The 72,089-nt window shown below is 41.5% G+C and overlaps 1 protein-coding gene across 3 annotated transcripts; it reads left to right on the top strand.

The window, feature by feature from the left end:
• The first annotated feature begins 26,049 nt into the window (after nucleotides 1-26,049).
• MYB (MYB proto-oncogene, transcription factor) lies at nucleotides 26,050-58,786 on the top strand. 3 transcript variants are annotated; one of them, XM_034765603.1, is made up of 16 exons: nucleotides 26,050-26,245; nucleotides 30,657-30,774; nucleotides 32,275-32,346; nucleotides 33,059-33,151; nucleotides 33,604-33,824; nucleotides 35,692-35,926; nucleotides 36,865-36,945; nucleotides 37,347-37,451; nucleotides 38,741-38,998; nucleotides 40,047-40,409; nucleotides 41,948-42,090; nucleotides 42,512-42,626; nucleotides 42,715-42,840; nucleotides 44,168-44,278; nucleotides 44,949-45,056; nucleotides 57,419-58,786. In XM_034765603.1, the coding sequence occupies exons 1-16, from the start codon at nucleotides 26,223-26,225 to the stop codon at nucleotides 57,533-57,535; spliced, it is 2,289 nt and encodes a 762-aa protein (XP_034621494.1). In that variant the 5' UTR covers nucleotides 26,050-26,222; the 3' UTR covers nucleotides 57,536-58,786. The 3 variants fall into 3 exon arrangements, with proteins under 3 accessions (XP_034621494.1, XP_034621495.1, XP_034621493.1); XM_034765604.1 differs by lacking the exon at nucleotides 40,047-40,409; XM_034765602.1 differs by lacking the exon at nucleotides 26,050-26,245 and having other exon boundaries at nucleotides 30,496-30,774.
• Nucleotides 58,787-72,089: the final 13,303 nt, after the last annotated feature.

Below are 72,089 nucleotides of genomic sequence, written 5' to 3'. Positions count from 1 at the left end.
TCCCTGACTAACTTCACTGCTAGGCAACCAAAGAGCCCAGCTGCACTGTCTTAGAACTGACAGAGTGGCCAGAGCCCTTGATTGGCTGCTAGTTTAACAGCTCTGCATGTAAGCCTGAGCCTGGCCCCCACAGTGGATCAGAGGCTGCTCTAAGCGTACCATGCCTGTATCTGTGTTTGCCCTTGGTCCAATCCCTGCTCCAGCCTGCCTCCAGTGCCTGCTCCCCTCTGGCTTCAGACTTCTAGCTTTGATCCACAGCTCTGCCTCTGGCGTATGACTCTGGTTTACCCTCTGACTCTGGCATTTGTCCACTGTCCCTCGGGTACTGACCCTCAGCTCATTTCCTGGATTCCGCCCACTGTGGATCCTGCTCTAACCAGTAGGCTGAATGAGCCACAATGAGGCCTGACCACCTATGACCCAGTTGCCTACAGTAAATCTGTCATGGGGCCTATACACCCCATGCTGGTTTGGCAAACAAAGGGTCAGAGCTGACAGGCAGCCCCACAGTAGCTATGAGGGTAAATGGACTGTAAGGGAGGAGGGCGGGATGGCTGCCAAAGAAGCAGAAGGACTGTGGAAAGAAGTTCCTGCCAACAAACTGGTGAGAAGCTGTCAGAGAAGCCAACATTCCAGAGAAACGAAGCAAAAGGCTGAAAAGGCCAGTAAGGTAGGCAACAGCTTCAGGAGCAGCAAGGGACCTGAGAAAGGTTAACTTCTGGCTCCTCTGAACCTTGGCCCTGACTGGGACCCACCTTTTCCCCAGACTCAGAAGGAAGAGGGAAAATGGTCAAGGACTACCAGTGTTAGACATAGGCTGGAGGAAAGACTCTGAGACCATTGGTCTTATTTTGCTGTTAACCATGAAAGGGGACAGACTGAGCAGTGATTTAGTAGGAGAGCTAGGCCACATAAGACAACAGACAGTCTTTATGCTAGAAGGACTGGAAGGGGCACTAGAATGAAAAGACCCCTGCAGCACCATACCTGGACATAGGGAGGCACTCAAGAGGTGAGGGGCACTCCTACATTGCCCACACATGGCATATACAACAGGGTTTTTACCAGCACACACACACAAAAAAAAAAAAGACAAGGGAAATCCACTGAACCATTTGTCAAGATATAACGCTGTAACTTTGGGGCTAGTAGAAGTGAACACATTTGAGATAGACTGGTAATTGGTATTTCTGAAAAGGACTGAAGGGAAGATCTCCAGTCATAAACAAATTGAACACTAGAGAATGCCACTGAGATGACACACCACTAAGAAGTCCGATCAAGAGACTGCATAAGTAGTTGAGGAAATCATTATTAAAATATTCCCAAACAACAAAAGAGCACAGACAAAGCAAGCATACACAGTTAAATACACAGAGAACTCACAAAAGCAGCACACATGTGAAGCTGAGTATACAGCCAGAAATGCAAAAATGCCATAAGAAAAAGGCCATTTTGCAGTCGTGTGCTGAACAAAAGGTATTAAGAAGTAACATGCAGAGACATTCTTCTTAGGCTCAATTACTTGTGCTGATAACACTATTGAACCCTGGAAAGTGGATTTGCTTATTCATGGTAAACTGGTGAGATTTAAAATAGACACAGGAGCTAATGCAGCTATTGTCAGTCAATATACAATGGTCTTTATTACCAATTCAAGCTAAAATCACATTTTATCCAGGATAGCCCAGTGGACAAACTGTACTTGAAAGGGCAGTTTATAAATGAGGCAATATACAATGACTATTTATGGAGGTTAGAGTGTAAGAAGGTCATAGGTTAACAACCTGTGGAGTTGTAATGTTGTAAGAATAGAACTGATTCAGAACATTGAAGGGAATATTTGGGAAATGTGTGTTTCTTGAATTGTGAGTCAATGAGGATAAAACTGGCAATTCCCTATAGTATTAACAAAGACCACAGAGACCCATTTCTTCTCAAGATCAAGGAGGAACTTTAGAAAGGTTAAAATGCAACATAACAAAACCTACACAATGGACCAGATTGGGAATGTAAAAATACATGTTGACCAGAAAAAAATTACAAACCAGAGGAATGGGAGTGATACTCTCATTTAACAGTAGAAAATATAATCCCAAAGATAGTAGGTGTACATGTTTCCCCATTAATTGATACTTCATGCAAACTTTGGTAGAACCTACTGCATCCAGATAGTGCCAAATACACATTTGTTAATAACTTTGGCAAGTACTTTATTTTTTCTTTTCTTTTTTCTTGGTTGTTTAGCTTTTTGATATTAGCAGTGCTCTCAAAATATTTCAGCAGTCAGGGCCTAATTCATAAAATCATCCTTATTCAGGGCAGTGCATAAGCATATGCTTAATTTAAATGAAGTCAATTGACTTAAGCACCTGTTTAACTTTAAGCACGTGCTTAAGTGTTCTTCTGAATAGGATTGACTTAAGCATGTGCATAAGTGCTTTCCTAAATCAGGGCCTAAATTACCAAAGTAATGCAGAGGCAACACATGCATGATATGATGTTTTATGCTGATACAGAGGGAAATAAGAGAAACACTTGTCTGTCCCATGACTGTTCTTGCGTGAAATGAAACATATGAAGACAATTATATTATCTGGTAATCAGGGCCACCCGGGGGGGGGGGGGGCAAGTGGGGCAATTTGCCCCAGGCCCCGGGCCCCACTGGGGCATCCACGAGAGTTTTTCGGGGACCCTGGAGCAGGGTCCTTCACTCGCTCCAGGGGCCCCGGAAAACTCTCACGGGTCCCGGGCCCCCGGAGCTTCTTTCGCTCCGGGTCTTCAGCTGCAATTCAGCAGCGGGGGATCCTTCCACCCTGGGACCCGCCGCTGAAGTGCCGGGTCTTTGGCGGCAATTCGGCAGCGGGGGCCCCCTGCCATCGAAGACCCCAGGCCCTCTGAATCCTCTGGGCAGCCCTGCTGATAATCCTTTGGGTTTCGCTGTTTCCCTAAAGTAAGGCTGTCTCTACAGTTAATTAACAGAGTAATGTTTACCTATGCCAGAATGAAAAAGAAAACAAAATGTTTATTCGTTTGTTTCTCCAAACCAACATATTGTATAATGTTCTAGCAGCCTCAAATTGTTCCTTACAAGTCATAAAAAGAAGAGTATTCTTCGTACTAATGTCTTCCCTATAGATTATAATATTACTCTTTCCTATTTTATATGTAATAACATGAAACTTTTATGGATCATTCTATTAAAAAAAATGAATAAATTGTTACGGTTGTATAGTTAAATACTCAGGAGTGAGGAAATGAGCATGTCTTATGGAAAGATTTCATAATTGCAGATATCTTAACCAACCACAACAAATTCAAAATATATTCATATGCTAGAAGAAGGAGAAGCAGTTATAGGGGTCACAGAAATCTATAGGCCAATGTCTTTGGAAAAAAGTAAAAACTAGTAAACTAGATAGGCAGACCAAAAGCTCCTGCTGAAACTCATACTGGGATAAAGGGTCAATATATTAAAAATAAGCCTCAAAATATGTGTCTTCTAAACAAAGAAACCACTTACTAGATCTTGAAGGCATGCTACTTTATAAGGACAGGATAGTAACCCATAAGCCTGGAGAAGAAATTGTAAATAAAATACAGGACGGTCCCCGGGGCATTAGAAAATCCAGATAAGACAGAGACTATCTTAGGACTGGAAGGGACCTCCAGGGGTCATCTAGTCCAGTGCCCTGCACTCATGGCAGGACTAAGAATTATCTAGAACATTCCTGACAGCTGTTTGTCTAACCTGCTCTTAAAAATCAACAGTAATGGAGTTCCACAACCTCCCTAGGCAATTTATTCCTGTGCTTAACTATCCTACCAGCAGGGCCGGCTCCAGGCACCAGCCCAGCAAGCAGGTGCTTGGGGCGGCCAACAGAGAGGGACGGCACCTCTGGCTCTTCGGTGGCAATTCGGTGGCAGGTCCCTCACTCCCTCTCGGAGTGAAGGACCTGCCGCCAAATTGTCGCCGTAGAATGAAGCGGCAGCGGTAGAGCCGAAGTACCGCAGATCGCGATCACGGCTTTTTTTTTTTTTGTTGCTTGGGGCGGCAAAAACCCTGGAGCCGGCCCTGCCTAACAGGAAGTTTTTCCTAATGCCCAACGTAAACCGCTCTTGCTGCAGTTTAAGCCCATTGCTTCTTGTCCTATTCTCAGATGTTAACAAAAACAATTTCTCTCCCTCCTCCTTGTAACAACCTTTGAAAACTGTTATCATGTTCCCTCTCAGTCTTCTCTGCTCCAGACTAAACACACCCAATTTTTTCAATCTTCTCTCATAGGTCGTGTTTTCTAGACCTTTAATCATTTTTGTTGCTCTTCTCTGGACTTTCTCTAATTTGTTCACATCTTTCCTGAAATGTGGCGCCCAGAACTGGACACAATACTCCAGTTGAGGCCTAATCAGCATGGAGTAGAGTGGAAGAATTACTTCTCATGTCTTGCTTACAACATTCCTGCTAATACATTCCAGAATGCTGTTTGCTTTTTTGGCAACAGTGTTACACTGATGACTCATGTTTAGCTTGTGATCCATTATGACCCCTAGGTTCCTTTCTGCAGTACTCCTTCCTTGGCAGTCATTTTCCATTTTGTATGTGTGCAAAGTGGAGTACTTTGCATTTGTCCTTATTGAATTTCATCCTATTTACTTCAAATCATTTTTTCTAGTTTGACTCTATATTAGCCTGTAACAAGTAAAGAATCCTGAGAACCTCTGGGTTCTGCTAAGTCAATAAGCCAACACAAAAGGGAAGAGCCTTTTGTAAAACACCTGGGTCTGACAGGCCATGGGAGAGGAGTGGGTGTCAATCTCTGAGCTAAATAGAGAGAAATATCTAGCTGCAATAGAGTATTACTCAGGATACTTAGATACTGCATGCTTGCTAGATAGAATGAGACTGAGTGTTATTGGAAAGGTTAAGAGTATGTTTGCTTACTGGGGAATTCCAGAGGAACTATTACAAAAAATGGGCCACTATTTATGGGCAAGATTTCAAAGCTTTCATGGCAAGATATAATTTCCAGCACATTACCACCAGCCCTTAATATCCCCAAGCAAATGAAGGGGCTGAAAGAGATGCGCAGACAACTATAAAAATCATATGGCAAGATTATTGCTGTTTTGCACCGTTAACTTACAGATCAATTCCCCATCTCAAGTAAGTCAGAGATGTTTGGTAAACAAACACAGCTATGGTTCCCACATTATAGAAGAGTTTGCACTCTATATGGCCAATGTTCAAACAAATTCAATGCATAGATAAGAAAGATGAGGGAGATAAAAGCAATGTTATGACTAGTGTAATTGCCTGAGAACCTTCCCAGAGTTTAGATGGGGAGCAAAGATGTATTTTCAGTAGTCAAAGAAAAAAGCATCTCACCAAGATCACATGTAATAGAAACACAAAGCAAGAGTGTGTTCTCTTAAGAAAATGATGACATTATTGCCAGGAATGCCTCACATTAATCTTAAATTGAAACAGTGACTTAGCCAGCTGTCAGCGCCAAGCATATTCTGAGATTCCATGGTCACGGAATTTGCCAGGGGATCCAACTCTCATGGAAGAACTGTGCTACAAAATCCAAGTTTCAATTAAAAAAAATGTTTCTATACCTTATGGTTCAGGAAAAGAAAAAACAAGAACAAATAATCAAAAAAACCCGCTTGAAAACATGAACCAAATGTACACTGAGGCAGTATGTATCCTTCGTGAGTCTGTAGCAGTCTGAAGTAATAGCTCTGAGACCCGCCCCATTCATTTTACTTGGTTAAGTCTGAAACCTAAAGATGATAATTTAAATGGCGACAAGGTCAACTATTTCACAGCTGATCATTTTAGCAAAAACAGCCAGCTAATGTGCTTATCTGACAATCCCAGACTGCCTCCCAAACCTCTCTAGGTGCCAAAAGCTCCAAATGCCTCATATTCAACTGCCAAAACATCCAGCTTCATTCCTGACAACTTCTAGAATACAATGGCTCCAGAGTAGCAAGATGACCTTGTAGTTAAGACACTAAACTGGAACTCAGGAGATCTTAGGTCAGTTCCTGGTTCTTCATCTTTTGTGACCTTGGGCTTCCTGTATGAATTTAAGTAAGTTGAAAGGGACTCTGTGGCTCATATATACCCATTGGTAAAATGGGAATGATAATAATAATACTTTCCACCCAACTTTTGTCTGGCTTGTTTATTTACACTGTAAGCTCTTTGAGGCAGGCTCTGTCTCTTATTACATGTTTGTACAGTGCCTAGCACAGTGGGGCCCTGATCTTGGTTGTGGCCTCTAGATGCTACTGTAAAAAGTAATTCCTATAAGTGGTCAATACAAGTCTCTGGAATATCAACAATTTAAAATGTGGAATCAATATAAAATATTGAATTTAATATCAGAATAGATAACACGAGGGCTATTATACTGATTACATTGTTCAATTTCATATTTAATTGATTAAAAGCCTACCATTTCAAATTTAAATAAAGCTATCACAAAATTTCCAGTCTGCCACACCAAAGAGCCACTGAGGACCTTCCATGTAATTTAAGTCCTCTTGCAATGAAGTATGTGAGGCCTAGACCCACCTACCAGTATAAATCTGGGAAGAAGGGAAAGAACACAAAAAGAGAATAACATTGATGGCAACAATTCCAGACAGTAGACATTGGGGGACCTTCCCAATCAGAAACATCAACGTAAAATGTTTTATTTAAAGAAAAAATAGTCACCGCAGGAGTTCAGTCCAAAAAACAATTTTCAAAAGCACAACTGTCTTCTTTATGAAAAGCATGTTGCTTCTATTTGCCATCCATTTTCATCCACTGACCTAGAAGTGTGAGGCTCCATATCACATTTCCATTCTCTGAGTCATCTCCAAGGTCCTGTGCTGTGTGCTTTTAATTGTAATTTTGATTTTCTATGTAATCATAATATCCATTGCAGGACTGTTTCTGTTATTGTTCAATGTAAATGGGATAATAAACCCAAAGAGATGACATTTATTTTGCAATTTTGTTCATGCACACTTAAAAAGTTCATTCCAGCTCTACAGATATTACCATCCTAGTTGTATTCTACTTGAATATCTCTAAAACCAGAATGAACATTTTAAGTGCAACCACCATAGTATTCCATAGAACTCTGTAAAAAGAAGCAATACACTAGGACATTATATACTCTTGAAATTGACCAAAGAATGAACTGCACATAATAATGTAAGCTCACTATTGGCTTATTAATTAACCCTATGATAAATATTTTATTGGAGACTGGGCTAAATTCTGCTTACTTTACTTATGCAAGTATTCCAACTGAAGACCACTACTTAGACTTAGTTATGTGAACATGATTTGACGGCTGATCATAAAAAGACTTTGTAATTATGAAGTATAATTATGCCTTTGGACTATTTGAGAGGAATATAGATATGTAATTAGATTACTATGCAAATCTTTTCTTTGTGAACAGATACTATATAGTTTCCATTTATTCCTCTTTGATAGTCAGTTTTTCCACTGATAATGTAGTAGAGTAGCTAGTCAACGTAGGAAGAAAAGGAGGAAGTATCTGACTTCAGCCTACAAAAAGTTACTTTGAATGAGCGGTTATGATCCAAAAAGGGTTATTTTGTTGCATTTCATTCTTTTCCATCAATGATTGCCAAATCAAATTCAAAACACCTGCCTGTACTACAAGCTCACCCTGCTACAGAATTTAAAAATATAGCTGTGCTCTGCCAGTTTCTGCATCACCACCAGAAATAACGATTCAGGAATCAGAACCTTTCTGGTCACTCAGTTGATCATGCAATAGGCAGAATTAAAAGCAGTTCCAGCTCCCTTTTCACAGCTATATTGGCTGTGCAGTTCTGACGGTATTAGAACTTGTTTTTGTCAATATACTATCCAGATATGACTCAGAAGACATATGGAGAGTAGATATCTACAGTACCATGATGCCATTTTTAAAGAGTCACTTTTCTGTTCATAACCACACTTAAGAAAAAAAACACAAAAAAACTGCTAAACTGCTGCAAACTGTCATTAACGCATCTTCTCTTGGCTGTTTGCAACCACCTCCTGTCCTGTAACCTAGTTTTTTTTTTTTTTTTTTTACTGATCAGTTTACTTTATTACTATGAAAAACTTTTGTCTGGAAAAACTTTTACATTAGTAAGACTTACCATTGAGCATGGTTTATTTTATAAAAAGTATATCTGAAATCAAAAGCTATAAAACAATAAAATTAGGAGCAAAATACAGCAGTTTGGCATGTAACCCAAACACATCATTTATCATGTAAAAAGCTAGGTAAGGTTTCAGTGTTTTATGGAGAGGTTATGTTGTATTAAAATATATTTTAAAAATAATAAGTGTCCAATAAATAGTGTAATATATGCTTTCTACCTTTGGATGCATTTACTGTTGGGGAGCTGTGTATGTAACATTGCAATTTGGTGTGCATTATATTGCAAACTATCTGGTGGTTTAGAATCCATACTAGAAAGCAACAGTAGATGGCCTACTTCTCACAGAAAGTGAGATCTAGGGAAAGCCACCTTGTGCCATAGGGAGGGGAAGCACACACATAGCCTTCATTATTAATTGGCATCCATGAGAAAGAGCAAGCAGAAACAAGACTAGGAAAAGAAAGAGGCAACTTCTTCCCAGAAACATAAGGAAAGCACAAAAACAAAAGTAATAAAACATTAAAGGGATACAAAAAAACAATGTGATCCAGAATGTGAAATCATTAATGATGAAATAATGAAAGCAGCAGAAACATGAACACAAAAGTTGAAGGTCTTTTCTTCAAGTGTGGAAAGAGATGCATGGAAAGGTTCTGAGGTACCTAAATAAGAAACACCTGGAAGTCTTCCTAAGTATCATTTTCTATATAACTAACTGTAAAGGGGCTGTTGGCCCCTTAGTGAAACTTGGTGTTTGGTTTCTTTGTTTGGCCCTCTTGCAATACCAGGAGAAAGGGGAAGGGCTGAAAAGGAGTCAGGATCCTGAAAAGGAAAGGTCCCCAGGGCCCAGGTGGAGAAGCCAGTGCTCCAAGTCAGCGGGATTGACAGGACAGGCAGGCCAATGTGGGAGTTGAAAGCCCAGGGCCCATCCCCCAGGTGAGCTGGGACTGCCAGGGCACAGCCGGGGAGAGTGCAACAGCCTCATCAGCCAGAGCAGTGGCTCCGAGCAGCTGGAGCAGCAGCTGGAGACAGAGAGGCATTGGAGTGATAGTGGTGGGTGAATCTCCTTCTCTCACAGCTGGGTTGTATGCGCTGGTCTAGGGAGAGAGGAAGAGATGGGCCTCTTTCCCAAAGTCTTTCAAGAGGGCTTTAAGTGCCAGACCCCCCAGAAGGGGATATGGCCTGACAGGAAGGCCAGAACTGAAGGTGGAGAACAAGATCTGTCACATAGACCCCAAACCCATCCTGGCAAATGCCACCGCCACAGCAGCACATCCAGCTCCAGGAAGAAGACACTGGACTTGTAAATTTGTTGTAACTGTAAAGTTTTTTGCACGTTAGAGACTGCTGCATTAAATCTTTTCCAAGCCATGTCCTCACAGTGCTTATGCTGTAAGTGCTCTTTAATCCCCAAAGAAATAAATTGTATATATGTTTAAGTGAATTGCTGTGATTACAGGTTAAAAGGGTAACACATGAGTTGTGCGTATCCTGGAATAGGGACACTCGTCTCTGCCCAGAGTTGCCCATGGAGAAACAGAGGTAAACATCCAGGAATGCCTGAACTCCAGGAGAAAATGAGCAAGGTGGAGTGATAGGACCCACGACAAGTTCCAGATGGGGATCGGTTCTCATCTGGAAGAAGCAGTTGTGATTGGGCTCAGAGATGATTCCTTCCAGTGTGAAATAAAGAGGAAAGTTAAGAAGGAGCCAGATGAGAAATTCCACAATTTAATGTAAGCTGCCATTATGTGGTCTGAGGAAGAGGAGATCCTTGTGAAGGATGATGCTGGGCCCAACCCCCATACAAGGAGTGGAGGGGTAGTGAATCAGCTGCCATGGACAGAGCTTCTTCGCAGACACAATTAATGTAAGAAAATTTACATGAGGCTATCCAGGAACTAATTATACAGCAGGGAGAAGGTTTTATACTGAAGGTGGTGATAAAGGAGAAAACATCAAAAAGTATACTGAAGTACCAGAAGTCATCTGGATTCAAACAATCCCTTCTGAAGGACGGTTAGGGATGGTACATTTGCTACATGTGTGAGAAGCTTGGGCATATTAGTAGAGAACGTCCCTCAAGAAGGAAATCAAAGTCTCAGGTGCCCAAGGACAGTGAGACATTGAGAACAAGCAGCCCATCTACATTAGAAGGCCAAGCAAGGACGTAAGGATGCCTAGGCCGGTCATTGGTGGAAAATCAACCTGCAAACAGTATTGAAAGGAACTCTGACAGCACTAGTGTGTCTAGCAACATCTGTGAGCGAGCTTTGGAGACTGCTTAACTGCTGAAGTATCTATAGCAGGGGTGAAGACCAGCTGTTTGTTAGATACGGGCTCAGAAGTCACCACCATTACTGAGTCACATTTTCAAAAATATTTCAAGGATAAGGAGCTGACTATGCACAACACATGGTTTGTGCAGCTAATGGATTGGCAATCCCCATCGTGGGATGCCTCAAAGCAGATGTAGAGTACATGGGTCAGACACTGCCAGGAAAATGAAAATTCATACTATAAGGAAGTCCTATAGAAGATGGAGTCCCAGCGATTCTATGGATGAACATCAATAGTGAGCTGAAGGAGCTACTGTTGCCAAGAGAAGAAACCAAGAGGATGAACCGGCATGGGCAGTCTGAGCAGAATGCTGTGCTGAATAGAGTCCTGGCTCAAGTGGAGAGACAGAGCCAATCCCTGAGTCCCGCTGGGCAAACTGGATATGTTAAAGAAGAAAAGAAAGTGGTCATTCCTCCGTGGAGTGAGAAGATCAGTGATGCATACGGCTGGGTACCAGGAAATATCGACGGACATCAAGTGCTTGTTTAGCCTACGTCTGGGGCAAGCCTACCCAATGAGTTCCTGTTAGCCAATATACTGGCTAATGCCATCTGTAGTGGGGTGGATTGGCTGCCCACAGACCCAGAGCGGGAGGAGCCCCTCATTGAACCCTGGTGGGTGGAGCCAGGCCACGCTCAACCCTCCCACCGGAAGTCAATGGCCGGGACCGAAAGTACAAAAGGCATGCCTGAGAACTCAGTTGGGAGGCAGCCGCCTATGAGCTCCCGAGCTGGGAGGCCACTGCAGACCCCGTGGGAACTGAGGACTGGCCAGGACCACCAGGGCCATTTATAGACCCGAGCATGGAGGAGCTGCAAGCCCTGACAGAGGCCTTCTTCCCTGACAACCAGGATGACCCTCTACAGAGCCAGGTGCACCCTGAGGGGGCGTTGGGAAGTGGCCCAAGGTAGCTGACCCCTGTCTGGCTGCAATGCTGACAGCAAGCAAGTCAGCGTGTTGCGGTCAGGATCCCCACTGAGCTAGTGGCAGACTGCTCTGCCACTGCTAGGGCCCTGGTCTGGGATGCAGTGGAGTGGGTGGGCCTGCGTCCCCTCCTGCCACCCCAATCCGTGGGTGGCGTCTCCCACTCTCTTAGGGAAGAAGCCTGTGCTTGTCGGCCCTCTTCCAGATCTAGGAGGCCCAACTACTGCTCAGCTTGAGTGCAGGCCTGAGCCCCTTAGACTCTCTACTGCCGCACCCTGATCAAGGGCCTGGGCTAACTGACCAGCTGCTGCCCAGCCTGCGTACAGGCCTGAGCCCTAGACTCTTTGCTGCACTGCACCCCAGGGGCTGGGGCTCCGTAACTGTATTTGTTGTTCAGCCCTGACCATAGGCCCGAGCTCATGTCTCCTATTGCATCGCTGATTCCCCACGTCAGGCGACCCCTGGAGACATAGTGGGGCAGATTGGAGGGGGAAGACCCGGAGGGGGAAGAGCCACTCCCCCCACAAAGGAGTGCACCATCAAAGGAAGAGTACCAGTGAGACTCCTAAACTCAAGTGTTAAGGCTGTGGAGTTACATCTTCAAACCAGAGTTACAGAGGTACACCGGCCTGAGGAAGTGGTCCTTTGAAGAGAATGGAGATGACCTGTGGGTGACAAGGTGGGAGAAGGGAGAACAAGTCATCTCTTCTCAAGAAAGACATGGCGGGAAAACTTCCACTTCAAGTGGCACTCCAAGGGCTGACCCCTGCACAGGTGGCCAACTTAAAGGCACTGCTAGATAAGACTTCTTGATGCTTCTCTAAGGATGAGTGAGATTTTGATTATACCACCACAATGATGCATTGTATAGCCACTAGAGATGCCACCCCAATGAAGAAGAGTCATCGGAGAATTTTGCCACAAGCGTTTCAAGAGGTTAAAAAGCTTGTCCAGGATCTGGTATCGCAAGGTGTTCTTAAGGAAAGCCACAGTCCCAATGCCTGCAGTAATCGTGATCTAAAAGGATGGCGGAGTGCTGTGATTTCAGGAAACTGAATGAAGTGACTTGCACAGACACCTACCCACTGCCCCAGGTGGAAGAACTATTCGATGCATTGGGAAATGTGAGTGTGTTCTCAATCCTCAATATTACTTTGGGCCATTTCCAAGAAGCAGTGGAGAAACAAGACAGGGAAAAAACTGCAGTGATGATTTCTTTAGGACTGTCTGAATGGACACACATGCCATTTCGGTTGTGCCATGTGTCCACTATGTTTCAGAGGCTAATGGAGAGAGTGCTGGGAGACTACATTCTGGACATCTTGTTGATATATCTAAATGATATTATTGTGTTCTCCAGAGACTTCGAAAGTCATATGAAAAAGCTGGATTTGGTCTTCACATGTTTGAAGGAGCATGGCTTGAAACTGAAACCTAGTAAGTGTTGCTTCCTACAAACTGCAGTCAAATTCTTGGCCCATGGGATCTCAAGAGAGGGCAGTCAGGTAGACAAAGAGAAGATCAAGGCATTGAAAAACTGACTTGTCCCTAAGAATGCCAGACAAGTGAGACAGGCATTGGGCTTCATGAGTAATAAATTACAGGCGATTTTTCCCAAAATCCTCACACAATGCTGCACCTTTACATTGGCTAGTGGGCCAATAAGACCAAAAGAAGGGAAAACGCCAAGCTCTACAGTTTGTGGGATGACACATCAAAAAGGCATCAATGAGCTCAGACAACAGTTAATGACACCACCTTTACTCGCAAAACCTGATTTCAGTTTGCCTTTCGTAGTGACCACAGATGGGAGCCTTCACAGCCTGGGCATGGTACTCAGTCAAAAGCAAAGGGGACCTGAAAGTGTGGTTGTGTATGCAAGCCACGGGTTAAGGTGTTCAGAGAAAAACTACAAGAACTATAGTGCCTTTCAGCTGGAGCCACTTGCCCCTTAAGTGCATCATCACAGAAAAATGTAAGGATTATTTAATCTATTCAAAGTTCATGGTGGTTTCAGACCACAATCCTTTCTGATACCTGGCAACCACCAATGTAGGTGCAGTTAAGCATATATGGGTGGCCCAGCTCTCACAATTTGCTTTTGAAGTGCATTGCAAGCTGGGAAGACAAAACATCAATGCTGACACACTGTCTCAACTGCTCCTAATGGAGGAACAGGAGGAGAGAAATTTCCTAGTAATCCCTGAAAATGTCATGCAGGCCTGCCTGTGGCTGGAGCAGCCTAAACCTGAGTGTGATAGAGACGTAAGGAATTCTCCGCAGAATGCAGTGTGGGGCAGGGGAGATCCTGTGTCTTCCAGGAATGGTGCAATGGTTTCAGGGTAATCCTGGGAAGAAATCTGGGATCCTGCAGCAGCGGGGTGACATTGGACCAGTCCTAGCAGCAGTCATGAAGCAAACAAGGCCTATTTGGACATTTGGAACCAAGCACCCACAATCCAAGAAATTAATCCTGCAGTGGGAATATTTTAAATTTCACCATGGAGTGGTATTCTAGCTGATATAAGATCCAAGAGATGGAGAAGAGGTGTGGCAACTGGTTGTGCCAGTATTACTTTTCAAGAAAGTTTATGAGGCTACACATGACGACAAAGAGCGCTTTGGAGATATGATGAGAAATTACTACTGGCAATGGTGGTTAGTGATGTCCAGTTCTGGGTTAAGTAATGCATGAAATGTTCCCTAGCTAAGGACATATTTCCTCATACTAGCACTCTTTTAACTTGCACCAGCGTTACAGACCCAAAGGAAGTCTTAGGAATGGATTGCACCCAGCTAAAAAGGTCTTCAGATGCATATGAAAATGTATTCATCCTCATTGACATGTCTATCCATTACCATTGCTGTTCTAACCAGAAATCAGAGAGGACAATTTCCCAGACCCTCATAAAGCACTGGCTCATATGTTATACTTGTCCACCACCACTGCATTTGGACCAGGGAAGGAATTTTGAGTCAGAGGTTATCACCAAATTGTGTAAGCAGTATGACATAGCTAAGAGCCGGACAATGCCCTACAAACTACCAGGAGACATTCAGTGTAAGAGATTTAACAGGACCATGCATCACGTGTTAAGGATACTTCCACCCAAAAAGACGCGAACCTGGAAGAAGCATCTCCCTGAGTTAAGTATTGGCTTACAGCTGTGATGTTCACTCTTCCACAGGTTACCCTCCTTTTTACCATATGTTTGGCAGAGATCCCAGGTTGCCACTGGACATCCTGACCAAAGAAGGTTCCAAGAAGGAAGATATAACCAACATTGATGACTGGATCAAAGGTCACCATGAAAGACTGAAGGGGCTCTGTGAAGTTGCTCTCAGCAAAGCCCAAGATGTAGTACAAAGCAGAAAAAGGACTTATAATCATAAGTCAGTGCATGTTTTTTTGTTTTGTTTGTTTTTGTTGGCCCTCTTACAATCTCAGGAGAGAGAGGAGTCAGGGTCAGACTGATAGGTCCCCAGGGCCAGTGGGGAGAGGCAAGCACTCTAAGTCAGCCAGATTGACAGGACAGGCAAGCCAATGAAGGAGTTGAGAATCCAAGGCCCATCCTCCACCCATACGAGCTGCAGCTGCCAGGGTACAGTGAGGCAAAGCTAGGGTGAATGCAGCAGACCAGAGCAGAGCCAGGAAGAGTGCAACAGCCCAAACAGCCAGAGTAACCAGAACAGTAGCCCAGAGCAGGGGCGCTGGAACAGGGAGGGCTAGGGCGCCATGGCCCTCCCACTTTTTGAAAGTGGATGGGCATGCCCCATCCACTTGTCCTCACCGGCCCTCCTACGCCCCTCCTATTCACCCCAAGGCCCCGCCCTGCCCTGCCCAGACAGTCAGCAAGCGCAGGACCCTCCACCTGCCCGGGCTGGGGAGGCAAAGAGCAGCCCCTGGCCCGTGTCCCCATCCTGCAGGCCCCCTGCTCAGGGGGCTGCTCTTGCCCCCCCTCCAGGCAGGTGGAGGGTCTTGGCACTGCACGCAGCTCTTACCCCAACCCAACTGGCTGGGGGGCCACAGCCCAGCCATGGTAAGAGCTGCACAGGCAGCTGTGGAAAACCACGGACTCTCCTGCCCTGGGCGGGGAACCAGTGCGGTGGGGACACGGGCAGGGGGCTGCTCTCAGCTTCCCCACCCCTGGCCAGGTGGAGGGTCCACATCTCCCAACCCCTTCTGGCTTTGGTGGGGCCTCCAGCAGAAGAGGAGGGGCAGTGTGGGGCCTTGGGCAGAAGGGGCAGGAGTGGGGCCTCAGGCAGAAGGGGTGAGGGGCAGGGCCTCAGATGGAAGAGGAGGGGCGGGACCTCTAGCAGAAGGGTGGGATGGGGCCGTGGAGGGGCTGGTGGCCCTGCCCCCCACTTTTGGGAAGGCTCCACTGCCCCAGCCCAGAGTCAGAGTAGTAGTCTAGAACAAGCGAGCCAGAGCTGGAGAAGTATTGGAGCGATAGTGTTGGGGTGAATCTCCTGCTCTCACAGCTGGTCTAGGAAGAGATGGGCCTCTTTCCCAAAGTCTGTCAAGAGAGCATTAAGTGCCAGACCCAGAGAGGGATGTGGCCTGACAGGAAGGCCAGAACCAAAGGTGGAAGAACAGGTTCTGACATATAGAGCCCAAACCCGTCCTGGCCAAATGCCCCCCTGCAGCATCACAGCAGCACATCCAGCTCCAGGGAGAAGACACCAAACTCATACATTTTATTGTAACTGTAAAGTTTTTTTGCACTTTAGAGACTGCTGCATTGAACCTTACCCAAGCCATAGCCTCACAGTGCTTATGCTGTGAAGTGCTCTTTAATCCCCAAAGAAATAGGTTTTAGTGTAACTAAATTCCTAACAAATGAGTTAAGAATATCCTGGAGTAGGGGCACCAATGGAGGGACTGAGGTCAAACACCCAGGAACTCTTGGGCTCAGTCTTCTCTGTGTGATGCGAGTCCTGTTCACATGGGGCTTGGAGGGAAAGTGAAGGTGGACAGGTTCCAGGGTGAAGTGAATCGGAGCGTGGACTCAGACCCCTTCATCACTCAGTTCAGCTGGGGTACTGTGAACATAGAGAAATTCCCCTACTATGGTGGGACAAATCCCCTGCTTACCTAACAATATCTCACTTAACACAGATGAAAGGGAAAGCACAGAAAATTTCCATTCTGCAATCTATTCTTAAAATTTGTTTTCATTTTGACAATATATGTGTGCAACTACATGACAAACTGGCCAAAAAGCTACAAAAACCCTCCTCTGCTGCAAGGAAGTCTTCATATAATGGGCCTGATTCTCCTTTTACATATACCATTGCCTTCACTGGAGTTACTCCTGATTTACATAGGTTGCTAAGTCTTTTGAATGACTGACTTGACTTCCTCAATCAGACTGTGCTCTGGAGCCAGCAAATTTTTGTCTTTTGTTTATCAACATTTACAAAAGAACTGTAGAAATATTTATGTAGGTCCCCAAAGCACTTGCAACACAAAAAAAAACACACATAGATGAATGCAGATGCAATGTAACATGTAATCTGAAAAGTTATTACCAATAAATGTAATTTATTTTTACATACATGGTTTTATTGAGCATTTAGAAACTGAAAGAAAATGTGTTTGGTACTAATACTTGGAATTAAAATGGTACCTGTTCTTAAGTTGTCTAAATAATTGTAGTCGCCTGTTTAATTTCTTTGTCTTACTCTATAATCCTGAGTAGGAATAGCATATTCTTTCAAAATTAAGGGCCTGATATATGTGTAGTTCCATTGACTTCAATGGAAGTATTCATGGGCATAAGGGATTCAGGAACAAGACATAATATTGTAGATACTCACAGCTCGATTGAACATGTCATTTGATAAACGCTTGAATATCCATACACCGTGAGAACTGCAGATTGTAAAATGGAAGTGATGAATTTTCTCTTGGCCTAACAGGATGACTTTTCTTGCCATTCTTTTGGCACCATCTGCTGACATAATAAAAGGAGCAACATGTAGGGTCTGGTATCATAGAACTATAACAGGTAAGAAGAAGTTTGGCTCTCTATCCTACAATAAGCTCCCCAATAGTGGGATAAAAGTATAGGGAAGTAGAACAGTAAGGAGTGGGTTCATGTCCCTTTGAAAAATTCTACTCATGCACTTGTTCTGACATTTTCTTTTAAAAAAAACCCATAAAATATCATTCCACTATTTTATAATAATAATAGTAATAATAATAATCTTGGAAAATATAGGTGCCTCTTGTACCTGGACTAAGTGTCTATGAGTGTTTTACAAGGCTGGGTTAACTACAGGTCATTTGTAAAAAGAAACCTTTAGTAAAGGCGAGGATCAGTGATTAGGGACCATGGCTAGAGCCATTTGTCACTGTTTTACAGCTAGTAAAATTTCACACATTTTAAAGACAATAGGCCTGATTCTCCACCCCATCGAGTAAATGACTACATAAACTGCAAGGCAGTGAAATATTAGACCCCATAGGTCTCTCACTTGCACTGGTGTAAATCATGAGTGGCTCCATTTAAGTTACCAAAGTCAATGCAGATTCAGATTTTAAAGCCAGAAGGGACCATTGTGATCACGTGGTCTGACCTGTATAACACAGGCCTTAGAATCTAATATTGAGTTCTTCCCTAGCGATTTTCATCAATAGATCTCAAACTATTTTACAAAGGAAAGTGACATTCATTATCACCTATTATGAATTATGAGACCAGGGTACAGAGATGGAAAGTGATGTGCCCAAAGTCACACAGCAGATCAGTGGCAGAGTGGAAACAGAACCCAGGCCTCCTGAGTCCCATTCCAGTAAGCTGTCTACCAGATCACATGCCTCCCTAATTACAGATACACCAGAGGAAAATTAGTAGGAGTGGAGAATCAGGCCCTAGCAGCCAAATTCTGTTTTCATTTACACCAACATAAATTCAGAGTACCACCAATGACATCAGCAGGATTACTTTGGGTTTATTCTAGTATAAATGGGAGAAAAATTTGGACTTCTGTCCATTCTGAAGTCAGTCTGAAAGTGCACCTCAGTCAGGGAACACATTTAAAAGCAACACACAACAAAAGCCTCTCTCTTTGACAGCAGGCACACATTATAATAAGGACAGACTCCAGAATAAACCATGAATATAGATAGAGCAAATCATTTTCTGTGTGTAGTATCATTTTAAGAGCATTTACTGCTATTTCTTGACATAATATATTTAAATGAAGCGGTCTGTAAAAAAAAGTTTGCCCATGTTTAGGTCTATTTGTCCTGTTTACCATTATTAATCTACTTTGTCCAATACTTTTATCACACTGTGTTTCAAATCAATTAATAAGAAAATTAAGAAATACAACTATTACCCTGGAAATACAAAGTGTCAGAAGCTGAGATGAAAGAAAGGAAGCTTAGAGTCTGCAGCGTGACCAGATTATGTGGGAGAGGTATTTTGTACTGTGCAGACCCTAACGCATACAATACTAATATCCTACTATATTGTTATCTTTGTATTAATCTTAAGGCTGTGATGTAAATAACCTGCTATAGGTTAGATGGATGCACTAGATGTTTCTTATTTTCTGTACTGTGCCTTGGAAAGAAAAGTATATCATTTTATTTATTTATTTATGAGAGCATTGTGTTTCATTGTATGCACTGTGTTTGTTTACTGTATTATCAAGCTCACACTGCCAAATATAGATTCATAGATTCTGGCAGTCCACTACACTTTCATCCTTTGCGGAGTGTAAGACTCAAATACAGCCCTGGTTTAAGCACATGCAAATTTGCTGGTGGCCAAGGAATTGGTCCCACTTCCCCCAGGGTTGAATTTGACCCTACTGCACTCTGCAGAAACAAAACATAGTGCTGTTGTTTCAGAACTAATTAAATAACAGTCTTTGTAGAACACATGTTCAGCTTCTATAGTATTCTGTTTTTGCAGTTGGGAGGCCCCGGGCATAGCTCTCCCTTCCCAGTCATTATACAAAGAGGGGTTGCCACAAAAAAGAAACACTGCTAAAATGTGCAGGATTTGAAGGCAGGGGGCTGGACTCGATGACCTTTCAAGGTCCCTTCCAGTTCTAGGAGATAGGATATCTCCATTAATTTAAAATTTTCCATCATTCAGGAAGGATCATCATTTCATCCAGTTTATACCTCTTTCCTCTCATCCTGATATTATACAGCTGCACTCTATAGTGCTCTCCTATTGGCAGCATGAAGCACTCAGGTTACTATTGATTTTCCCTTAGCCTTATACAGAGATCATTACTTACTTTAGACCTTATAGCAGGGTCTTCCAAGACTGGGCCACTGTGAGAACCTGAAATATAGTTTGCACTTGAATTCAACTGAATCTCTGTATTCTACAGTCCTTTTTTACACAAAACTTCTACTGACTTCCATGTGGGTGACTCAGACCTTGATGTTTGCTACTGGCTGAGCTACCTACATGCACTCCAGAATGTGGGGGGTGATACATGAAGAGGGTGTATTCTTCACCCTCTTCATGTATCAGGGAGGCTGTGAGGTCATGGCCCTCTTCATGTATTCCTGAGTTCCTCTGCATAGAGGGCTTGGCTTAGCACAGAGAGGCTCTTCTTCATTAACTCTTGAGTGGATTTCACCTAGCCTTTCTACTGTTCCTCTACCCACTGATGGAACTCCAGCCCATTGCAAGGTCCTCCATAGGACACTGGAGAAGGTGATAACAATGGGATGGAATTAAGTATTTGACTGTCCTTTTTGAATGGTTGTCCTTGTACAGACCCTCAGTACATTGTCTGGTTTGGCCCTTCCAGATTAATCAAAATGTAAATTTTCAAGAAGATGGCCTGCCTTTATGGTACTACTTATACCTACCTTTTTGTTCCTGCAGTTCCCTTGCGGTTACAAATCTGAGTAGTGACACCTTTAACTACCTTGATTGCAGGTACAGGTCAATAAATTAGAAGTCTGACTGCTCAAATGTACACTCTCAATTCATTTTGCAGGAGTAAAAATGTAGGTGCAGATTTTCAGTCACAAATTGTACCCACAATTAAGGGAGCCTGGAATATAACACACAATATACATACCCCTAAGTGACTTGACATGCAAGAAGTCTGTGGCATAACCCATGTTAGAACTGAGGCCTCCTGACTCCCCCTCTTCTGTCTTAACCACTCTTCTTTCCTTATTCACATAAACAAAATTATATATGAGAGAGTCTATGATAAAGAAACCACATCAATTTAAATTCTGCCTCAAATCTAAATGTTAGAACAAACCTTTTTTTATCAAATTTTTCAAAATTTCTGTCATTTAAAACCAGCTGATTTTAAGCAATAAACATTCTTCTGCAGCATATAAACCCCAAACATTACAGCAACAAGAATCCAAAAATGAAACAAACAATAAAAGTAAAACCTACTTCATTGATTTTCATTGTCCAATCTGAGGGAAATGAAAACAGCAAACAGCACAAATAATAACTGTTTTAAAAATATTACTTTTGATAATCTAAGGTGTTACTGGTTAACATGGGTAAAGAAAGGTGTTGGTTTATAACATAATTTTAAGTTGGCAGTGTCCCTTTAAGATTCTATAACAAACCCTGAAAAAACAGGAACAGATAACGGTTAAGAATTAAAGCTGGTATTTGCAAAATGGCCTGAGAAAATTAAGCACCAACTCCTAGCCTTTTTGAAAAACCCAGTCTAAAGGCACAATCCTATAATCCTTCCTCCAGATAAATTCCCATTAAAATGAATGGAAGTTTTGCCTAAGGATTGCAGGACTGAACACCAGACTTCCAGGAGCTAAACATAGCACACAACAGGAAAATATCAATGATGAACCCATAGTGCCCACATTATGGATTTCATTCTGAACTGTGGGTTGTTTTTTTTACATACTTTAATATAGTGTGTGTCGGTGGTGGTGTGGGGAGTAAAGATTTAGTATTTTTGTGTATTATCCTATATTTACAATGTACATAATTACTTTTATTGAGTTACTTATTATAGTTTCCATAAGTAAATAAAAGATCACTGAAACATGTAGTTATGCCTTTTACAATTATTCTGTCGTCTGGTGCAATTGCTGTAAATAGGTGCAGAGACATCATAAATTAATGAAGTCTGGGCAGGAAGAGGTTAACAATAAGAAAAAATGTGTCACTGCACATCCAGAGTACATGGTTTTAAAGTTCAATATCTCAGATATAAACAGGGCTTCAGCAAAGATATACAAAAATCCCCCTGACACCCAAAATTGTTTTAAGTTGTGCAAATGTGAAAAGAAAAGAAGTTCTGGCTACTTTCTTTTAGTTAATCATTATTATATTGTAAACTTTACGGATGCAAGACATTCCCCCGTGATGTGCACAAATCCTGTTGACATCAGTGGGAGCTGCACACATATCTTGGGAGATGACTGACGGTTAAATTAATTTTGTTACAGAATAAAAGCTTTCCCCCTGAAAGTTATGTTTTGCTTGCAGTTTCATGTAGAATCATCATCATCATCACCCCCATAACTGCACTGGTTGTTGGGGCACCATCATTGATGAGCAATCAACCAATTGTCTCCACCCCTGACGATTGTGCGTCAGTGGTTGAGTCTCTGCGAAGTCCATTCCAGTCCACTCTTTTATGTTGTCAATCCATCTCTTCTTATGTCTACTTCTTCTTCTCTTCCCCTGCACTGCCCCTTGGACGATGATCTTGGATAGGCCAGATGATTTTGTTACATGGCTGTACCACTTCAGCTTGCACTTCTTTGTCGTCATCAGGAGGTCTTCATATGACCCAGCGCGTTGGGTGATGATGTTGCGGACCTCTTCATTAGTGAGGTGGTCAAAGTAGGAGAGGCCCAGAATTTTATGGAAATATCTCATCTCTACCACCTTTATTTTCCATTCAAGTTTCTGCCGTAAGGGTCCATGTCTCGCACACATACAGAAAAATTGAGATGATCAGTGCGTGCAGTAGTTTCAGTTTGGATTCCAGGAAGATGTTCTTGTTCCTCCAAATTGGCTTTAGCTTTGCTACTGTTGCTGTTGTTTGTGCAGTTCTTGCCAGAATTTCTGCCTTTGATCCTTCATCAGTGATGATTGCCCCCAAATACGTGAACCGTTTCACTGTCTCCAGCTCTTGTCCACTTACAGTGATATGTTGCCGGATTCCGTGATGTTTGTTTGTCATTAGCTTGGTTTTCTCTGCACTGATTTCCATGCCATATTTTGCAGAGGTTTCATCCAATCGTTTCACAAGGTTGGCAAGTTCATCTTCGCTACCTGCCAGGCCATCAATGTCATCAGCAAACTAAAGATTTGAGATTGTTCACCCCCCAATGCTGACTATGCTCTTCTGGGGCTTCAGTCATTATGTGCTCCAAGAATGCGCTCCATGTTGAACACAGACAGACAAATTGATTTTTTTTTTAAATTCTGGGAGGAAAAATGTGTTTGTTCGGGTTCACAATAGAAATGGCGTATTCATAAATGTAAATACCTCCAAGGAAGCTTGAACATATAACCACTCACTTACTTAACTCAGCAGACAATAACAGAAATTCAATAAATTAATTTGTGGAAACTTCAATATGAATAGACTGGGGATGTGTTGAGTTTGTCTTAGCTAACATTCACTCTTTATGTATCTGAAAGTAGTCAAAAAAGGGAAAACATCTTCCTTAAGGGAAGGAAGGACCATGAAACAGCACATTTAGGAGGTATTTCATATATATAATAGACAATATGCACATATTTCACTAAATGACCAATTTTTACTCACATTGAGTACTATTTAGTCATGGTGAGTAATACTTAAACAAGTAGGTCCATCAAATTCAAGGTCCCCTTCTTATCTTTGTCTTGGTTAAAGGCCTACCTTAGAGCCCATTTGTGAAAACCACACTCACATTGAGCAGTACTTATTCATATGTGTCCTACTGATGTAAAGAGCTTTGTGCAAGGGATGCAGGATTAGACCCTAAGAAACCAGATGAGGTAAAATAAGTACCACCCCCATCAACAACAGTGCAGCATACATTTTCCAAATAAAAGTTCTATTCTTGTGGATTGCCACCAGTTTTGATTCTTGAGCTGACAAACTCTGACTATACATGAGAATAAGTAAGGGTTACTTTGCTACAAATAAGAGATGTTTTCTCTGTAACATACAACGAGCATGACTGGGTATAATTCTGAAGATTTGATGTTTCCCTTCATGAATACCAATTTAATTGCCATCAACTTCCTATGGAACACTTTTAATAAACCATCAGCACCGCTGCTCAGTAACCAATTTTTATCAGTCCCTTAAGAACTGCATTAAGATACTACAGTATAATAAGCTTTGTCCTCTGCAGTCTACCCCCCGACTCCAAAAGGATTTCTTTACCAGAAGAAACTCTGAGGCCATGAGTAGTTCTTGCCCTCCCTGAATTGCCAATACAACTTCTCTTGAAGTCAATGGGTGGTGACTTCAAGGGATGCTAGAATGGGTCCTTGGCTTTTTAGTATGTCAGCATTTATTATTCTTATTATTCCCTTTTTATCTGAGAATTTCAGTGTACTTTACAAAAAATAATATGTTAAACCTAACAACCTTGGGAATTAGGAAATTAGACCCATTATGCAAATGGCCAAACAGAAGCACAGAATGGCAAAGGGGTTTGCCCAAGGTCACATAGTGAGTCAGTAGCAAAGCTGCAGTGAGAACACCTTACTGCTAATTTATTGAAGTTCATGTTTCCGATGACGTCATGACTTCTGACTCCTAACAATCTAGGGAGTGCCCCTGACAGACAATTCACACACAGATATTAAGACAAATTATATTATGAAATATATACAGAATTAAACAGGCATGTATGTAAACATAAAATGTTGCAGTCACTAGTGTGTTAACTGCTCCAATTAAAAAGTCTACATAACTGCAAGGGCTACAGTATGTGGCTGTTTATTATGAATGACTGTGTTATATGCTTTACACTTTGCATTTTATTCACGACTATCTTGAAAGAAGTCTTCCACTTCTAAAAAGCCCTAAAGAACTTGGAGTGACGTGAGCTCAGGCCTCTGGCTCAGCAAGTTTGGAAGGTTTTGAAGAGTGCACGGTTAGATTCAGAGAGGAACAACACCACCGAGAACTCATAAATTGTCATTCTTTTGGGTGCGCTTTCAGTCTGAGTATCCTTCTGATGATTTGCCTGGGTAATTTTAAAGTGCACATCTTAGAATGTGGATCTTTTGTGGTCTTGTTCTTTAAAAATAGCCTGACACTTTAGAGTCCATAAAACTGAAAGTGCTCAGGGTGCTTATGGCTCCATTGTCCCCCAGACGGAATGAAGGCAAGAAACGTTCATTCATAAACTAAGCCTTTCGTGGCAGGGTCCATAAACTGAGGAACACCACAGGTGTCTGAGTTGTAACTTGCAGAGTAGCCTGGGAACTTTGCATGTTTCACCATTTTCAAATTGTGACTCATTTATGTATCAAAAAAAAAAGTTTTCTGGAGCTCATCGGACACCCACTACCTCTGCTAAAAGGGGGAAGGCAAGCTGCAGCAACAGGCACAGTCCAGGTCCCGGCAGCAGCAAGAGGAACGAGAGTAAAAATCCCCAGCGGGACTGCATGACAAACTCCAGCAAAAATCAGCCTCCTACACCAGCAGCAACACAAACCCAAACAAACAATGGTTCGTCCCTTACAAACTACTGGGCTTCACTCCCTTCGTTTTGGTTTTTCAATGTAAACCCTTTTGAACCAGAGCAAACTAAAGCTAAACAAGCAAACAAGAAACAGGTGCACTTTGAGCCGGGGACATTTCCCCCTTCCACTGAATGAACTACTCACACACAGCTCAGAGTAACCCAGAGTCAGAGTCACACACCACACATAGACTCACACATACACATAATGATACACACACACACAGAGCTCTATCCAGCCAATCCTACTCCACCGCCACGCAGGCAGATTCAGACCCACCACATCCCACACAGGCTTGCAGAAGCAGGACCCCCGCACCCCACCCACAGCTGGACCCCCTGTCCCTCGCACCCGCGTGCCAGGGACGCACCCCAGAGGGGGCTCCTCTCAGGCTGTGGCCATTCGGCTGAGGGACATGTCACACCATTGGGGCTGTGCGCCTTGCTCTGAAATGCACCCAGCTCAAGTCCTCCCTCCTCTAGTGTGGGGGTTGTTTAATTACTACACAGTTCTTTCGCATCAACCCCCCGGAGAGCTGGCGCGGGGCAGCGGGGGCTGAGAGCGGCCCCTCTTAGCTCTGCTGCCCAGGGACGACTTGGGGGGGGGAGTCATGGGCACTTGATGCTGCTGAGCGGGGATTGTGCAGCAAAAGGCGCCTCTCCTACTGCCGCGCTCCCTCCCCCTTGCCCCGCTCCTGGCCGCCGCCGTCGCGCGGGCTCCCAGCCACGCAGAGGGAGAGGGAGAGGCGGCACGGCTGGAAGCCGCTTCTCAGCCAGCCGGGGACCGCGGGCACTGCAATAAAACCCCAGCAGCGCTGAGAGGCGTGCTCAGAGAGGCGCTTGCGCACATCGCAGGGGCGCCAGATTTGGCGGGAGTGGGAGTGTCCAAAAAGCCCTTTGTTTGATGGCATCTCTGTTTACAGAGTTTACTCTTTAATCTCAACCTGTTTCCTCCTCCTCCTCCTCCTACTGCTGCTCCTGAAAACTTCACTGTGCGGCGGTGGAGCACTTTTAAGCAGCACAGAAAGCAAAGCACTTCAGCCAGCACAGGTCCCCCCTTCCTCCCCCAGTGGCTAGTCCCAGGATGGCCAGGAGACCCAGGCACAGGTAAATTCTTTGCAGCATTAAAGCATTTGTGTGTGTGTATGTTTAATAGCCTACGGATGGAGAGGTTTATTTGGGTTATTATTATTTTTTTGTTAGTTTTTGCAGGAGTGGTTTGCCAGATCCTCCCCACGCCTGTCAGTCTCTGCCCGGGGAAGGGGAGAGGGAAACCTAAACAGACCCTGCAAGACCAAATGAATAGCATATTAGGAATCCCCCCGTACTCCCTTCTCTACCACCCCCACTTCCTCCCCTCCCAAAAAAAGGACTTAAGATGTTGGGAAGATTGCAATTTGCAATGCATTTTGCAAGTTGCTCAGACAGAAATTTCCTAGGACCATGCATGGCGCGCGTGGCTACAAATTAGAAAGAGAGGGGAACGGGGGGGGGGGGGGCAGGATTCCCACTTGGACTTGTTGCCTTCAGCGATCTGTGCCGAGCTGCTCTGCGGTCTGTTTGGGCTGGAGGAGCTAAGCAGATGGCAGATGTAAGCCCAAAAATGTCGGACTTGTTTAGTGGCTGCAGGTAGTTCATTCCCGTTTCATTCATTCTTTGTGGAGGTGGGATGTCAGGTGGGTGGCAGACAGGCGGCGTGAAAAGGAGGTGCTGGGGAGGGAGCAAACCCTTTTTTTTTTTTCAGTTGCAGAGTCTTTCTTTTAATGACTCCAACTCTGCCCCGCTCATCTCTCGGTTTATAATTATGCCCTGCAAGGCTTTTATTTGTAATGCACACGCCGCTCCGCACATGTCGGAGCCCGAGCAAGCTTTTCAGCAGCGCGATGAGAGCAACTCTTAGACTTTGGCAGGAGGGGGGTGGGGTGGGGAGAGAAGAAGGAGAGAGGGGCGTTTGGCAGCAGCTGTCATGTGGCTGCTCCCGTTGCTGTTTTCCTCCTCTTGGGGAATGGGCTATTGCACGGGACAAGGGCAGGGGACAGCAGACCCCGAGCTGTGTTGTGGTGGCGGGGGGGGGGGGGGGGGTTACTGCTCCCTGCTGCTCCCTTCCCTCTGGCGGGTGGCGTGCTGCGAACTGGAAGGGAGAGGTCTGAGCGCCTCGTGGTTGCTGCTGTTACAGACACACACAGTGCAGGAGGATTGTTTTCTAATTATCTCTGGACTGGCGGTCGGACACGTGGAGAGTCTTTCTCCTTTCTGTCCAGCCCCCCCACGGCTTGCGACAGAAAAGCAAATCCCCTTCCCCCGCAGTTTTTCCCTCTTGTGACCGATCGCTGGCTTAAAAAAGGGGTTTTAAATTGCCCAGCGTGTGAAATCTAGAAGGAGGCTCGGGGTGGGGGTTCGGTGCAAACTAGGTTGTTACTTGAATATGAGAGAGCGAGTGTGTTACTAGGACGGACAGGCTATGAATGACTCATCCTGTCCTTCCAGAGAGACAGACACACAGTCACCGTGCATGTGTCTCCGCCTCGCTTGCGCCTCCCTCTTGAGGCGAAATGGGAGGTGGTAGTGCTGGGGGGTGAGAGCCTAGTGGGTAGTCTGTATTTTATTTTGACTTTGCAGAGTGGCGGAATGAGCGTATCAGGAGTGGTGGAGGAAGCCAGGCCTGCAAAACGAAAGGGTCAGTTGCTCTTTACAGGAACTGAATGAGCGGGCGAGCCGGGAGGAAAGTGGAGCTGCTTAGCAGCTTTCAGAATGGTCCTTCCTAGCACGAGTGGTGGTGGTTCGTGCTCGCGGAGCGCCAGATACTTTCCCTCTGGTTACGAAGGGGATGTACTGGTGCGAGAAGGGACGCGCTAGATTACAGCTCCGTGAAGTGCTCTGAAAGGAGATGTCGGCAAGGTGGATTAGTCAAAACAACGAAAGTGGATTCCCCTCGGTTGTTTGTGCCCAGTTTCTTCAATCACAGTAGCAAGTCATTTCCTCTCCACCCCCACCCCCTTTTTTATCATTGCACAATTTGGTTTCCTTGACAAAAATGTAGAGTATTAAAAGCACTGAAAACTAGCATGTGGGGCATCATTAACCCTTTCACTTAGTCCACTCCACTGGTAATTAGCAAGTGCATTTGTTGTTGGGGCCAGATTGTGTTCAGGCAGATATTTTAAAAAATGTTTCAGGTATATGCTAGAAACCAGATTTGTTAAATATGGTGCAGATCATCCTATAACCCCGCCCCCCAGGCCGAATTTTCCTGCCACAGGGGACACAGAATGGGAGTTACTCATTCTGTATGCCACAATAAAGTCCTTCCTAGGTAAGGAAATAATTTAGATTATAAACATTACAATAAAATAATGTTAACCTTTTCATCACTAATCTTCTACTCCAGTTTCACATGTGCCATGTCCATTGATGTACCTGGAACATTTGGCAGCACTGGAGATATCACCCTGCTGGCTGTACCTGGTACTTTCCATATCAGTGACCACCAATTTTCAAAATGATACACGGGTATTTAGCTACAAAACTTCTTTTAACATTAAAAGCAGTCACACAATTGTCTCCATGTGTCACTTAGAAAAGAAAACCTAACTTTAAAAAAAAATAAAAGCAAAGAAATAGGACCCTGCAACCTTTACTCATGTAAGTAGTCCTACTGTAGTCAGTGAGACTACTACTGTGAATAACTACTCTTTTGAGTTGAAGGATTGAGTTGAGTTGAAGTACCTAGCTATTCCTAAATATTCTACATGTCTTTGTGAGTGAACTATCTAGTCCAGTGGTTCTCAGACTTTTGTACTGGTGACCCCTTTCACACAGCAAGCCTCTGAATGCGACCCCTCCTTCTAAATTAAAAACACTTTTTAAAATATTTAACACTATTATAAATGCTGGAGGTGAAGTGGGGATTGGGATGGAGGCTGGCAGCTCAGGCTACTCCCCATGTAATAACCTCGCAAGCTCCTGAGAGGTCACGACCCCTACTTTGAGAACCCTGATCTAGTCACATGTGCCACCTTACCTAGGTAGAGTGGTAGTAAATTAAGAATGGAATTAGGAGACTTGTTTTGTCAGTTTGTTAGCCATTTGGGACTTGCTGTCAAATAGGCCACATGCATCACTGCAGATACTGAAAAACCTCTTAAATAGCGATTTTCCTTGATATACAACATGTGCCAGAAGACCAGGCTGAAGACTTAATGTTATTTTAACCTAATATACTTTCTTTTAAGCTTTTTGATTGCTTGACGTTTGGTAGTACTTGCATCATGTCTAGCAACCTGTACATTGAACTTCAGCTTAATGCCCCCTGCGCCCCCCCCAAAAAAAGTCTCTGAAAAACAAGGTTAACAGGAGGAATAGTGTCTGATCCATCTTTAATTGAAGTGTTGTTAATGTGGACTTATTAATATGGCTGTTTATCAAAAAAAGGTTTTTAAAATTTTATCTAAAGATTTTTCCATATATCATGATCATTAGTCAAATACTACATTGTTTTTTCTGTAGTACTGTAGATGTCATCTCTTTGAAGTTTCAAAAGTGATGTTTGTATCTTAAAGTTGGAAATAATACTTTATACCCAACAGAAAGACAACTCCTATTGCAAAACATTTCAATTTTAGCTAGCGGGATAGGGTGAATGCTGTTTGTAAAAACAGTAATAGATTCCTTTTTACCCATAGATAGCCTCTGGGGAAATCCCTTAGTCATGAATTAGGTGAGGACTGGAGTATTTCAAAAACAGTATGAAGTATTTAGAAATGGGATAGAGGTAGTAAAGTTAGCAAAATACTCAGTATAAGGAGACTTGATCATTCATGTGGTTACTATGGAGATCTTATATTGTACTTGTCTTCAGCTTTGTCTATACTCGACCATGAACTGTGACATATTTGATAAGAGTTTATTTACAAAATAGTGTGATCACTTGATGGCCTTTATTTTAATTAGTTTTGAAAAACCTGTGCCCTTCAATATTTTTGGTTTTCTAATCCCAAAATGATGACTAAGTATATTATTGAATAATTTTACTATTTTTATATTTGTACATAAAATACCATTTGGGAATTGTGTAACCAGCTACTTCATCAAATATATAAAAACATTAAGCACTCTTCAAAATATGTAGCACAAGTTAAAGATTTTGCATATGCACTTGTGTAGAGGACATAGCCTCTTGTTCTCTTTATTGTCCTAAACATTGTATTTTAATTTGAAACTTTCATTGGTTGAAAGGCTGCCAAGTGTGTAAGTTGCCACTGATCTAACAGTCTGAGCAGGTCTAAACATGTACAGTAATAAGAAGGTTGCCAGCCCTTTGCTTGTATCTGTGGATACCAAAAACAGCAGAACCTGTTCAGAATAGTAGAACAGAATGCAGAACAAAATCTTGTTGTGCAAGTTTTCAAACTTTTATCTGTATAACCTTTGTAAAGATTGTTGTTTTTCATATATTTTGTAATTCAGTAACGTAAGTCTTCATGTTCCACTCTAAGTCGCCTCCTGTTTCTTTTTGTAGTATATATAGTAGTGATGATGACGATGAAGATGTTGAGATGTATGATCATGACTACGATGGTCTGCTTCCTAAGGCTGGAAAACGTCATTTAGGAAAAACCAGGTGGACCCGTGAAGAGGTAAATAAAGGGTCACTTACTACGTTTGGGTTAAAAAGAGAGAGAAAATGGGTCAAATTCTTCTATCAGATGCAAATTTCATTAGATATCAAGTTCAGTGTGAATTTCATGCATATGTATGAGGGCAGAATTTTGCTATATACATAATTAGATGCAACTTTGAGAGTTGTTGTTTTTTAAAAAACAAACAGTTTAAATACTGATCCTTGACTCCAGCAAGACTGTTATATAGGACAGGTGTTCAAACTACTGTATTAAGTTGTCAGGATATGACAATTTTAAAATTACCTGTAGCAATGTTTGATTGTTACTGCTGGCTCTTTTGTTTGAAAATGGTTGCTATGTGAGAAATGACGTCTATTCAGTATCTTAACAGCAGCAAACAACTATGGTGCAAACTTCTGCACTCTTATTACAAATAAGTGGATCATCTGAAGTTTGTGTTTTAATAATGGAGTTGTGATTCCACGGGGCCCGTAACTAAAATCTGTAAGAAACATCTATTCTGTACTACAAACTGACATTAAAGATGTTTTCCCCTTTTGAAAGACTGAATATAAGAGAGTATGCTTTGGTAGCTTTTAGTGCTCTTGTGTTTATTTTCTGTGCAAATTATAGTAATAAAAAGTTCATTTACAGAGGTGGATAATCCATGGTCATTTACAATGGTTTAATTTTTGTGTGAAATGTGTTAATTCAATTATTTGAATGATATTTGGGCTTGTTCAACACCAGTGATTCATACTGATCTTTAAACATTAGCAGGCCACTTCATGTAAGGTTTTTTAAAAGCTTGAATTGGTATTACAGCACCTTTGTCCTTCTTGGTATTTTGAACGGGCTGTTTTTGATCTTTAGGGCCTACATTACTGGACTTTCCTTTTAGGATATTGGGCCAAATTCTCTTCTGATAAAAATATTCAAAACTCCTTTGAAGTAAATGGAGTTTCACCCATTTAGGAGTTTTGCCCATTTACACCAGCAGTAAATATGGCGGATTACTTATGTTATGCATTCAGTATAGAATCTTATGCAGTATTGTGATGAACATTGCCCTTAAAATCTTTAAAGCTTTTTGAAAACAGCCTAAGGGGGTATGCAACCTGTATCCTATTGAATTTCAATGGACATTGGACATCTAACTCCTTTAGACTTCTTTGAAAATACCAGCCCAAAAATAATAATTTAAATTGCCTTAGCTGGTAAAATGCAGATCAGCATAATTTGCATAGTCCAGAAGCCCAGAAAATATATTTAAGTTCCTGCCCATAACCAAAGAAAAAATATCTGCTGAATGAGGAGGTGTATTTGGCAAGAAAAAAAGCATAATCAGGCCAGAGACTTCTCTTTTATGTCAGTACTGGATTCCTGAAAGAAGTGGATCCATAAAAATTCAGCAACGTGGAGTATTTTCTTTTTTTACCTTAGCTTGGCTGATATATTGTAGTTGCAACACTAAGTGATTGGAGCATTGATGATGTTGTCTTTATGAAAAACTAGGATGAAAAACTAAAGAAACTCGTGGAACAGAATGGTACAGAAGACTGGAAAGTTATTGCCAATTTCCTTCCTGTAAGTGGGCATTGTTTCTGTTTTCGTTTGTAGAGATGACAACTCTTTATCACCCATTTTCAAGTAAGGGACAGGGGAGAGGTTATTTCTTAACTACGTTTTCATGTGATCTGAAGCCCCCCACAAACTGGAACTTAAGATATTCACTAAGGCATCTTACTGTATTATAGCTGCATTTCTTAACTTTTATGCTCAATTTTATTTCTCAGTACTCATCTCAGATGGGGGAGGGGAAATGTAAAAAGACTTTTTGAGGGATTTGTTATAGAACAGATGGTTGACCTGTGAGTGAAACAAAAATGTCTTAGTACAGAAAAAAAACCTAGCTTTCATCAATAGTAAATGCTACTTATAAAATATGAGATCTCTTTTGTGATCTCTTACTGTTGTTCAAATTCTACAGATAACATAACACTTATTCTTTAAAACTATCTTTAATAGATGTTAAAGGATAAGTTTGTTTAGTTACCATGATACAGTGACAATTATGGAAAAGATGCTTTTCTAGTTTAATGTGCAGAGTACTTACCAGCCATTGATTGCTGAGGACCTTCATTTCAAGCTTGTCTCAGTCATTCCCATATAGCTTCATTGTATTAATAGTATGAGATACATAGAGGGTCTGTTTGGGGAGCAAGTGCACCTAGAAATAAATATTGCAATTCTTTCATATTTGAGAAGTGATTCATTTGTATATGTTATGTGCAATTAGAATCGGACAGATGTGCAGTGCCAGCATCGATGGCAGAAAGTACTAAATCCTGAACTTATCAAAGGTCCATGGACTAAAGAAGAAGATCAGCGGGTAATCAACTTTTCCTTCAGCCTCATATTTTAAATAATACTTAATGATAGGCCCAATACTGCAGTCATAACTGAGATAAAACTCATCTAGACTTCAATGACTTCAGTGGTAGTACTGCCTGAGGAAGGATTTGAAGACTGGTCCCAATAATATTAATACTTAGCATTTATATAGTGCTTCCTGGTACAGTTTCAAAGTGCTCTACACAAATCAAATAATTAATACTTTAATGCTGCAAATCTAAATGTACGCTAGAAATGCCTTTGATATTACCAAAGCCTTTTCCTTTTGGGTAAATATATAAATAGAAAATACGAAGCAGTGCCTACACATCTGCTCTACTACAGCGGTTTTGAGAAACTTCATTGAAAATATTGCAGCATCACAGAATGATTGCACTAATTCATTATGTAACACTAAAATATGGGCGGTTCTTGTGTGTTTCTTTGAAGGTGATAGAACTTGTGCAAAAATATGGCCCAAAGCGCTGGTCTGTTATTGCTAAGCACTTGAAGGGGAGGATTGGAAAACAATGCAGGGAGAGGTGGCACAACCATTTGAATCCAGAAGTAAAGAAAACCTCCTGGACTGAAGAAGAAGATAGAATTATTTACCAGGCACACAAGAGGCTGGGAAACAGATGGGCAGAAATTGCAAAGTTGCTGCCTGGACGGTAATGACATATAGTAGCCCTTAAATAGGGAAAAGAAGGTTTTGAGTCTGAGCAGTCTGTTTCAGATGTCATCTTAGTACACTGAAAGAATTGCATGTTATAAACCAAAATGTTTTGAGCCAAATCCTAGTGCCATTGATCTAAATGGGACCAGGTATATGGAGAAATATTTTTTAAAGTATTTGCCACTGGATGAAGAAACAGTAACCATAGCAAATCATCAGGGCTTTCCTAAGTGTGGGTCTAATCTTGTTTGTGTTAGAGTATTTGTCAAAACTTCTGTTGACTTAATGGTGCAAGATCAGACTCTACAAGTGAAACTAAGTTTATATTCAGCTAAGGGGACACAGTCAACTGAAATCCAGTCAGTATTTTTAACAATGAATTAAAAGTTGTTTCACAAGCTATACCTGGCCCGGTGCCCCAGACAGTTTTGATGGCTTTACATTAATATTTTCCCCATATTTTAGAGAGTTTTACTCTTCTCTATTGCTATCTGAATGATCCAAATACAAACTAAGGGAAACTGACTAACTAAAACTGCAATCCTGAAAATCCTTATGTAGAATGAGTACCTTTATTCATATGAGTTGTTCTGTTGGCTTCAATGGGACTACTCATCTGTAAGTGTGCAGGGTTGGGGTCTTACTGACTTTGCAGGGGTAACAGTGAAAGTGCCCAAACACAAAGTGCTGTCAAATATACAAAATAAACAAGCAACATTTTTTCCCTCTAGACTCCAGTAGTTGGTAAAACATCTCCAAAATACAACTGTGATGGCCTTTTTTGGCTGGAGAGAAGAACCACAGATAGGCTTGTCATTTGGAGAGCATTACAATCTTATTGCAGCCTTCCTTGTACCACAGACACCCACAGTTAATAACACTGGGTGATGTTGAAGTAAAGGCTTTCAGACAGAGGAGTTATATTTGAGTTACCCCAAAACCGATTTTAATAATACAGTACAGTTCTCATAGTTTTTGTCTAATCACACAATTGAATACTTGAAACAGTTTGTTTTCTGAAATTAAAAAAAAACCTTTCCCTAATAACTGTTCAGTTGCCCAGTTATGAAATTCGCTTGGAGGTTAACTGTTTCACTGCTGGTTCCTGCACTTTCTTTTTACAGTAATAGAATGCAGCAAAATTCCATTGAAATGTTAATGCTTCAAAAAAATAATGGTGCATGAAGCAACCTGAAAGGTGGGTTTTGCTCCACATGCCAGTTGCTTCACCTAGTGGAGATGAAGTAGACCTCAAGTGATTAATTTCTCACAGTGAGATATAATTGAAGAGAAACATCAGAACTGGATCCGTAAATCTCTGTTCATAGTAGAGATCCTTGCATCTTATCCCATACATTCTTATGGTGAAAATTCCCACTGGTAGTTGATTTCAAAGTGCAATGACCTGAGAGAGCTGATCTGTGTTTGGAATTGTTAAAAATCTGTGCTTAAGAAGTATGGGTTAGGAGGCGGAGGGTAGAACACCTTTCTGTGTTACATGCACCATTGAATTATAACAAATTTATTGAGGACTCTTAGAAATGCTCTATGCTAACAGTTTCCAGTCAACTAACTTTAATTTGAATTATAGAGACAAGGTGGGTGAGGTAATATCTTTTATTGGATTAACTTGTTTGGTGAGAGAGACAAGCTTCCAAGCCACACAGAGTTCTTCTTCAGGTCCAGAACTCTGTGTGGCTCAAAAGCTTGTCTCTCTCACCAAAGAAGTTAATCCAATAAAAGATATTACCTCACCCTCCTTGTCTCTCTAATATTTTGGGACGTACATGGCTACAACGACACTGAATTTGAATTGAAAGTTCTATATGAAAAAGTCTTTATATGCATGTGTTCCTCTGTAGAACTGATAATGCTATCAAGAACCACTGGAATTCTACAATGCGTCGAAAGGTTGAACAGGAAGGTTATCTTCAGGAATCTTCCAAAGCCAACCAGTCATCATTAGCCGCAAGTTTTCAGAAAAACAGTCACTTAATGGGATTTGCTCACACTCCACCTTCTGCACAGCTTCCAGCAGCCACCCAACCCCCAGTTAACAATGACTACTCCTATTACCACATCTCTGAGCCACAAAATGTAAGCTGCTGAAAACTTTTTGTTGAATATGTAGATCTGTGATTAAGCTATCTGCATTGAAATTGATGAAGAATGATGTTTTTGTTATCGCTTTAGTGGATGGACTGGAGGAATGAGGGTAAATAAGGAATGCTGATCTTAGACACTCAGGCCCTGATTCCGCAAGTCTTTTAAGCATGTGCTTAACCTTCAGAACATGCTTATGTTCCATTGAAGTCAATGGGACTTCACATGCATAAAGTTAAGCAAGTTCTTTGCAGAACTGGAGTATCATATACTACAGTAATGGGCATACACAACCCTAAAATAGGTAAATCTGCTTTCATACATTTGTGCTACAGCATTCTAACATCTTAATTTTTAAAACAAACTAATCAACTATAATGCATATGATATAGCATTTCTTATGGTGGTGAGTATTGCACTTGTTGAAATTCAACTATACTTGGGCCTGATTCTGGAGTCCATTTTTATGTGACTCTCTCATTGACTTCAGTATTTGTTCTGTAGTAGTTAATTATTACTGTATTTTAATCCAAATCCTTTTATGGTAATAACTAATATGAAAATTGTTGCTACCTTTAAACACAATTGTGTATGGATTGCAGTGGGGTTTTAGATTGTAATAAAATGTATCTGCTTCCCATTTGCACTTCAGTTTAAAAACATTTAACAAGCATAACTTTCTTTGAATTATTCATCCATTCTCAGAACTGGTGGGTGCTTCTTATTTGAATGGCTTTCCTCCTCTAATGCTTAGTGTCGTATTTACTCGTTAAAAGCAGCTCAGTTTTCTTGCAAGTTAGAAGAGAGGGGTTTTATGGATTTTAAATGTTCAGTGTAAGATGCAGGAGTAGTGCTTGAGTTTAACCCAAACACACACTGCAGCTTGCATAATGGAATTAATAACTTTGAGTGTCTTTTGTGTTTTGGCGTAGGTCCCTGGTCAAATCCCATATCCAGTAGCACTGCATGTAAATATTGTCAATGTCCCTCAGCCAGCCGCTGCAGCTATTCAGGTAGATAGTTTAAAGATCATTTCACGAGTCAATTTGTTAAACATTTGATATGGAAGTTAAAATGCAAACTTCTTACCTTGAAAAAACATTTTTAACATTCTGAGTGATGGAGAGAGAAAATGGGGAAGGGGAGGGAGTTCTGACATAGCTAATAATCAGTTCTTTTGAGGTAAATTTGAAACACATTAGCTGACATTTAGTGTAATGTCTTTCACTTTTTCTATTTCAATGTCTGTATTGAAATTCAATAGGGATTTTTACAGTGGAAAACACAATTGACATTTGTTTTACCTCTGAGGCTAATTTGGCTGTGATACCACAGGACGGCAAGCCATAAGCATTTTAGTTGCAACATCCAATCAGACCTTTATCTTTTCTTTTCCCTTAACTCTTAATTGCAGAGACACTATAATGATGAAGACCCTGAGAAAGAAAAACGAATAAAGGAATTAGAGTTGCTACTAATGTCGACTGAGAATGAACTGAAAGGGCAGCAGGCATTACCAGTAAGACTGTCACTGTGTGCTTGGATGGAGGGATAGCAGCTTTACCCCAGTGCTTGTCTTTTTACCTTTTTACTCCCCCTCTGGCTCTGACACTAATCAAGGCTCTATATTTCTGTTTTAAAAGAATGAAACATAGCACATATTTAATATGCATTTGCTTTATAAATTTATGTATGTTATGGTACTAAACAATTTGCAGGTATTTTTACTTTTGCAAAGTCAGCGGGAGCAAGTTTGGGCTCTACATTTTACCACAAGGGTGATAACACTAAAGTTAACAGAGTAAATCCCACCAGATCTGATATTACTGGAGATGTGTGTTTCTGAAAGTGTGCAATGGTTCATGTAATGAAAATGTAGTGCCTGTTCATTAGATTTTTCCTCTCTGTTGCATTCCTTACTTCAGCTGTGTATTACATACTTTGTAAACTTCAGACTTGGTGCATGTTTGATAATTTGTTTTACTTTTCTGTGAATAATGTTAGAACCTTTAGCTGCATGTGTGCAACCTGTGCTGGCTATTACTGAATTCTCACATTTTGTCATGCATAGGTGGTAAAATAGATAAGTAGCTTATTCTATGTAATAATATAGTTAAAGCAAATAAACCAAAATCATCCTAGAACATAAGTGATAGCCAGCAGATACTTTTATGAGTAATTTTTTCTGGTTAATAATAAAACGATTGTGTGCATGATGTGTTAGTTTGGCCACTTTTAACTTTAGTTAATGTTTTGCAATTTCTTCTGTTGCATGATCACACTGGAAAGAAACTTCTGTTAATTTGCTCTTCTGCTTTCCTAACCACGTTGATTTGACAGCCTCTTCATTGCATTGGTGTAAGCTGTAGTGTTAGACAGGGATAGAAGAAGATGAGATATGCAAACAAAAGCAACTCTAACTCTTAAATCCTTTAGCCTCTTACAGAGCTGAGTGTTAAGCAGGGAATCCTTGCCAATTCTTGCTTCACACAGCCAAAGATTTGTAGACTCTTTATGGGACTTTTGAAGTAACATAGTAGTATGAATTTATTGGATATACAATATATATGCCCATGATACCTAATATTGGATCTAAATAATGAGGTACTTTCAAGATAAATAAAATGTACCATTACAAGGTCTTGCATTGATGAAAGGAAACATCTTGACAATTGTTTCATAGGCGTAAGTTTTTAAGATGATGCAACTACTTTTATCTTTCCTCCAGCAGCATCTGACACCTTGTGCAATTTCATTGCTAAGTTCCTTCTGCCTTTTTTCCCTCCTTTTTTTTTCTTCTTCCCTTAGACACAGAACCACACATCAAGCTACCCAGGCTGGCACAGCACCACAATTGCTGACAATACCAGAACTAATGGCGACAGTGCACCTGTTTCCTGTTTGGGGGAGCATCACCATTGTACTCCATCTCCGCCAGTGGATCATGGTTGCTTACCTGAAGAAAGCGCATCCCCTGCAAGGTGCATGATCGTTCATCAGAGCAACATCCTGGATAATGTTAAGAATCTCTTAGAATTTGCAGAAACACTTCAGTTAATAGATTCCGTAAGTAGAACTGTCAGTTCAGGTGAATTTGCGTGCGTTCTGGGTGTAAGGGGAGTGGAGCTGGGAGCTCCCAATATTTATTTCTATTTTCTGAACAACATAAATGCAAGATTTGAAACTTATTTTTAAAGTAACACATGGTTGTTTGTATCAAGTCCCAAAGAGTGATTTAATCTTATATAATATGTGGATTTCTTTTTTTTTTCCTCCTTGTGTGTGTGGGAGGAGTAATTTTTGGCAAACTACAAAATTCAGTAGTTTAAATGGACTCTTAATAACACACTCTCTCTTAAAATAAAATCAAATTAGAGATAACAAAACCAGCTTAATGGTATAAGTGATATTCAATTATGACAAAAGTGTCAGGAGTCTGTAGGCGTATGTATGATTTGTGCACGCTTCTATATGCTTTTCTGGAATTCTTCCTTGCTGTGGGACATAGTATCAATAGCTGCCTCTTTTCAAAGCTTAACAAGCTTGCATGGCATATTTAAAGAACTGGAAACCTTAATTTAATACTGAGTGGCTTACTGCATTTAACATTGGCCTTTGTTCACTGTGATTTCTGGGTATGTCAGTTGAAATAGAGCTATTACGTTGAAATGAGTTGTTAGGTGTCATCTTAATTTATAACAACTAGGGTGCACATTTCAAACATTGCTACACTCATTCAGCATGTAGTTTGAAGCATGCTGGTTAGAGAGAGGATGAGATTAATTTGGAGACTGATTAACATATTTTTCCATAATACGAAGGTATTATCTCTACATTGATGTAGCTAATAGTGGTAGAACATCACTTGACTCATTGCTACTTTCATGAATTTGGTTTCCAGTACCAATGGAATAATATTCAGTTAATATACTCAATATATATATTAAAAACATGAGTAAGTGTTCATAATATTACTCAAAAAACTAGGGTCAAAGTGAATTAAATTGGGAAGGGCTTTTTTGTTGTTGTTGTTACTGGCATATCGTAATGCTGTATTTTCATGAGGTGGCACTATACACTGTCTTATAGTTCCGTGCCTCCCACGTTGTTTCAGGATCCTTCATCATGGGGTGATCTCAGCAGTTTTGAATTCTTTGAAGAAGCAGACACTTCGCCTAGCAAAACTCCCTCAGGCAAAGTCTTACAGCTTCAGCAAAGAGAGGCCAATGCGTGTAGACCTGAAGGACACCCTAGCACAAACTTGAGCAAAATAATGTTGAGTCAGGGTTCTCTTGACTCACCAAAGTCCTTATCTGCCTCAAAATGCAGCACAGCTCCGTTGGTCATTCTTCGCAAAAAGAGAGGGCATTCCAGCCACTTAGCCAGTGGCCACAGTAGCTCCTTCATATTTGCTGACGTCAGCAGTTCAACTCCTAAGCGCTCCCCTGTCAAAAGCCTACCCTTCTCTCCCTCGCAGGTAGATCAAGTCTTCTGCACAGATGTTACTAATTCTCAAGTCACCAGAGTATTAACAGTTTAGAAACTAATCCTTTGGAACATATGACTAATTACTGTTGCACTTGATGATTTCACTCCATGTTTGAATCTTCTTACTGCTGTTAGTCTTCACCACTGAGCTTAGATGATCAGCAAGCTAACTGTTGATTCTCTTTTTTTATTGTGTCTAATTCCTGGTGGTTTCGAAGGGGAAGATGGTTGTTTGCTTTCTCTTGCTTTTAATTCCTCCAACTACCAGAGTTTAACATTTCTGTTCATTGTAACGCTTTCCCATCTATGTCCATTTACACAGTGTGAATCACTGACCCAGAAAAACCCAAACTCTGTTTATTTAAATAACATGCAGATTGTGAGACGAACTGACAACAGCCAGAAAATTCAAATGATTCTTGGGGTGGGGTGGGACAGGGATGAGGAGAAAATTTGTGTATGAAGATCATCTTGGTCTCCATTTCGAATTTCCTGTCATTTGTTGCTTTGTTTCACAGCTGTACCACTGTCAGCATGTTTTTTTTTCTTTGTGGATTTCTTGGTTTTCTTTTATGATGGTTCTTAAAGAGAGAAAAATAATTTATTGGAGTTTATAAAATGCATTTTATTTATCTAAAGGTCTGCTACATTTGCATTTAGGTATATTTAAATGTAAATTATTGATCGATCTAAGTGCATATTTTGAGATGTACTATATTTTTGTATGTGCATCTTTTTAATTTGTCACAAGTAGGCCTAATGGGTTATATATATTTTGGCAAAACTTTAACTAACAGAGAAATGATGCCACTAAATTCATAGAATCATAAACATTAGAGATGGAAATGAGGTTAAGGCTACACACTCCCAATGCAGAATTTTTACCTAAATAATACAACTGTATCCTTTTCAATCAGTCCAATACTTGCATTTCAGAACATTCAGTGCATTTATAGCTTGCTATAATTTTCATTTTGTGTTGTGCAAATGGAGTACTCTATTTTCAGAGAGATAATGAGTTCAGTGTCCTATAATAAACACTTTATTTACTAATTTAAAAACATGCCTAATACCTTACGTAAAGCTTAATGGAATTAAACCACCTTGCTTTATGAGCCAACTCCTGAAGTCCTTTCCTATTTTTATTGAGGCCTTACTTAGGCAAATGGTGACTGAAGTCATTTGCAGTTTATTTGATTAAAAACTGAATAGAGTTCTTAAGATTTAGCTCTGTGAGTAGTGGTAAATGCTTCTTATTGGAACAGAAAGTAATTTTTGTTCATACTTCTAGCACTAGAAATGCTAATTTTTGCTTCATGATTCTCTCAACCAACTGCTCATGAGTTAACACCCTTATCCTCTAATCAGACACTAATAACCACACATACAATTATATGTGGGTCAATAAAAATAATCTTTTAATTATCTAGAAAGATTTTTTTTTTCATTTTTGCTCAGCAAAACTAACTTTTAAAGGCAAAATCATCATCTAGGTGTTCATATTATTTTTTCTTTTCATAATTGCAGTTCTTAAACACCTCAGCCAACCATGAAAATCTGGACCTGGACAATCCTACTTTAACTTCCACTCCACTCTGTGGTCATAAAGTGTCTGTTACAACACCACTTCACAGAGACCAAACTTTTAAGCCTCAGAAGGAAAACAATATGTAAGTCCTTTTTATTTTAACATTGTATTTTCAGACTCACTGGGGTTTATTTTTCCAGTTTAGGACTCAGCCAGCACAAAATGCTGGATTGTTTGTTACAGTCCTGTTTGTTGATGCATTTTATTTGGATTTTCTTTAGTTTAGAAAAATACTTGTATTTTTCATTATAGAGTGAAAAATAATAAATAAAATAAAACAGTCAATTTATTAGATTATTGTTTTACATTAAATTATTAAAACGTGCTTCCTCCGTAAAAGTAAAATAGCATAGTGTGAACTCATGGCATTATCACAAGATAATATTTAATAAAATCCATCAGTCTTTAACTATAGGTCACTTTTCCATTGAATTATAGGGTCAGAACAAAGATGCTCAAACACATTCTCTTTAACAAATTTTTTCTCTCGCTCATTTTAAAAGTTTCAGAACTCCAGCCATCAAGAGGTCAATATTGGAGAGTTCTCCAAGAACACCTACTCCATTCAAAAATGCACTTGCAGCTCAAGAAATCAAATATGGCCCTTTGAAGATGCTGGTAAGAAAGAAATGGTGATAAAAGTCACTTTGATATTAGGGTGAAGGGGTTGCCTGCGACATAAACTATACATTTTTTTTCCTTTCAGCCTCAAACTCCAACTCATCTTGTAGAAGACCTGCACGATGTTATCAAACAAGAATCTGATGAATCTGGAGTTGTGTCTGGGCTACATGAAAGTGGAATCCCTTTGGTGAAGAAAATCAAACAAGAGGTAAGGCATAAAACTTTTACGTGGGGCAACCTAAATCAGTTTCACAGCAAACGGTTCTATCAAAGTTATTTTCAATCAAACATATGTGCCTTTTTTTCCCAGGTGAATTTCAGGATCTTAGTGCCTGAGCTAAATAATTACTACTAATAATATTAGTAAGACTACATTTTAGTCCTGGGTATTTTTTGTAAAAGTCGTGGACAGGTCATAGGCAGTAAACAAAAATTCACGGCCTGTGACCTGTCCATGACTTTTGCTATATAACCTGAACTAAAACTTGGGGTCGGGGGGGGCTGTGTGGTTCGGGGGCACTGTGGGTGCTGGGGGGGGTGGCCTGGAACCCCCACTGGTTCTTGGGGAGAGGAAGGGGAGGGCAGGATTGGTGGAGCTCACATGCTCCTTATCCAGCTCCGTGTCCTTGCAGCTCCTAGGAGGAGGGGCGGCCAGGGGGGCTCCTGCCACAAGCGCTGACTCCACAGGCGCAGCTCCCATTGGCCAGGAATTGCAGACAATTGGAGCTGTGGGGGCGGTGTCTGCTGGCATGGCAGAGCCTCCCTGGCCCTTCTGCCTAGCTGTGGAGACATGCTTGTGGGAGCTGGGGACCCCTCCAAGGTAAGCGTCCCCCCCGTGCACCAACCTCCTGCCCCAGCCCTGAGCCCCCTCCCACACGCAAACTGCTACTCAGGCTACTCAGGCAACCTCTGAGCTAGCAACGGCCGCTGCAGAAGTCATGGAGGTCAGAGTCACGGAATCCGTGACTTCTGTGACCTCCATGACAGACACGCAGCCTTAGCTATTAGTACCCAAGTCATCTTCCATTGACTTCATTGGAAGTCTTTCTGATGATTCCAGTGGGCGTTGGTTCAGGCTATTATAATGTGCATTATTTGCATCTTATAAAGGTAAATTTATCCAGAAATTTGGACTAATTTTTCTAATATTGGTGAAATATATAAAATAACTAATGGGGACCAAACTACACAGAGTGACTTAGAAGTCCGGTGGTTTGAAAATATCTCATTACGTTAATTTATCATTTATGTGAAGCCCCAAAATACATGTTCTGTCACTACTTTTACAAAAGAATTGCAACTTGTATAAATAACTGGAAGTGGAACTAGTGAATATCTGAATGCACATATTCAAAGATCCGTTATTTTTTAATTGAATATTTAAGAATTTTTGGATGTAAAGAGCAAAATTGCTACAAAGAGCTAAATTGTGTCTTTGGATACCTGGACCCTGCAGACCAGTCCAGTTGCTGAGTAACTTAAAGGGTAAATATTCTCATGATGAGCTAGACACATGGTACCTTTTCTACTTCCAGGTAGAGTCTCCAACAGGTAAAGCTGGAAACTTCTTTTGCTCAAATCACTGGGAAGGGGAAAACCTGAACACTCAGCTCTTCACACATGCATCTACTATGGAAGATTTGCCCGTACGTACAAGTGTCCAAACTCTAGAACTCTTTCTTCATTTTTAATCCAATATTCTTAAGGGAAAGAGACAGAACAATTTATTTTTGAACTTCCTAACAGGAAAAGTATTGGTTCATTATGTATGTAGTGCCATCTGCGTGTTTGTGTATTCTACACATATGTGAAAGACAAGGGGCTATTCTGGTGTTAATTAGACCTTTGTGACTCCTGTTGCAGGCATTCAGATATAGTTGTGGCATTCCCGACTGTCTTTTAAAAGGCATCCACTTAGAAGAGAGCTGTACCTCTATATAAAAGTGACTAAATCACAGAGTAGAACTGGTAAAAGAGAAGAATTTCCACTTGGATCCCATTCTGGCAAAGCATGTGCTTAGCTTTAAACTTTTGAGTAGTTCTATTCAGTTCATTAGGATTGCTCACATGCTTAAAATAAAGCATATGCTTAAGTGCTTTACTGGATCAGGGCCTTACTCTACACTTTATAATGCTGCTCTATAATCCAGCTTCAGGGATGAGAGGGCCCAAGCTCCCTATGCAACAAGGCATAGTATTATCCAGTGTGCAACTGGGGTGGGTCTGTTTTTAAAACATTTAAATATTGTTTGTGGTCTTTCTAAATTTAGTGTTATGAAAATTCCTCTAAATATTCCCTTTTCTTTTTTTGTTTAGAATCTTCTTACTAGTTCCGTTTTAAAGATGCCAGTGTCAGAAGAGGATGAAAGCATTCACAAAACATTTGCAGTACCTAGAAACAGGCCATTGGCTAGTCCGTTGCAGGTAATTGATCTTCAGCTATAAATATCTCTTTATATGTATACTAGACAGCTCTTACAGAATGATTTAACAAGTTTTCAGGTGCAGAGAGGTGATATGTTAAGATTAATTGACCAAGGTTTAGCAAACTGAAGGCCTCACTTTATCTGTGCCTCACTGTATCTAATTGTCCATTCAGTGGTACTCCATACAATATAATGTACTAGAGTGGCACAGTCAAGCTAGTCCTTTCTTAGCTGAAAATAAGAGGATACCAGAGACGCATGTTTAACTCTACCACTTGAAAACCTCTTAACTCCACAAGCCTTTTGTCCAGCTTTTTGTATCGGTCTCTCTTGACTGTATTAAATGTTTGTATGTTTTACTGTAATTCGAATAAGGCTAGATACATTAGGTGTTTACATATGTATGTTATGCCAAATTTTAACAAATAAATTTAGCCTTTTAACATTCAAAAGAAACAACATAGGGCCTGATCCAATTAGGTCATGGGAAGCCTTCCCACTGATCTCTGTGTCCTTTGAATCAGGCCCTAGAAAACAACAGTAAAATGTGAGGAAATTGAATAAAACAAGAATAAAGCACTTTACAGATACTGACTAATTAATCTTCCTTCACAGCGTTCATTTGTAAAGTAGAGGGCTAAATAACATTATTCTCTTTTACAGTGGGGAAAAATGAGGCAGAGATATTTAAGTGATTTGCCCAGTGCCAGAGAGTGTGTCATTGTTAGAGTGGAGATTAGAACCCCATAGTTCCTAGTTCTCAGGCATGTGTTCTACAGTATACCACTAATACTCCTCCCCTCCCTCTCTAGCCAGTAGTAGCATGATTCAGCCTTTATGAATCACCTTTACTTTAATAAATACAGATTAAGAATAGTTTTACAGATAAACAATCTACTTTTGAATTTGCATTAATAGGAAAGTTGGTTATTTATTACAGTTCAACAAAGTAGCAAAATCTGCCTTTGATTAATCTGCTCAAACCATGGTGTATAAAGCAGGTACATTAAAAGATCATAAGTCTGTCCATGTTTCTACATTTCAAACGTTAATAATATGTTAATGTCAGTAGTAGAACTCTGTGAGAACCAGAATTTCTATTTAGCAGGAAATTCCACAGTTTCTAAATTTGTTTTCTTTCCAAATTGGAATGAAAACAAAGAATTTAGAAATTTCCCATGGAACCAAATTTTTGAAAATTTTTTGCTTTGGCCCAATCAAAACAGTTTGTTTTGAAGCTGAGTTTTATATATATATATAAATTCCTAAGTGAAAATTTGTTTCAAAAAGAAAAAAGTGTTCCATTCCAACAATTAAATGAAACATTTTCACTGTATCAGAATGCTGCTTTTCCATATTCTTTTCTAAACCCAATTTCTTCAAAATCCACACATGCCAGTGCAGAGTTTCAGTATGAACCAGAGATTCCCAAATTTTTTTTGCTGCACCCCCCTTCTCCATGGGAGTCACATATAGGCCGTCCGGGGAAGAAACTGACTCACTGAGGGCAGAGGGCAGCTCATGTACAGAGTGGTGGCAGGACCCCAACAGGCTTCATCTCTAGAGGTGCCTGTGGCAGCACAGACTGGAGCAGACCAGGGTCCTCACCCTCCTTGCCCAGAGCCTCTTGTTCCTGCAGGCTCCAGAGAATTTAAAATATGCGGGGCTGTGGCCTGCCAGGTATCCAGGACAGGACAGGGCAGCAATAGGAAGAGCACACAGGGAGTCAGTCCGTCCACAGTGGCCAGGAAACTGAGGAAGGGGAGAACAGCAGGCTGCTGCTGGGGCACGGCAGGACTGCCCTTTCTCTTCCCGTCCCCAACCGCTGGGAACTTCCTGCCTGCTCCCCCTGCTGCAGACAGCCAGCCACCACACCTCTGATAACCCCCTCACGCCTTTGGAATTGCATCCCCATCCCCAATTTGACAATCAACACTTTAGACAAAAGAGCATTTTCTGGTGAAAAAGCATTCTGTCAAAAAAAAAAAAAAAAAATTCAGCATGTTCTAGTCAATATGTATAAGATCAGGTTGCGTTACTGAGAATTGTCTAGCTAAATCCCGAACACTTCTATGGAAAATAAACCTCCACTGAATTTTAAGGTTCTAGGGTGATATTTTCCAAAATGCCTAAATGAAATAGGAAACCTGCACAACACTTTCAAAAGACCAGCCTGGGAACTTAAATTCATAACTTTGTTGGACACCAAAAATTATGGACTGAATAGAGACACTGGATTTATGGCTTATTACAAAACTCTGTAATCCACTAACCCCTCTTTTTGTCCTATGACTACAGGGGTGTTAATGGGCCACTCTATATTGAATGGTCCCTTAGAATATGTGCTAACTACTTATGCTAAACAATCTGTTTGCTCTTTCACTTAGCTTTGAGGCTCTTAGTACCTTTCCCAGACCTGAAGAAGAGTTCTGTGTAGCTTGAAAGCTTGTGTCTGTCACAGCAGAAGTTGGTCCAGTAAAAGATATTATCTCACCCACCTTGTCTCCCTAAATCATAGAATATCAGGGTTGGAAGGTCATCTAGTCCAACCCCCTGCTCAAAGCAGGGCCAATCCCCAGACAGATTTTTTTGTCCCAGATCCCTAAATGGCCCACACAAGGATTGAACTCACAGCCCTGGGTTTAGCAGGCTAATGCTCAAACCACTGTGCTATCTCTCTCCCTATGACTTGTGCTCCTTAGGAGTTTTTGAAAATCCCTCCCTTAGTGACTTACAAAACATTACTGTCTGGTGAATAGGATATTTTGATCTTTGGAAATATTAAATCATGTTACATTTCCTATTTTGTCAAAGTAAATTTCTTTATAAACTGTTATCAACCAAGGGCATCATTCTATTTTTTGATCCTTCCTCATATCAGTATCTGTGGGGAGTTTTGCTATGTCTACAGATGTAATATATTAGCCTAACTTTGGCCTAATTTCTGTACAAAATCTTGACACATTTCCATCAGACAAAAATGCTATTGACTTCAGTGGGCATGAAGGATGCCCAGCAAGTGTTCAGCATCTCTCAGGATTTGACCAAAAGGGCATTTTACCTAAGTAGGGAAGGAATAAAAACTGACTTAATAACTTAGCCTAATAGTAACTGGGAAACTGAAAGAACTAGTAATAAAAAACAAAAACAAGTAGCTGACACAAGACACCTTGGTACAATAGTTCAAAGGTTAAATTCATCTCCATACTTGACAAAGAGACATTCATTGTTCAACCCAAATATAAAATAAAAATTAAGAATGAGGCTACAGGCTGAACTGCTTATCTATTATGACTCATCTTATTTCCCCCCCAGACATGAAATACAGCCATTTTATAGTCATGCAGCATCAGGGTTTGACTGTGTCTCATAACAAATCCAAATTAGCATTAGTGACCTGCAGATAAAGAACAAAAGAACCAAATTCATCCCTGGTGTAACTGTTGACATCAGTGGATTTACATCAGCGATGAATTTGGGCCAGTATTTCTCTCTCAAACTTGTAGGGACAATCTCATCAACTTCATTTCATCCACTACAGGAGGATCCTGTGTATGTAGTAAAAACAGAATGTTTTCTAACAGGTATAAAACAGCTGAAACTCTTTAGTACATAACTATATTCAGTAAAGTATCAGGGGGTAGCCGTGTTAGTCTGTATCCACAAAAATAACAAGGAGTCCATGCATCTGAAGAAGTGGTTTTTTTACCCACGAAAGCTTATGCCCAAATAGATATGTTAGTCTTTAAGGTGTCACCGGACTCCTTGTTGTTTATATTCAGTAAGCTTTCCCTTACATTGTTCCCCTTCCTGCTCCATTTTCTAAATGTTATCTCCCTAGGTATGTTTACTAGTAATCATAGAATCGTAGGACTGAAAGGGAAGGTCTTCTAGTCCAGTCCCCTGCACTCAAGGCAGGACTAAGGCTATGCCTAGTCTACCACTTACATTGGCAAAACTTAAAGTTGCTCAGGGATGTCAATATTCCATCCCCATGAGTGACATAAATTATGCCTGCATAAGCATTAGTGTGCACAGCACTGTGTCAGCGGGAGAGCATCTCATACCAACCTAACTACTGCCCCTCGTTGGGGGTGGATTAATTATGTTGATGGGAGAGCTTTCTCAATCTTCCCTCATAGGTCATGTTTTCTAGACCTTTAATCATTTTTGTTGCTCTCCTCTGGACTTTCTCCAATTTGTCTACATCTTTCCTGAAATGTGGCACGCAGAACTGGACACAATACTCCAGATGAGGCCTAATAAGCACAGAGTAGAGCAGAAGAATTACTTCTCGTGTCTTGCTTACAATATTCCTGCTAATACATCCCAGAACAAGGTTTGCTTTTTTTTTTTTTTTTTTTGCAACAGCATTACACTGTTGACTTATATTTAACTTGCGATCCACTATGACCCCCAGATCCCTTTCTGAAGTATTCCTTCCTAGGCAGTCATTTCCCATTCTGTATGTGTGCAACTGATTGTTCCTTCCTAAGTGGAGTATTTTGCATTGATCCTTCCTGAATTTCATCCTATTTGGAGAAAAGGTCTGAAGTAATTTGTCCAGATCATTTTGAATTTTAATCCTATCCTCCAAAGCATTTGCAACCCCTCCCAGCTTGGTGTCTTCTGCAAACTTTGTAAGTGTACTCTCTATGCCATTATCTAAATCATTGATGAAGATATTGTAGAGAACCGGACCCAGAACTGATCCCTGCAGGACCCCACTTGATATGTCCTTCCAGCTTGATTGTGAATCACTGATAACTGGTCTCTGGGAACGGTTTTATGCACGCACTTTGAAGTAGCTGTACCTGAACCTTTACTGCCCAGCCTGTATCTAGACCCCAGCTCAAACAAACACCTTTGTTTATCCGAACACCCTGTTATCTGAAAGCTTTGGATGTCCCCCAGGCCATTCAGAGTGTACTGTGCTTGGGCTTTATGTGATTGGTAAATTTCACCCAGAATCCTTTCATGGTCATAATTCAAACAAAACTCCATTTCACTGCAGATGGAGTTTTGTCTGAGTAAAAGGAGGGAGCTTGGCTGCCGGTGGGGTGCAGGACTTCAAGAGATAAGACTTTGAGATAAGTCCTTACCCAGGCAAACTGATTCACGTCAGTGGGATTTTGTCTGAGTAAAGCCTGGCTCTGTAAAGACTTTAGGATTTGGCTGTTCAAGTGTAATACGTATGCTTTTAAAGAACATTTATATATTCACCCAATAGACTAACATATCCACTAGTCTATCAGATAACAAGAACGATCACAAAATATACAATACCAGGGAAAGAAAATCAGGCTAAACCACAGACTGCACACCCAGTCCTGCAGTCCTCACTCTGACAAAACACATCACCTCATAGCAGCCATTTTAAAATATAAAACTTTTTAAAAAAATTGATTTGTTTAGAAATAACAAAAGGAAACTACATGTTGTACAAGCCTTGCATGTTTAAACAGCACATCTTAAACTTTTAGCTCCCATCACTTTCCTCTTTTTAACCACAGACTGACACCCTTCAGTTTGAATTTCCTGACTTTCAATGGTTTATGTCACAATCTTAATTTTCTTTTAAAGAATGAGTTTAATGCAAGTTAAAAACACAGTTACTTCTACTCTGGGGCCTTGTTAGTCTTCTCCAAGGGTCATTGTTATGAGTTTACAGGATCTTTAATTTTCTCCTTTTTCAGTTTGTGGAGTTTCTTTCAGCACATTAAAGTTAGGCTAGAAAGCGAAACACATACACATGAGACAGCATATACAGCTTGCAGCAGAGGTCTTTGTGAAGAACCTGCTGGTGACTGGCTTTCTGGAGATATTGGGATCATAAAGCCATATGTTTCCGTCTGTTCCCAGAGTGAAGCAGGGGATCAAAACAGCCCTAATCCCGCTAGAAGAGTTGAAGTTTGTGTGGAAGGGAAATGTGGCCATGATATAGTATGTTTTCTGCTAGTTGGGTAGCCCCAACTGTTCTAGGCTGATACAAAGGTAACCTGGCTTCCTTCAGTTGTGCAAAGCAGAAGAGGTCAGAAGTCAGGGGACAATCAGTCTGTGCAACAGTGTTCTCTCTGGGCAGCAGAACTTAGGTGCCAAATGCATCAGAGGTGATTGCTGCCTTAAAAAGCTGAGGTTCCTTCAAACAGTTTTCATAGACCACAGAAGGGTTACAGGCACATGGCAGCAGAGAGGCCATTGCAGCATTATGAGCTAAGCTTTGAATTGAAAGAATGTAATCTAAAGGGGGAAGAAAAATCTAAAGGGAAAATCCTGAAGTCTTTACTTGGGGACAAAATCTGACAGGTGCTCAGTGTTTGTCCCATTATCCTTACCCAGGAAAACTCTCATTGGTTCCAAATGTGAATTTTGCCTGAAACAGGATTCCAGGTTTTGGCCCTATCACCACCAAATACTTGTTCCTAACATTGATATAATCAGCATAATAATAAAAGCCAAAGGGCCTTGACATTTTATTTTATTCAGCAAGAGTGGGCTACATATCTGTACAATTGGAAGAACACCAAGTTGGGGAGAGGATTGCTCAGTGCCCCTATAAGAGCCAGTGTCTACACTGCAGTTAAAAATCCGTGGCTGACTCATGTCAGCTGACTTGGCCATGCCGGGCTTTGGCTGTGGGGCTGTAAAACAGCGGTGTAGATGTTCAGGCTCAGGCTGCAGCCTATAAGGTCCCAGAGTCCAGGCTTCACCCAGAGCCCAAATGTCTACAGCTCAATTTTATAGCCCCGCAAGCCCAATTCAGCTGACACAGTTCAGCCACAGGTGTTACTTGCAGTGTAGACATATCCTTAGTGCTATTTTATTGCTGCTACTTAAGCAAATTAGAACTGATTATTCCCTAAGCAAATGAAGTAGAATTGGTTTACAGTAGCTTGACATCCGCATTAATCTTCACATGGAACTGATAGCTAGTGAAAAAACATGCCTTGGTTCCAAATACTGATGAAACAGGAAAGCTTAAGGTTATATTTGATGAGTATTATGTTCTGTTAGGGAAATGCTTTATTATGGCATCTATTCTGCTGTTACTATTAAGTAAGGAGCTCTGCATTTCTACTGTAACCCCACTTCTAACGGCATGCTGTAACTCAGCCATAGGCGCCAATGTCCCCTTTCCTAGTGGGTGCTCAACCACACCCACCCCTGGCCCCGCCTTTGCCTTGCCTCTTCTTGCCCCTGCACCACCCTTACCCTGCCCCCATTCCACCCCTTCCCCAAAGTCCCCGCCCCCCATTCCACCCCCTTCCCCCAAGTGCCCGCCCGCCTTTTCTCCTCCTCCTCCCCTGAGTGTGCCACATCCCCACTTCTCCCCCTCCCTTCCGGAAAGTCCTAAGTGCTGCCAAACAGCTGTTAGGTGGCAGGGGGGCGGGAAGCGCTGGGAGGGATGGATGGAGGGGGAAGGAGCGGGGACACGGCGCACTCGGGGGGCGGGGGGAGAAGGAGTGAGAAGGAGGGAGCTTGGGTGCCGGTGGGTGCAGAGCACCCACTAATTTTTCCCCATGGGTGCTCCAGCCTATGAAGTCAGCCATAAAATATCAGTATAGGTTGCAATTGGTCTCAGTACCTCACATACTCGTTAAGTAAAGAAGGAGGGTAAAACACTCTCAGTAGTCTCACCCTAAGAATGTCTTTGACAATTTCTTTAATGTCAGAACAACTGGGCCAAATGCTGCTCAGATACACCTGTGCAAATTTAGAGGAACATCAATACCTTCAGTGAAGCGATTGCAGATTTTCACTGGCCTAAATGAGATCAGAATCTATTCCAGGGAGTTTTAAATATATCTTCCAATACATGTCTTTGCCCAAAGATTTTTATTATATTTCCATCAGTGTAGTAGCTCTGTCTTACGTGACTACAGAAGTGCTTGTTGTGAGTACCATTCTCAGCAGGTATAGTGTGGTAATGCTGAAAGAAGGTGTTAAAAATATACAGACAGCATAATATAAGGCAATTCATACTCTGGGTGCAGAAAGGCTAGTCCTGTCAGAAAAGCACCTTTGCACAGCCTTGTCTTGCCTTACTGTTCTGTTTTCTTCAAAGGATCCAAGTTTTTATTTAAAGTGCTTTAACTGGATATCCCAGTTAAAGCTTTAACAGTTTGTTTACAGTTCACTTTTGCCTGGGGCAGCTGAAGGCACGTTACAGGATAAGTGAGATAATTCTTCTGCCAAGAGAAGGATGTGCTGGTAGGATTACTGATGCAAAAAATGAACCAAGGAGAATGACATGGCTAGAATTGTATGGGAACTCACAGTAGCATACATATTCTGTTTTTTTTCCCATTATTCTAATTTAAAGAGGGAAAAAACTGTCATGAAAGAATAAAAATACTACTACAGAAATATTGGTAACAGAAGACTGAAAGAATTCTTACCCATATGCAGACTTAAAGGCTGATCCAAAGCCCATTAGACTTCAGTAGGGTTTGGATCATGCCTTAAAGCTTCTAATTATGGGCCCAATCCTTTAGTCATTGTGTAGCAAAACTCCTATTGACGTCAACAGTTTTGCCTATGTAAGGCACTGTTAAGTGAGTTCCGAAACAGGGAAGATAATGAGGGGTCTCTAAAAGGTATATTTTTGTGTCTGGTTTTGACCTGTTTCCTTTATGTCTCTAGCTTTCTGCTCAACCCCCGTCCCTTTCTTTTTATCTTTTGATGTGAATATTAGGCTCTGCTTTCTCCACTCATGTTGAAATTCTCTTGCAACTGAGCCCTATTGACACTTTTGCTGATCTGTTGGCATGGAAAGAGCTGTTCATTGTGTTTCTGAGCCTCCAATTTGCTTTTCCCTCTTTACAAAATGGCTTCTTGGACTTTTGTCTTCACATCCAGAAATATGCTCTGCCTGGGTTGTGAGACCTAGCGATCTGTGCCAAGAGTGGAAGTAGAGTTGCTCGAGTTCAGATGACTTTAACACATGCCTCCAGAAGTGAGCTGCAAGGCTGGCAGAGCAAAGGCATTGTGCTTTGTTAGGGGCTTGTTCTAACATTCTTAAAACATTATCTGAATAGCAAACCACAAGAGTGAAAACTTTAATAGAAATCACACTGGTACTTTGGTCCAAATTCTGTGGTCCTTATTCAAACAAAACTCATACTGACTTAAATTGGACTAAAGAATTTGGCTCTTCACTTGTACTCTGTGTGTGTGTGTGTGTGTGTGTGTGTGTGTGTGTGTGTGTGTGTGTGTGTGAGAGAGAGAGAGAGAGAGAGAGAGTGTGTGAAATTAATGAAGTCTAAATTTCTAGTACAGGTAGAAAACATATTAGAAGCCAAAGTCTACCATCATGTCTATAGAGCAGAGCTCATATAAGTCACTTTAAACTGAAGCATATTGTGGATCCATTGAATTCTCCTATACCCCTCATAATATTTTGTGCCTGATGCAACTCTTTTTCCTCATTGTCGCATGGGAGACAACAGACACCAAAAGTAGGGGTTGGTACTGTTTCATTGGATTCTTCCATCTTGACACTCACTTAAATGAAGGCCAGTGTGGTGAAAATGTTATTTAATGCCTTTAAGTGGAATAACAGACATGTAGCAGCTTGCTGAGATATGGAGATGGCAAGATACATGCTTTTTTAACACACACATCTATTAATGCGAAGAGCCCACTGTAAATACCTGACACTCAAGAATAGTTTACGAAATTGGGACACTCTGCATGATTTTAGTTCCATTTTTAAAAAATTGTCAGCTTGTGACAGATGGAATCTCACTGCCATATGTTTTCAGCTATTTAAAGAAAGACTGAACCCACTTTTATAGACCAGCACATTGAAACTTCAGAAGTTCATAAGGAAAAGGGACACATACTTTTGTCATTTAAAACATCAGACTTCTGGAATGATCAAACAGGGGAAAGTTTTCTTTCAACTGTTTACTAGAGACCAAATTCGACCCTGTAGTAAAATCAGTGGTGTTACACCAAAGATTAATTTGACCCTTTTGTGAGAGAATCCAGAAATGTGAGGGGTAAAAATTTCACAAGCACCTAAGTCACTTAGGCTAGGCCTACACAGTGGGGGGGGGGATCGATTTAAGATACGCAAATTCAGCTAGACGAATAGCATAGCTGAATTCAACGTATCAGAGCCAACTTACCCCGCTGTGAGGACGGCGGCAAATCGACCGCCGCAGCTCCCCTGTCGACGGCCCTTACTCCTACCTATGCTGGTGGAGTACGTGCATCAATTCGGGGATCAATTGTCGCGTCCCAACAAGACGCGATAATTCGATCCCCAAGAGATCGATTTCTACCCGCCGATCCAGGCAGGTAGTGAAGACAAGCCCTTAGGTGCCTAAATCCCATTGAAAGTCAATATAACTTAGGCTTCTAAGTGACTTAGGTGCTTGTGAAAATTGTACACTGGAAGCTGTTTACCTAAAACATATGAGGAAGTTGCAGCATTTTGTGGCATGTCAAATGCATGTCTGTGAAGTGAAAAGTATGTCACACCTGCTTTTTGGCTGTGGTATGTAATCTAGACAGAGTCATACCACAAGGTGTATGACAAGATGAGGTTGGGTCAAACTAGGTGTATAACATGTCTCTCTTCACAGATACATGCAGAGCCTAATGATTTCATGCCTGACCTAGCACTCCTTTTCGGGACTTTACTGGAAGTCAGTGGGAGTTTTGCATGCAAAAAGACTGTAGGATCAGACCCAACATTTGGAATCTAAAAATAAATGGGCAGAGGCAAAAAATAAATTAAAAAAGAAAAATCTAGATATAAAGAAAACAACTCTAATATGATGTGTGCCAGCCTTCACCCGGATCACACTGCTTATGTGTTGTATCCCTATCCCTCCACTGGTCATTTATTCTCTCTCTTTCGGATTGTAAGCCCTTTTGGGCAAGGAGTATGTCTGCCTATGTGTTTGTACAGCACTCTGCACAGCAAGGTTTTTATTGGGGATATTTGTTAAATGTTATCTAGAATAACATATTTATGTAATCTTTCAAATTATATACTGAGTTCCATGGCTTTCCGCATCAAACCTAAATGTGTCTCAAATAACATTGTTCCCAGTTAGGATGATATTCTATATAAATTCAGGTTAGAGACTAACTAAGGAGCCTATTATGTCTTCAGTAGGCCAAAACAAGTACCTTAAACAGCACATGCTTTAAGCTAGAGTCCTAGAATTAGGGCAGATAATGACCATGTAATTGAGCACTGTGGATCTTGAAATGTACAAGATGCTGCATGTTGCAGGCAAAGGAGGATTCGTGTTTGTTTCTGCTGATTTGGCCACACTTTTAGATCTTCAGGCAATCAGGAGATCCACCACCTTGTTGTCAACAACAGGACAATTTCCCTCTTAGCAAACAATTTTGAATCAAGTAATTATGTTTAGATGTTTGGAACACATGGAAATTTGTATGGCTAGCACTGCCTAATAATGCAGTTGTGTGTTTAGATGGTAAATTGCCCTGGCAAAAGTGTTAGTTTGAACAACAAAAATAGATCAGAGGAAAAATGTGTGTTAGTAAATTCCAGGAGCTGAAATTCCTACACTTCTTATGGCTCAAGGCAATGAAAAACATTTCACCCGTATAGTGAGTAAACAAACACACTGTGTGCAACCCTCACAGTGGATATGTTTATCTCAGTGTAACACTGTACTGAATAGTCTCCAATATATGTAAAGAATCCAAAAACTGAAATGTTTTAAATTATATTAGCATGTTATTTCTGTTGAAAGCCAATTCTCCCCCTCCTCCTTTTTGCTAAAGTGGATCTATGACTGGGTATGTGCTAATTACTACACATAGGTAAAAGTGGCTAAGAAGGTTGAACTATGTGTTAGCTGCTGTCGTGATCATCAAATCTGGTTGAGGGGTGCAGAGGCAGGTAGAATCTATGTTTATAGAATAAAAATCCAGCAGGAATTTACAGGCGCTCGTAGTTTTTAATCTGTCAGAACTATTTTTAACCTGCAAAGAACTTCTCTAGTGAGGCCTTTACTAGAAAGGCAGGAGAGGGGAACTCTCTGAAGATACTCTTGTACGGAGGAAGGATAGCCTTCTAAGTCTCAGGAGATTTGAGTTCCATTCCCTGCTCTACCTGTTTGATAATAAATCATTTAATCTCTTTCTCTGCCTCAGTTACCCATCTGTAAAATGGAATAATATTTCCTTTGTGTATCTTGTCTAGTTAGATGTTAAATTCTTCAGGGCAGGGGACTGTCTCCTAGTATGTTTGCATAGTGTCTAGCACCCCTGGGGTCTGATCTGAGTTGGAGCCTGGAGGTGCTACCATAATACAAAAAATAAATAATATTCTACCAGACCCTAACTTCTCTCCTTGTTTTTAAAATTTAGCATCTGAGCAATGCCTGGGAATCAGCATCCTGTGGGAAGATAGAGGATCAGATGATCCTTACCGAGCAGGCACGCAAATACATGAATGCATTTTCAGCCCGGACTCTGGTCATGTAAGGGTCCACAGACAAGCATTATGGTTTTCAAAACACTTCAAGTTGACCTGGAATTCACCATTCCTCTACATGAAAACTTTTCACGAATGGGAGAAGAACATATTTTTGTTGTGGTACAACAGTTGGGAGCAGCACAAAGTGCATTTAGTCACTGAGCATATTCTTGTTGGATTTCACCCAACTTAAAAGGATTTTTTTTAAATAAATGACACTTGCCTAAATTATTAGGTATTGAATTTTAATCAATTAATTATTATCTTAATGCAGACTTTTAAAAATCAAGTGATTTTTTTGTACTTTTTCAGATCAAGCAGACATAATACACCAGTATTGTTATTTCAGTGATGCAACATGTGGGGTTTTTATAAAGAGCAGGTACTCAGACAGTTTTATTCTAAATCACTGAACAAAATGCATTGGTATAAAATACTGCAATAAAAAAGCATTACTACAAACGCTAGTAGGGAAAACAAAGGGGGAAACTGATTAAGATTGTGAATGCTCAAAAATCCATACCGTTTGAAGTACTATTTGATTTTGTTATGGTTCTAGACCACTTATACATTGTGTGTTTCTGTTTTGGGGGGATTTTTATTAGCTTGCTTTAAAAATTATTACTGTATGAAACATAGATTTATGAGAACAAATTATATTTTTATTCAGTAATTTAATTTTGTAAATGCCAAATGGATACTGTGTTTTGCTGCTATGGACTTTAGCATGTAGACGTGCTGCTAGTGTAAAAGGGGCAGTAGAGCTTTATATGGAAAGAAAACAAACTTTGGTGTTAGCTAATTGACTATGCACTAGCATTTCAGACCTTTTTATTTTATTTTTTTATATATTTACTTACCCTCCCCCCCCTTTTTATAAGCAATACTTTTGAACACTGTTCCTGGGAGATTTCTTTTTTATTTTTTGTCTGGTTGTGTTTTGTTTCTCATTGGTTTGTAAGAGCATGCATTGCACCTTCATATGTTTGGGAGAACGCTGTCTTGTTCATGTCGTCTGTTTCGTTCCATGTTTAGCCTAATTGTTCCCTAACTTGGGTTTCACGTACTGAATCAGGTTCTTAGAAATGTATGGTTCTTTATACTGCCGTACCAAACCTCTACCGAGATGGCAAGGACACTGATTTTTTTTGTTTTTAATAAGACTCTGACTTCGCTGCCTTAATAGCATTTGGTGCAGCTTCCTCTGCACTTAATTTTTGATATGACAATGTACTTACTGCCTTGTAGATGAATAAAGTGTGTCCTTTTTTTACTTAAATTTGCTTAGTCTCTGAAACTTGCTCATATTAAACATTATTGTCAGAAATAATATTGCCACCATCAAGTCAACGGGACTTTTTCCATTGAGGCCAATGGGACAATTAGATGAGTAAGCATATTCTTAATAGCATTCTAAGAGTATGACTCTGTTCTAGGGTGGCCAGATAGCAAGTGTGAAAAATTGGGATGGAGGTGGGGGGGGGTCATAGGAGCCTATATAGGAAAAAGCCCCAAATATCAGGACTATCCCTATAAAATCGGGCCATCTGGTCACCCTACTTTGTTCAGACCTAAAGGGCCCCATCCTGGTGCACAGTCAACACCCTAAACTCTTAATGACCTTTATGGGAGTCAAGGGTGCTCAGCTTACAGCAGATTCAGGCCCGAAAGCTACAGCCACACCAAAAAAGATTAATCTTGGCAACTGAGGGGCTAGCAACAGCTTCTATGCAAAACTGGTGCTCTGCTGGGATATTGACCAGTTTGTGTGTCCTCCCATTTGAGATTGGCATACCAGATGCAATAAAAGCAATATATCCTGGATGCATATACTGCAGCAGGACGTCTATGTGTACTTTTTACACGGCTCAACAAACCAGAGATCAAAATCTAACCCAAAACTCCTAGTGAGTTTCATGGATAAGTGAGCAGGCCTGTAAGGCCAGATCCAGGAAAGTGCAGAGGAGAATCACCCTCCCTAGATTTAGCTGGAAAATGAGGGCACTCTGCACCTTGCTCTATCAGCTTTTCAATAAATGCTATCATACAAGTTACTATTAAACCGATTGTTCATCTTAACTGTTTCAGAACACCAGGCGCTAAAATTCAAGTTGGTGCAGGCATTCCAGAGATACACTGTTGTAAATGGGAGCAGAATTTGGCTCCGAGAGACAATTTAACATAATTTGAGACCCAACCTACTAAGTCTCTAAGAACCAGGGATAAGACCCACACCCTGATTCTAGCCCCTTTACTCAAGGTAAAAGGGCTGGAGCAGTGTAAAGGACCCCTTAGAGCCTCATATCCTCCTGGGGGAGGATTCTCCCAGTACAGGCACTGGGGTAGATAGCCATAAGGTTGCCATTCAAGGATGCCCCTTGCAAGCCTTGGGACATGCGTGTGCTGGGGCGGGAGGGGTATGGCAGGGTAGGCTCCTGACACCAGCGCTGCAGAGGTTGCAGGGAATGCTGCAGCCCATAGGGCAGCCCGGCGAGACTTCTCATAATTTAGACAGGTTCCCCAGGGCAGCCTAAGTTACTTTGGGGGCCCCTACAGTCCCCAAAGCAGCCCAGTATAATAAAAGGTCAAAAGATGGCTTGAAGTGACCTTAGCTGCCTTCTTTCTGTGCTGTGACTAAGATGTGTTGCACAGTTTCTCGCCCAGGTCATGTGGTGCACCTCCAGAGGCACAGTCCAGGGAAAGGAGAGGACAAGTGTGGCTTTACAGCCCTCTTTGCAGAGCCTGCATTCTTGGGTGCTTTTGGCCCCTGGTGTAAGTAGGAGCAGCCACAGGCCAGCGTAGGGCTGCTTATGTCAGCCTTACGCTGCCCACAGACTGGGGGAATTGCTCATTCTCCTGCGGCTTATTTACTGTCTTTGTAGTCTGCTAGAGTGGGGGATAGCACCAACCCCCTGCCGTAGATTCGGAGGCATGAAATTGTATACACAAAATGAGAGAGGGGGCTGCAGGATTTCATGCATTAAAGCTAAAACAACCTCAAACTTATGCTAGGTCTCTCATTTCACTGAGAAGCCTACCCCTCGCCGTGAAGGTCTGCAGTCCTATCTGCAAAGCACTGCTGGTTTTTGAGAGCACGTTACTGTAACCATCTAGCCAGGGTTTAGCTAAATGGAGAATCTGGAGGTTTGCTCTGGAAATACCCAGCATTGGAACAGTCTTCTTTTTGCAAAGGACTAATCGCCCTAACATGGCATGCAAAAATCCTTTTAATTGGTGCCTTATTTATGATGACATTTATATCTAATATGTAGGAAAACTCTTCCTTTTTTTTTTTCATTCCTTTTATTGAAAATGCAAAACACCCAGAAGATTAAGCCTGATTTGCATAGAATTCTGCATGCATGTGGATCTTGGAATGAACAAGGGAACAGGCTTTGTTTGAATGCTTTGTAGGCCACATATTTGATTTATTTTTTCCTACCAATTTTCACTGTGCTTGCTTTGCAAAATAAGGGTTAAATCCTGCTTGCTGTGCTCACCTGAACAGTTCCCTTAGGTCAAGTTCTGCTCAAAGGGTAAAATACACCCCTTTGCAGAGGCTCAACATAAGTCCTATGCATTAGTTAAGGATCATTCAAACCCTCTCTTGAGGATGTAAGTAGTCTTGGCAAGAGGTAATTGGCTTTGTGCCAGTACAGCTTCTGCACATGGGTGAATTTACCCCAGACTGTTGGAAATATGGAGTCACTACAGCAAAGTCAGTAGTGTATGTGAAAGTAGAATTTGGCCCACTGAGGTTCAATCAAGTTATTCTGCATTTCTATTTAACAGAGAGCAGAATTTGGCTCAAACATCTATGAACCGTTTCACAGCCCTGGAATTATAGGTTCATAACATCACCAGTGTGAAGGCTTTTGAATTTTGCAAAGAATTATATATATGTATATTATTTAAGCAGGTGGCCTAATTTCAAGGTGTAATTTTGTCTCAGGTAGAAGGGGTTTTTTATTTTAAAAAGAGGCAGAGGAGCAGTGAAACAGTAACAGAAAATACCAACGCATGAAGCAGTTTTCCAGCTGGCTTTGCAATTTTCTAACTTTCCTCAGTGCATTGTTCCAGAATAGTGCATTTTCTGTGCAAGAGGTTCCAGGTTCAAATCCTGGACAAGACTCAACATTGTGCGAGCTACCATCTTGGACAGCGGATCTCCAGAACTAAAAAGTATAAGTCTGTAAAGCTTGAGCTATAGAGCCACTGTCTCCTAGCTAGTGGCTGTAATAGATTCACATCTGCAGTGGATCAGACACCGCAGGAGACCCATAATACAAACTGACCACTGGGTGGGTTACATCTTGCTACAAAAAGCTGGAGGAAAAATATTTCCCAGGTATTCATTATTTTTACCCTCACTCTCTTGGTCCTATGTACTCTCCCTAGTCATCCTTTTGGCATTGCTCCTTCACTCTGGCAGGCCAGGCAAGTGGTTGACTCTAGAGCAGTGGTGTTCAACCTTTTTTTTTTTTTTCATTTGTGGACCCCTAACATTTTTTGAATGAAAGTACAGACCTCTTTGGAAATCTTAGACACAGTCTGCGGACCCCCACGGGTCCGTGGACCACAAGTTGAAAACCACTGCTCTGGAGCAAACCACAACCCCACATTGTCAATCATTTAAGCCATTTAAGTTCATCCACCTTTTCTACCTTCCCCTTCTGCCTGATTAAATTCTATATCTAAATCATTCTCCTATGCGGGGGGCAGAGGAGGAAGGATTTAGTTTATACAGTAAAGAAGAAAGAAAACGTAAATACTATTAAAAGGTTGCAGCTTGGGAAACAATCAATTACCAATTAGGAATTAAGGAAAGTAAGTATTATGGTTTTTAAACACTGTTCTGCATCCTGCTTGGCTGCTTTGCCATTATTATGGGAGGAGTCAATCAACAGAACAGACAAGCATTGCCAAGAATCAGCGTGTCTGACGTATGCTTTTAGCTGAGCAGCCAAGGAGAGGCAGCCTGGCCAAATCTTTCAATCCCTAGGACTCATGTCTTAATTCAAATAAAATTGGTCATTCCTAACTGACTGGAGTTATTGTTGGCCTCTTTCTTCTGGACTTGACACAGGCATCTAGGCAGTTTTCACGGCAGTCTCTGGTGCCAGTGTGAACTCACAACCTTCTTTTCCTGCCAGAAAGGAACAGCTAGAACTTTTCCTTTGGATGACTGCTGAGTTTTAAATGAGTGAAGATATAATCATCCAGAGCCAAATTCTGCCCTCAGAAATGCAGGCACATCAACAGGGCTGGTTATACAATTCAAACTTAGCAATTTATTCAACACATTTGATGCTTTTTATTCATGAATTGTCTACAATCGAATTAAATTTGTTAGAAATTTGTTACATATTTAATATGGTTCTACAAATCATTTTTACAAACATACTTGGGTCTAAGAGCTTTAAGTGAATTGTTCCTAGAAAGTATTTGTCAACTAATCAGAATTCCTCATGGGAGATTGCGATTGGTCACCTAAGTCACATGGTGCTGCTATTTCTGTTCCTTAATTAAAGAGCTTAACATGTATGAACTACTTTGATTTTTGTCAGAAACAAATTTCATTTCATGGGTAAACAAATTTTGTTTTTTGATTAATCACAAATATGCAATGTTTATGAACATTTGCATTGATTTTTTTGTCAAATGAATGTTCACAAACAGTGCGTAATAAAGTTTTTAATTCAGAAAACTGTTCATAAACAAATTCGTACACTATTTGACCAACTCTACACATCTCCCAATTATTTCCAGTGTGGCATATAACTGGAGCACTGCTGATGCCAAATACATCAGGAAGCTTGAACGGCGGAACACAGATGTGCACGAATGCATGTATACGCCTCTGTTTGTCATTTTCTTGCGATAATGTTTCACTCATTCGCAAATCAACAGACCTGGGCACACTCTAAACTTGAGGGGATGGTAAGCCATGGGTTTGCAATACAATACCTGTATTCCCAACAACCACAGGTTTTGATCCTAGAAGCACTACTCCAACTTTTGTAGGTAGAAAAAATATGTACTGTGCAATTCATCATGTAGTTGTGGGGAAGTGGTGGCAGGTCTATTGGAGGCACCTTAACAATGAGTGTCCTGTTTGCATTGCATCGACATTAGAGTTTTCATAGCCCTTTTTCTATATAGGGCTTTGCCATTATGTCTTTGGCCAGCAATGTCCCCTGCATTGCTGTGTATGGATGGCTGTGTGTAAACAGTTTATGAAGTGCTTTGAGATCCTTAGGTCTGATCGATAAAGAGAGGGAAAGGAAATGCCTCTTTTGCAGTTTTAACCATAGTCCATGAATACTGTAACATAGCCACACATGAGCACAGGTAGAATAAGTATTGAACAGTGGCACAAGACTGGTGTCACTAGCATAGGAGCAATGAAGAAAGAGTGAAGCTGTGGCTGCTTTCCCTGACACAATCTGCACCCTGTGATCACCTAAACCCAGCAACAATGATTCTGCATCCCTCAATGGAGCCTCAACCCCTCTGTGGTGTGGTTTGTTTCAAAGAGAAAAGTAAAGAGCCAAACAAAATACTACAGGGATTACCTCAGCCAAAGAAAAGGCAAGCCAGGGCTTACTTCAGCTCCATCCAAAGCAAAGGTCTCAGCTACATCTTATTTCAGCGATGGAATAAAGAGCAATATTTTCTTTCTTCATTCTCCTTTCAGCACCAGTCATGGTTCTAGCACTCCTTTCTCCCTGACTCTTGCTGGTAGACGTAGCCACCACAGCACATCTGTATGATAGGCCCTGTGCCAAAGCCCATTGAGGCCAATGAAAAACCACATTGACTTCAGTGGCTTTTGGATCAGACCCACACAGTACTGGGCTAGAAAATAATTAATTGCTCACAGCTGACCCAGCCCCGCACTCAGGGAAGGCACCTGTGGTTCTCGCTATGGTATTTCTGAAGTGCTTGCTATCTTGGTATCTAAGGGCTTGTCTTCACTGCAAAGTTAACTTGAGTTGTAACTCAGGTGTTGCCCCAACTCACATCCCACCCATACACAAAAACCCTTACCTGGAATTGGCTGGCCCATCAGGGGATGTAGGCTGAAGCTTGAGTTAGCACAACTCATCAGCTGCTAAACAACTATTCCTGCAATGTGAGCATAGGCTAGCACCATTTGAGTGCTGCCAGTCCTCCAGTGCCTTCCCACAATGTCCCCCACGTGCTCAGAAAGGGCAGACTAGTTCTCCCGCAGTTCCCTGGTAAACAATTCATAGGGTGGCTCAGCTTATGCAGGGCTAGGAACCATGGGATGTGTATCTAAACATCTTAGTGCCACATCTGAGTGCAGTGCCCATGGGCGGCAGGTATAAAAGGCCAGAGGAAGCTAAGTCTCCCATGGTGCAGCCGCTACTGACCCGCTGCCAGATGCTCGGGCCGGGGTGGCCCCACCTGCACTCCTCCTCTTCCCCTCCCTGCTCCGCCCCTTCCCCGAGGCCCCCACTGCCTGCCCCTGCCTGGTGAATCCCTCCTCTCCTTCACCCCCCTCCCTGAGAGGTCCCCCTGCCCAACACTTGCTGCATCCATCCTCACTCCGATGGGGAGGACAATGGAGGAGAAGAGGGATGGGGGGAGTGGCGGGCAAGGGGCCTCCTGGGGGAGGAGAGGAGCAATGTGGCGAGTGGTGGTGGCCCATGGAGGCCGGAGCCGGGAGGGGGCAGAGCCAGAGAGGGAGTGAGGGTGAGGCCTAGGGCAGAGCAGGGACAGGGCCTGGGGCAGAGTCGGGATGGATTGTGGTGGGGACATGGGGGGTAGAGGGAGGACATGGAGCTAGCCGCCCCCAGTGAAAGCTTCATCTGCCACCCATGGCAGTGCCAGTATCAACACAGCAGCTGGCATGCTGGTTCACAGCGTGGCCACTTTCACTAGAGCTAGGCAAACTTGAGAGGAGTAACTTGAGTGCAGATAACTTCAGTTAACTCTGCAATGAAGACATGGCCGTAGCTTCCTCTAACCAAAATAGGATTAACCCTTCCCTTGCCAACCTCTGATTGGAATCTATATACTTTGTCACAAAACCCATACAAATACAACTGCAGCTCATGCAGTGAAAGAAAACCACCACAGAAACTAGGGTGTATATATCCTATACACCTCGACTGTAAAAACAACTTGTCTCAGCTCAGCTTTGGATAGTCTGCATTCGACCAAAGTGGCATAGTCAGAACATTTAGGTCCCAAGAACAGTGTGAGGAGAAAGGGATAAATCTGACACACCTGCTCTATACTTTGGCCTTAGGCATCATAAAACAGCACCACACACCTATTTGATGATTAAAATAACATGCTGGATTATTTTCCTATTGTTAAGATGTCACTTCTAAGGTTTGGGCGTCTATCTGACATCCAAAAAACCCTGCTACATCCACTTCGGCATCGGATGAATGGAACAACCACCTTTTTGATGTGACAGCTTGAATGGATGGACTGTTACATTTAAAGTGATATCTTGGTTTGCCTCCCTAACTGTCAGACTGACACAAGCTCCTTTTGCTTCCTCTTTAACTGACTTGTTCAAAGGATTTCCAAATCAAGAAATAAACTCTTGTTAAAAATATATATCTTGAAATAAAGAAATCCCATTTGAAAGGCCAATTCGTCCATGCTGTTTAAACTTTCAAATACTTGTGTGTCGTGTCAGAGAGACTCATGACGCTAGAACTGCAGTCTTGTTACATTGGCGTTACCTGCCTAGGACGGGGTCGAAAGTTCACAAGGAAATTGAAATGTATGGAAGAAAGGAGAAGTCCATTTCACTACATTTAGAATAATTTAAACTTAGGTTTTCTATTAATTATGTACATTGGTGGGGACACGGCTGACCTACCTACTGCTCTAGCGGCATTCAGATAATACATCGACGAGGATGCTATAAAATATTATAGAGAAGAGAAGAATGTATTGTAGGATGTGGCGCTCCATGTACAACTCACCATCTCCCTGAGCTCCAAAGGACTAGGATTGCTCCAGAGACAGTCTGTAGGCTGCTCTGTGAGACGTCGCATTCCATATTTCTCTTAGGGGAGCCCCCTTCCAGCCAACCCAGGGGAAGTATTGGTGCACCTCAGAGTATTGATGCGCTGTCTTTGCCAGAAAGACATAGGCTTACAAAAGGGAATAAGTGGAGGGAACTGGCAGCCCCCACTGCAAAACATTAAAATAATCCAAAAAGAGATTTGCTGTGTGAACAACAAAGACCATGTTTTGCTATGAAAAATGAAACTGCATGCTACCAGTTTTCATTGAAGACAAAGCAACTAAGGGTCTGAAATCAGTCATGTCTCTTAACTGACAAGTCACCTGAAGCTTGCTGTGTTCAAGTATACATGGGTCTAGAGATTTGTACACTCCCTCCATTTGTGATCACAGCTTTCCAGGAAAGGCTGTGGTGTGCTTACAATCAAATAAATGACTAATAATCAAAACAGAAAAGCTAGTCAAGCACTAAAGTTTTCCAAATGATTCTTGTCTTCCAAATGTATCTGGAGTCATTTTCAAACACTTGTATTGCAAATGACTTTGAATAAAACCATTAACATTTATTTGACCCTGTTCAGATGTTAGGATGATAGTGATCTGTCCAGCAACACAGGATTTTAACGTTTCGCACATCTTAGCTTCAACGTGTGTAAGCTGCAGACTGGATTTAACTGTAGAATTGTCTCTAACTGTAATTCCTGCTTGCCTTACTCAAGTAGTCCCACTGAAGCCAATGGGAGTAATCACGTGAATAAGGCAAGCACCATTTGGCCTGAAAATCCCTACCACTCTAATTTGTGGGTCAAAGTTGCTTTGCCTGAAGAAAGGCGCAATGCAATGCCAACAGTGAATGGCCTTTACGTGGTCCATTTCCAAGAGATATAATGATACCACCACACCAGTGGAACTGTATCCACATAATGAAATGTGACAATGCATTCATTTGTGAAGGATATAAGAGAGCCATGGTAGTTAGGACAGCATTTGCATAATCACATTAACTTCAAGGACCTACTTTAAAATTGACCTAACAATGCTTCTTATTGTTGAGAGCCACAGCTGTCCATGCTGATCTGGCAATATGCTATGGCAACCTGTGTCGCAGCTATCATCTCCCTGAGGATTCAGAAACCCAAAGGGAAAAACTGTGGACTCAAATACCCTGTGAATATCTGGTTTCCCCTGGAGGTTCTAATGTCAATGAATCCCTGGATTTCAAAGCTCCATTAATGTAGTATGTTCCTCTGTGAAGTATGTGATCTCAAATACAACATTCTCTATTTTCCACAACCTTTAAGAGCACTAAGTGTGAAAGAACAAACATGAGGCTGGAAATTACTTATTAAGAATGTTGCAATAGATAGATGTCAAATATGTTTGGATAGCTGGGGGCATGTTGATTTTGGGCTTAAAAGAGGATATAACAATTTAGAACAAATATTCTATATCTTACATATCCTGGTGACATACATGTTGGCTTTAAAACATAGTTAGGGAAGGCTGGTTCATATTCATCTTAAATATTCCCTTGTACAATTGTTCCTCTACATAGATGTAGATGGCATTCTGTCCAAAAAATGTATCTGGCATATTTCATAGGAGAACTATTCACTTAAAGTATTGGTGAATTTCATGTTAACTGTTGATAAACGTAAGTACAATAATCGAAATTCTGATGAAACAACAGCATCCCAACAGCTAGTCCCAAAGGCTGCTATTTCACAAAGGCAGCCTTGCCCAATCCAAAATGTGACATTTGTTTTAAATATATCCAGAATTCTGAGATAAGCAAGGTGTTTCAGGATAAGCTTCAGGTTCCCAGAAGCTATAGAATGAGTCTTCTTTGACTAACACTAGCCACGTCACAATTAGTAAGAAGGTTAGTACTATTGCAGGTAAAGAAATTACTTAATATACCTTCTGTATTTGAAAACAAATAAAAGGGATCAATCAAAAAACAAAACAGTTTTAGCAAAAATGGTTCAGCCATTTCTGAGAATGAAGATAGGAATTTTTTTTATTTATTTATTTTTGCTCATGTTAAAAAAAAATAAATCTTGCAACCATTTAATTGAGAAGTTCTGGTGCCTCCATGCTTGGGATCAGGGACTTAACATTTGGCAGAGTGATTGCTCTGCAGTCTGGGATGTGCCTTTTGGGAAACAAGTTTGGCCAAATTATAACACCTGAAAATCTCAGTTCACACATGCTCAGTAAAGACCTTTGGAGTTTGGTAGCTAAATTCTCTGGAGATTCCGTCTGTACAGAGCATGCTCCATCCCAGGCTGCAGGGGCTGAGAAGGCTATCCCAGAAAATGTTCCTCCCACTACAGAGGGCCATTGTGGTGCCAGGCATCAGAACTAAGAGAAAGAGGATTGGCTTTCCGGTGCTCAAAATGCTTCCTCTGATAGCCTCAAGGCAGTGTAGAGGAGAGGGAGGAAGCAACCTGACTCAACTACTGAGGAATGAAGAGCAAAGTGGGGACGAGGACAGGCTGAGAGTGGTAAGAAGTGATCCTGTAGCCATAACAGCGTGTGATCCTGTAATTAAAGACTGTATCATAATGCATACACACAAGGGGACCACAGCTGTGCTATCTCCTGAGTGCTTGACTTTGCAACCTCAATGTTCTTTTAACATAGTTTTTTGGATGTAACTTTCTTTATATGTAATCAAAACAAGGGGAATATTTTACACCAGAGTTCATTCAAGTTGAGAAGAGTAACTGAAAAGATGCAAATGCCTTTAATTATAAGTTATGCACTGTTTATATGTGAGCTAATTACAGGTAAAGTGTATACGCAAATTTACTTAACCGGGATGTTATTTATTTTGTGCAAACGTTTTACATCATTGATGATGGGATTCTTGTTTCATCCATTCCTGGTACGCCTCTCTGAATGTCTTATTAATCACATGAGAGTCTGGGGGAACAAGTGTAATAGCATTAAAAGAGAATTATGAATTTCTACTGGCAACAGACGAATATGAAAACACTGTAGGCTGGAAAGGGAACTGGGAACAGACCTGAAACAACTGACTATAAAACTTCATGTATATTTTAGCAGCAGAGGGGTGGAGGAAGATACAAGATATGGACGAGATTCGGAAGGCAGTTCTTAATAAAACTGCCCATTTGGGAACTGTTAACCTTATGAGGAGATGCAGCTTCAGATCGCTTAGATTTGCAAATAATCCTTGAGCTGGGTCCTTGACTTCCTGGCAGCACCAGGGAGTGCTGCAAAGCAAACTCTGTCGGAAGGGGAGGTCTCAGTCACCCTGCAGTGACCCCTTGTAGCCAGTTGAAGGAATAATTCTAACCTTCAACACACTCCTACAGCACTATTGGGATGAATTGGGGCTATGTCTGCACAACTTATGAATTTTGATTGATATTGTGAAGTGTACTATGGAAAAACTGCTATATCATGCGGGCCTATATGTGTGTGGATCCACCACTGCCCAAAGGGCCTGTAGCAGGACACACCAGACAGAAACGATAAGAAATCCTTATTAACAACGGTACTTACTGCTCACAAAGGTTATGCTAAAAAGCAGCTAGCTCCTTAGAAATCCAGTTTTAGCGCAACCTCTCTGAAGGGAGTGGGGAAGGCAGGAGCAACAGAGAGTTACCCAGAAGATAGAACAAAGGCTGCCAAGTGACCAGGAGGAGTCTCAATAAGGGAGCCACACAGGAACAGGGAGTCGGATAGGAAGAGGAAGCGTGTGACAGGCGAGACCAAGGTCACAGCACTTGGGTAACGGGCTCCAGGAGGGAGAGACCACCACCATGTAACAACCTCATGATGCAGGGGACACCCCCACTTGCCTTTCTGAACACCAATAGTCCTGCAGGACTCCCAAGGGAAAGCTGAGGTAGACAGGGAAATGTGAGTAATGTTTATTGTTTTTTTATGATCTGTACTCTCTTGTGCTTTTGTGTGATTAAGAATAAAAGAGCATAAATGTGTTAGACTCTGTGCATAGTGTGTGTTAGCTGCTTTACAACTACTGCATGCCGGTGAGAGACTTAAACTAAACAAGAAGTGTCACACCTTGGGGCAGAGTTCTGGGAAAAAGGTGGGCAAATAGAGTATCTTGGGATTCAGCACTGGTCCTAGAGTCAGTGCCCAGGAAATATGCCAGAGAGGCTAAGGGTAGAAATACGGCGGCAGCCTGCTGAGACTTTAAGCTTAACACACCCCAGGGGAATCCAGCTCACACAGGCTTGGATTCCCCCCACAGCCATCCTAGTGGGTGGCCAGGATAGGTGCTCGCTAGAATTCGTGACAATTATCATTTAATTTACCTCAATTCAGGTGCTACAGTGGCGGCAGCATGTGGATTCATTTATCCATATATGTAACACTCATGTTGATTATCATTAACTCATGCAGGTAGCGCCAAGGATTTCAAGGGGAGTGCTCCCCTGAGTAAACACTACTCAGCGTGAGTGTGAATTGCAGAATCTGGCCCCATGTAAATTGATTAGATATTCTACTCCTTAGAAAAAACTCACACATTGTACAGCTCAGGGAGGGGAACCAGGGAGAGTGGAGGGAGCATATGAGAAGGAGAGGGACTTGTACATAAGCACAATTTTAATGTATTCCCATGTTGAAATCAAAGTGTGAAAAGCCTACAAAGAGAGAAGGATTTATATTCAAATAAACTAGAGATTCCATTAGGTTGCTCTGTGGGCACAGTAGCTAATCAAACCCTTCCTAATATATAGCCATAAACCCAGGACCAGCCACGTTCTATACCACCACAGAGTACATTCCCACATTCACTACAACAAAGGCCATGCCCAACTTGCTCTCAGACACAGTCCATACACCATGGAGAGTCCTAACTCACCCCTTTCGGGAGAGTTGTTAACAGAGAAATTAACAACAATACAACACGTGATTCAGCTCAAACCTTCTTCTCGGGCTTGGCTGCTCCTAGAGTTCCTACCTCTGGACTGCTCAGCCCTCCCCTCTCTTTAGAGCACCTCTCCCACCTTTTCACTTATGTCTGGGAGAGATAATGAGCCACCTGTTTTAGTCAGAGAGCAGAACCCAATAAATTCCATGTCTGCAGCAGCAACACCTGTTAGCAGGATGGGCTGGTTCAAGTGACAATCCCAGCCTGCCCCACAGACCAGTTAATACCAGTAATCAAAAGCTGTACATGCAATGGGAGAAGATTTTGAAATTATTTCACTCACGCATGCATAGTCCAATGAAATGGCTGGTCTTATTTATTATCTTTAGCACCGTATAAGCATATTAGAGCAAATTAATCCTGGATGTAACGCCATTGAAGCCAGGATCATTCTGGCCCAGAGAATAAGTTATCCTGAGCCTGCATGCTACAGCACCACCCAAGTCAAATGTTTCTTTTAATATACTAGGTCCTGTCCCTTAATGGCAATAGTACTCTGCCAAGCATACAATAATGCTGAAGGTCATTAATGGAAAGCTGGGCAGCTTGTTCACGCTTCATGCAGTCCAGAATCATATGTCAGGTAAGCGCTCATCTGCCATAGGTGGTGGAAC

Source organism: Trachemys scripta, chromosome 3 (assembly GCF_013100865.1).
Source record: "Trachemys scripta elegans isolate TJP31775 chromosome 3, CAS_Tse_1.0, whole genome shotgun sequence".
NCBI classification, from domain to species: Eukaryota; Metazoa; Chordata; order Testudines; family Emydidae; genus Trachemys; species Trachemys scripta.
The sequence above is the reverse complement of the archived record's forward strand: the minus strand, read 5'-3'. Positions and strand labels throughout refer to the sequence as shown.

What these genes read in the sequence shown, in the direction of transcription:
- MYB (XM_034765602.1), top strand. Translation starts at nt 30,619, where the DNA reads ATGTTCCACTCTAAGTCGCCTCCTGTTTCTTTTTGTAGTATATATAGT. An exon ending in AAGGGCAGCAGGCATTACCA is followed by an intron (nt 37,452 to 38,740) that starts GTAAGACTGTCA and finishes TTCTTCCCTTAG; the next exon opens with ACACAGAACCACACATCAAG. An exon ending in ATGGCCCTTTGAAGATGCTG is followed by an intron (nt 42,627 to 42,714) that starts GTAAGAAAGAAA and finishes TTTTCCTTTCAG; the next exon opens with CCTCAAACTCCAACTCATCT.